We start from the raw sequence: 72089 nt of genomic DNA on the forward strand, positions 1-72089 counted from the left end.
ATTGACACCAAAGGCAAGGAAAGTAACGGCAAAAATAAATGAATGGGACTATATCAAACTAAAAAGCTCTGCACTTCGAAAGAAGCTGAGAACAAAACAAAACCACAACTGACCAAATGAGAGATAATATTTTTAAACAACATCTCTGATAAAGGGTTAATATCCAAAATATATAAAGAACCTGTATAACTCAACACCAAACAAGCAAACAATCCAATTAAGAAATGGACAGAGGACCTGGACAGACACCTCCCCCAAGATGTATAAATGGCCAACTTATATATGTAAAAAAATGTTCAACTTCAAGCTATTAGGGCAATGCAAATCAAAACTACAACGATATACCACCTCACACCTGTTAGAATGCTATTATCAACAAGACAGGTAATAGGTGTTGGAAGTTATAGAGAAAAAGGAACTCTGCTGATGGGAATGTAAGCTGATGCAGCCACTATGGAAAGCAGTCTGGCGGTTCTTCAAAATATTAAGAATAGAGTTACCATGTGACTCGCCCTCTTCTGTGTACCTACTAGAAAAGCTCTAAAACACTTATTTGCAAAGACACATGCCCCCCTATGTTCATCCAGCATTATTCACGATGGCCAAAACATGGAGACAACCAAAGTGTCCTGCGACAGAGGACTGGATAAAGAAGCTGTGGCACATGTACACAATGGAACACTACTCAGCCATAAGGAAAAATGAATATTGCCATATGCAATAACATGGATGAACCTTGAGGATATTATGTTAAGCTAAATCAGTCAGGAAAAGCTAAGAACCATTTGATTCACTCATATGTGTGATATAAAACTGAAACTCAGTATGGAGGTTAGCAGAGGGAAGGGGATGGGGCAGTGGTAAATGGTAAAGGGGGCCAAATATATTGTGATGGAAGATGGTCTGACTTCCGGTGGTATGCACACAATGCAATTGACAGGTCATTTATCACAGAAATGTACACTTGAAACCTGTATGATCTTATTAACCAATGTCTCCCCAATAAGTTTAAATTTATTTATGTAAGTTAAGATTTCTTTTCTTATTTCTTCAATTCTAGTCTAGAAATATAGAATTTTGGAAGAGCTAAAGAATTCCTGAGGTGTGAATTTTTTATTTGAAACAAAGCCTGAATCTAGAAGCAGATTTTAGGTGTGTTTTTTTTTTTGGGGGGGGGGACTATAAACAATCACTTTTTTCCACAAATCTCTTAGGATATTCTCTTTTACACTTCTTTGACTTTCAGTGATATAACATCTGAATAAACATCCACATAAGCTTTACAATAAGCATGCTTAGTCCATTAGCATACCTTTAAAAGTACTAACTGCTGGTGCTTATTATTGATTGCTCTAGGTTCCCTAGTAAACAAGGAAATGGATGACTTGTTCATAGAAAGCAAGTTCCAATTCTCTCTCAGTAGTCAGAGCATAGTTTGGAGCAAAATATTCTGAGAAAAATAATATGGCAGAAATAAGCAGGCCAAGAGCTAGACACCTTGTTTCTCTGAGCACTCATTATAACATATCAGGAATATCCCCAATATACCTTCCCTCTGATTATACCCTCATTATTTAAAAAGTCCTATTGGTGACTAAGAACCAATTATTAAGCTTGCTCATCAAGTTCTAGGTCTTTCTCAGTCACCAGGTATAACACTTGGAGTTGAAATGTTTTCCGTACTTTCCCAGAACTATTAATATATTTGCTTATGTAATTTTAGAATATTTCCCTAATTCTCCTTGCCCCTCGCACCTGTCTAGACTTGAGACCACCGAAATGTTCTTTTATTCTAGAATATTAGAGTTTTAATATTGTAATGTTGTTTCAGAGCCTCTGTTTGTTTATTTTTCCAATATTATATTGCCAATTTTGTTTTTTTTTGTTGATTTCATTACAATTGGCCAATATTTTTAAATGCCCATCATTAATATTCTACCATTTTTCATCTTCCCTTGGGTCATATGAAGTATAACCAGTTATAGCAGGGGTGTCTGGGTAAAAGGTATTTTCCAAAAATGCACTCTTGCTCCATTTTTAACATATTACTGTTATTTTTAAGAGTCAGGATTAACTTAAGTGACAAAATGTAGAGTGTTACCCCTTCACATGCTAAGTTGTATGCTGTTAGCTTAACTTAGCCACAGATCTTGTAGCATTTTTCTCAACCTATAGCCTCCTTGAGATGCCTTCCATGGACTTGTAGGTGGTTGTATCTGTTCATTTTTATGTTATTCTTCAGAACATACTGCCACAAAATACCAGTGGGAAATGATGATTTATTTCTCACTCCCCCCATGTAAGGGTTGCCTGTAGTGACTTTGTTCCATGTGTTTTGTTCTGGGACCAAGAATGAAAGGCAGGGGCTGCTTAAGGCGTGGTCTACTCGGACAATGGCAAACACCTAGGGCAGGAAGGACAATAACACAGGAACATTTAAAGCTCTGTGTGGATTGCATCCACCGACCCAAGCTTAAGGCAAGTATACTCTTCCCATGATGGGGTGTGAGCTGGGGGCTACATAAGTGAGATTTGCTGAAAAAATAATCTGTCACACCAGTAGTGTTTGCAAACCCTTTTCAAAATTCTAAAGGAGTAAAATAGTAACTAGCATAACACTAGTGCTTCAGTGAGAAAGACATATTGATTTATTTTCCCATAAAATATGTACTTACATATGGAGATTAGAATCAATTTTTAAATTACATTTTGGGTTAAGTGGATTTGAAGACTGGCCTGAAACCAAACCACCATGAATAGCATTATTTGTGTTCCAAGACATAAAAGTTCAACCTATCAACACTTTTTTGAGGGAAAATGGTAATTTGGGAATGAACTACATATGCTGCTATACATTCCATATTTCCCACAGAAGACCTAGATTTTTATTTTTGATTGAAACGATGGGAGCTTAGAATAAAATGTGAGTTTATTCAAATGTACATTTCCAGATCTGCATAAAAACATAGACCAAAGCACACCATATTCTGATATGTTAATAAAAAGTTGTCTTAGAATATTCTGTGCACTCTCTTCTGTTAGGCTTGCATATTTAACATTACCTATATTGTTATCTTTTAAAACTACCATTTGTCTATCTTTGTTGTATGATAGAATTTAACAAAATAAACCGTGATTAAATATGACTTTAAAAAACAAACAAAAGCTCAAATAGGAAATGTAACTGTATACTTCTACAATAGCCACAAGATTTATGCTCATCTCACCGTTCTCCCTTTGAGGCATCCAGGTGACCTAAAAGCATACTCTTCAAAGAACAAGTAGGTGGTGCTATGAGAGAAACACACAGGCACTGCACAGACACAGACACACACACACACACACACACAGAATTAGCTCATATGTGTGTGAGCTTCCAAAAATATCTTGATATTTAATCAGTCTCTAGTCTGTACATGACTCATTTATTGTTTAGAAATTCCATTTATCTATGCTTCCTAAAAATCAATATAGTTTTATTATGCTAAGCCAAATAAGCCAGGCAGAGAAAGATAAATATCACATGATCTCACTTATATGTGGAATCTAAAGAATACAATAAACTGATGAACAAAATAGATTCTGTGACATGGAAGCATGGAACAGACTGATGAATCTCAGAGGAAAGGTGAGGGTGGGTGGGGGAGGAGAGATTAACCAAAGAATTTATATGCATAAATGTGTAACCCAGAGACACAGACAATAGTGTGGGTGTGGTGAGGGCCTGGGGCAGGAGGGTGGGTCTGGGGTAGAAGGAGTCAATGGGGAAAAAAAGGGGACATCTGTAATATTTTCAACAATAAAGATAAATTTTTTTAAAAATCTTAGAAAATCTAATTAAAATCACTACTTTTCCTATTTTGAGGTATAAATAACATACCACATTATATTTGTTTGAGTGTAAAACATAATGATTCTATGTTTGAAATATTGTGAAATGACCTCCACAATAACTTTAGTTAACATACATAAAATATCTATTTCAATATATAACTTGTCCTTTCAGATTCTCTGATGGAAGTAGGGAGTTTATTCCCACTACAATAAATGCTAACATGATGCTTATTATTTATTACTTATCTTTCTTCAAGTTGATTGAGCTCACTTTAATACTGATATCCCTGACCCAGAAAAATGTTTAAAATTCTGTGCCATCTTTCATTGTCAGATTTTATTCTAAGTTACTAGTCAATAATGAAATAATTATAAAGTAACATTTTATAAACAGTCCATGACATACATAGAGGCTGAAGTCCATGGAATTTGTTTCTGTATTTGATTCAGGATAAATAGATTTAAAGTACTTTGGCACAAACTAAGTGTTGTTGAAACATTCTGCATTATTTGGTCCATAACATATTTTTAATATTTCATCACATTAACACATATGGGATACAATAATTGTACATAAAAATATATCAATAATGTTTTGATATTTGATTGTGGGCACCTATGAACCATACCAGTGGATACCACATTTTTACCACCACCCAAAGTTTCCTAGTGTCAGCATTTGGGGATCTCTGAAGCCCAAACAGCTGTTTTTTATGTAACTGGCAATCATAATAGCAATTTGCAGACTAAAAATTATTACTTTTTAAATGGAAACAAAAATTGATTGCCAGTTCAAGTTTTATAAATCCTGTACTGTTTCATCTAGGCTAGTTTCCACTTCATGTCAAATGTGATATTTTCTTGAATATCAGCAGTTGTGTAACTATAACATAGGAGGCTTGTCCTAAATACAAGGCAAAATTGAAATCTTCATCTTTTTCCCGTGTGCCAACTGTCAGCTTCTGGTATGTGAGATTCCTAGCATGTCAAATATAGTGGACTTTAAATTAATCCCAGTAACAGAAGGTCTGACCTTTGATCTGCACCAAGGATCTGTCTTTATCTCCGTCAATATTTGATATTCTGCAAAATCTGACTTTTCCTGATCATTGCTGATTTCTCTTTTAGTTCAGGAGATTTCACCGCTCTCTCTCTGTATATATAGTGGTACTAACTAGGGGCATGGGAGGAAGATGAGTTTAGGGGCTAATCCTAGGTTTTCATTGCCTTACGGTACCTTTGTGTAAATATCTGTGTATATAACTGCCCAGAGCAGAAGCATACTTCCTGGCATGTTTCCCATCCCTCCTCATCTCAAAATACAGTTACTTTATAGTCATATGATAAAAATAGTTTATTGTCAAATACCACCTCACCTCAGCAAAAGAATGCGCATGTCAGACAAAAAACATGTATGTTCATTGTGAGACTACCACTTGGGACTCTTCTAACCAACATGATTGTACTTCTGATCAACATGTATTGAGTAGGAATGGAAACAAAATATTCATCTATTAATAGAAAGGTAGACATGTTAATGTTTAAAAGGTGTTATATTACAGAAATTGAACATGACATAATATTTTAACATCTTTGAAGTTATCTTTCATGTGTCTATTACTTATATCTAGGTAGCATCGATCCATGCACACTTATTAAGATACAGAGAAGGTGTGTTTGTTAGAATTAGATTCAATACAATCATCTGAAAGTCTTAGAAAAATAAATGTTAAAAATGTCTAAACTAGACAGAAAGTTTCTCTGAAACAGAAATGAAGTATAGAGGCCACTGGTCCTGGGTTACTAATCTCAACTGCTTAAGAAAGGATTTCTTAGGCTGCTACATATTCACTTACCCCTTATTGTTGAAAATTTAGTCACATATCACTTATAATTGCAAGGGAACCCTGGAAATGTCATATTTATTCTGGGCAGCAAAACAAAGACTTCTGAAACAAGTACTTAAGATAATTTAAATAACAACAAAAAAAAGATAAAATCAACTCTGGAGTTAGGCTTTGAGAGAAGAACAACAGAGAAACTAAAGCAGAAAATAAATAAACTAAGAAATAAAAATACTTCATTGATTAAATAAGTATATTTGAGGGCCTATTAGGCACCAGCATATTCTAGGCACTGGGATTTATAAGTGAAAACACACTCGCACACACAATCTCTGCCATCAAGAGGCTTACATTTCAGTGGAGGAAGACAGTTTTTTGTTTCTTTTGTTTCGTTTTATATACTGCCGTAGGTAGACTGATTTTGCTAAAATTGAGAAATCATCCTGACTTTCTCCTGAGAAGCCTCTCTGTACTTAAGATTCCAGGTCGTTCTGTAGTGAGAAAGGGGCATGGGATTGCGATCTCAGATCCCGGGCAAGTTTCCATGCTGCTAATATCATGCTCTTTCTCTTTCTCACTTATGCACCTATGTTTTTAATTTGTAGAGAAACAAGATACCCATTATTTTCTCCACAAGTTGATCTATACACTCCTTCATATTAAAACAAACCAACAAAAACAGCAATTCAAAAAACCAAAAAACCTCCAAGAGACCCAGGATTTTAATTTCCTAATTCTCCTTCTTTATTCTAGAAACATGGAATATTTGCAACGTATTTCCTCTCCCACAGTCTAGTCCTACATTAGATCCTGGGTTTCACTGAGATGAATTTCTCTGTTTAACTTCAGCGTCTGACAATATTTTCTCTTTTATGTGTTTATTCAATTTCCAGAATATTTATTAAGCACCAAAATCACATATTTTTCCACCCATTTGGAATCTTTTGGAAGCAAATTGTTACTTTGCACTTTAACTACACTTAAAAAATAGATCTAACTTAGGAAAGCAGCTTTATGGAATCGTAAAGACTGAACACGAGGGAGCTTCGCTCAGGAGCCAAACAGCCTCCTGCATAATGGAGGCCGAGTGTTTAGGAAGACACTATGCCTCTTCATTCTTATCACTTGTTTAAAGCATGTGAAGTAAAACAGGCTCTCTTGGATATTCTTTGATAGGAAATTCTCATGTCAAAGTAATTAGTGAGAATGCCTTTAGCAGGGAAAGAAAAAGGGTGTGTTGTCTAGAAAGTAATAAGGCTTTGGAAGAGCTAGGAGGACAGTTATATATGTGTGTGTCTGTGTGAGTGTATACGCATACATATCTGTGTGAATGCATACATATATATGCACTGTTTTTACATAAATTTGTGCATGTAAGTGGAAGAAAGAATAAAGTTATACTTGTATCAATTAACTTATAAGCATATCCATTATATATTAAGTTGTTGTTGATGCATTGTTAAGTTGTAGATTTGTCTATAAAGTATTATTAAATTTATATAAAACAAAAAATCAAAATCCATATGTATGTGTGTGCATATACATGTATATAAGTGTAAACAAGAGGAATTTGGTAAAAGTGTGAAATAATGGACACCAAGTTTCCTAACATTCATTAACAATTAAGAAATTAAGAAAATTTTTAGTCTGGCCAGCATGGCTCAGCAGTTGAGCCTCGACCTAGGATCCAGGCGATCGGGGTTCGATTCCCAGTCAGGGCACAGGCCCGGGTTGTGGGCTCCATCACCAGTAGGGGGCGTTCAGGAGGCAGCAGATCAATGACTCTCTCATCACTGATGTTTCTCTCTCTCTCCCCCTCCCTTTGTCTCTCTGAAATCAATAAAGATATATTTTTTAAAAAAGAAAATTTTTAAAGTGGTGTTACTTATGAATTGCATTCTTTATTCTTTGATACCTTGTGAGAGAAACAAATAAAATGTAATATTTTCAGTTAGTATTTGACTACTTTTTATTTTTAGAAAAAGATAGAAAATCATTCAGAGGCATAACTGCTTGGGCTCTGGTATATATTGGGAATAAATATGTTTAAAACTTCGTTTTTTAGATTTTTAATGTTACAAAATATTTTGTACATTGGGTATTTCCTTATCTTTTTCAATTTTAGTTTTCTGAACTTGGCAATATTTTTTGAGGAATACTAATTTGTATAAAATTTATGTTTTACAAAATAAGTCACCCATTAACCATAAATAATATTATGCCATGCATTTTAAATTCAATTTCAGAATTTCAGTTGGCTGTGACTGCCAAGAACATACTACAACCAGGCTTGTTTCTGAGTTAGTGATGTGGCTTATTAGTTACAACACACAACATGAAGACACTGAATCCCCAAATACTTAGAGACATATTGGTCTTCAGCAAGTTTTAAATTGCTACTTTAATTAGAGCAGAAAAAGCTTACTCTCTGCCAGCTATGTTAATATGTGTCTATGAGAAAATATATCAACTGGCTCCATATTTTAAATATATTCCAATGATGGCTTATCATGCTTGTAGACTGGTGCCAGGCATCTGCCCCGCTGGCCCACTCCTTAATGAAAGACTGCCCTTAACAGCAGCTGGCAGTGAGTAGACAGGGCTGCGTGTACACACACACACACACACACAATCAAACAAACAAACAAAACCTCCTCCAAGATGCTTCCTCTATGAAATTCAGCATCTGTGGGACATCTCAGTATCTAGTTTTGCTTTTGATTCCCCCATCTCATACTTGAGCCTATGTGCATAAATAATCTCACTTCCACCAAAATCTGCATTAAGATCTGTATATCTTTCAAACAAGATATGTATGAAAATGTCCTTAAGGTATTTCAATTTACTTCTCATCATTCCATTAATAGCCATATTAACCCACAATCTACCCTCATTACAACAAGCATCCCCCAGCATTATTAAGATACCATTGACATAAAACATTGTGATTTAAAGTGTACAACTTGATGATTCGATATATGTATATATGACTAATTTAACCATTTTGTGTGTATGTAGTGAGGACTTTTACGATTTACTCTTTCAGCAAGTTTCAAGTATACAGTACAGTGTTGTTAACTATAGTCGCCATGCTGAACATCAGATCCCCAGAACTTATAACTGGAAGTTTGTACCCTTTGACTATCTTCACCCATCCCCCCACCTTCTCTGTTTCTATGAGCCCAGCTTCTTTTAGATTCCAGTATACGTCTTTTCTGTCTGACCTATTTCAAGTTTTTAATGTGGGTTAGCATTTTATTTAGAAATCGTCATGGTATTTTGTCTCAGCCTATTGATAGTGACGCAATCAGCTAGAAATACCTGGGGGTGACCTCCTGGGCATGAGGGAGCACAGAGATCTCCCCTTTCAGAGCCATTATTGTGGCTGCACTGGCCCTCCTGGTTCTTATTACTATTGCAAGGCACACCTCAACAATGGTCATCAAAGATTTTTGAAGAAAAAAAGGTTTATTACTCACATGTCCTGGAGGATTCATAGCAGCTGAAGGTCACACAGCAAGGTTGACGAGGCTGCAGGTAGAGAGCCCATGAGCAGGCCTGGAGTTCTGCTTTTACTGAGCTGGAGGATGGGGGCCTAGGGCCTTGCAGGCTCACTCCTTATGGGTGAATTTAAAACATAAGAGCGGGAAGCACAGGAATTAAAGCAGAAACTGAAAAGCAAGCGATCAGGAGGTGGTCAGTATTCTAGGTCAACCAGAGATCTCCAAAACAAAGGAAGCTTCGGGGTGGAGCAGCCTTTCTCTTCATGCAGGCCTGGAGCTGGCAATGTGTTGATTCCAGACAGTTGTCTTACAGAACAGAAAGCTCTGGTCCACCCTGCGCAGCAGAGCCAAACACTGAACACCCAGAATTGCGGTGGAGAAGTACCGGCTGTGGTATGGTGAGTAGCGTCGCCCAGGAGCACAGGAAGCTGATGCTCAAAAGCCCGAACTTCCTGGTGGAGTGCAGGTGGCAGATTACATAGGGTGACATCACAAGGCACCATGGGTCACGGGTTCAGGGTTCTGCTGGATTCTGATTGGTCGGAGGTGAGGTAAGGGAGATGAACCTTTTCTTCAGGTCTTGAGGACAGCTCTGAGGTCTTTCCCAGCTTCCCTCTGTCTGGCCTCATGGGAAAGCAGCCAAGGGGTAGGTTCTCCTTAGGGCTCAGGAACTGAAACATAACTTAGGGCAAGATGTTGTCTTTAGCCTGCCAGAGGCCTGGACCCTGATAATTATTTGGGTTCTACTACAGTCTTCTGCTGCCTCTGTGGTGGCTGATTATCCATGGGAAATGCTAGGTCTCTGAGGGGTTAGAGGAGATATGATTTCTAGATGGAGGATTTAAAACTAGATTTAATCAACATCATAAGGACCCTCGGTTCAGTTGTTGTTGAAAGGCCTAATGTCAGGTACTTGCATTACACTAAAAGCAGTTAAGTGTCAGGTTTTTACACTACAGGTACATTCACAGGAAGTTACAGGGAGTCTTCACTTAAATTCCTGGATAGGCTCTATGACTTTAAGCTAAATGATCTATAACAAAACCAATTTTACCTTAAGCTCATTGATACAAATGAGTTAAGCTCCTATGGAATTTCATCAATGTTATAACCTATAACCAAATGAAGTTGAACGAAACATTATGCAAGTCCCTTCTGTAAAAAGGTAATACAGAGAGAACCAATTACTCTTCACCCAGTGTGCCCTGATGGTTACCTCTTACATAATCATAGGACTAAATCAAAACCAGGAATTTGGCATTGGTACAGAGTGTGTGCACTGTTTTATACCATGCTGATACACGTGTAAATTTGTCAATTACCAATTCAATCATGAAACAGAATTATTTCATCACCACAAAGCTCTCCCTCATCCTACCCCTATAGGTACACCCATCACCCTCCTGCATCTCTAATCCATGGCAATCACTAAATTGTTTTCCATGTCTATAATTTTGTCATTTCAAAATGTTACGTAAATTGAATCAGGCAGTATGAAACATTTTAGATTTTTTTTTTTTCTCAGCATAATGTCCTGGAGATACATCCAAGTTGTATTTATGAATAGTTCAGTCTTTTTTATTACTGAGTAATATTTCGTGGCACAGAGATACTATAGTTTGTTTAACCACTCACCGATGAAGGGGTATTTTAGTTATTTCCAGGTTTTGGTTATTTGCTACGATGACTATTCACATACAGATTTTTGTGTGGCTATGTTTTCATTTCTTTGAGCTAATGCCCATAAGTACAATTTCTGGGTCATATAGTAAATATATGTTTAGTCTTTGTTTTGTTTTTTTAAGATATGACCACAATATTTTCCAGAGTGCAGGTAACATTTTACATTCATACCAGCAGTGTATGAGTGATCCAGCTTCTCTGTATCTTCACCAGCAATTGGTACTGTCATGTTTTTTAAAAATATTAGCTGATCTAATAGGTATATAATGATATCACAGACATAATTTTCATTTCCTTAGACTAGTTATGTTCAATATCTTTTTATGAGTTTATTGCTATCTTTTTGTCCTCTACAGTGTAATGTCTCCTCATATCTTTTATCTACTTTCTAGTTGAATTGTTTATTTTTAACTGGTGAGTTTTGAGAGTTCTTTATATATTCTAGATGTGATTCCTTTATTAGTTTGCAAACATTCCCCCCCAGTATGTAGCCCATCTTTTTATCTTCTTAATAGGGTATTTTTAATTGTGATGTTCAAGTTATATACGTTTTTTTCTTTTATGAATCATACTGTTTGTGTCAAGTCTAAGAACTCTTTGTCTAATGCTTGGTCCTGAAGAACTTCTCCTGCTTTCTTCTATAAGTTTTAAAGTTTTACATTTATTGTATGATCCATTTCCAACTGATTTTTGTAAAGGGGGTAAGGTTTAGGGGGAGATTTAATTTTGTTTTGCTTAAAGATTTCCAATTTTTCCAATACAATTTATTTAAAAGGCTATCCTGCCTGGCCAGCATGGCTCAGCAGTTGAGCGTCGACCTATGATCCAGGAGATTGATGTTGGATTGCAGGTGAGGGCACATGCCCAGGTTTGGGGCTCGATCCTTAGTGAGGGGTGCACAGGAGGCAGCCAGTCAATGACTCTCTCATCATTGATGTTTCTGTTTCTCTCCCTCTCCCTTCCTCTCTCTGAAATCAATAGACATACTGAAAAAAAACACACAAAAAATTAAATAAAAGGCTACCCTTCCTCCACCAAATTACAATTGCATCTTCGTAAAAAAACACTTGGCTAAGCTTCTGTGGTGTGGGGCTATTTCTGCTTCTCTATTCTCTTCCGTCGATCTCTATATACATAGTCTTGATTACTGTGGCTATAATATATGTCCTGAAAGCACAAACATACCATATTATTTTTATTTTAAAAAGTGTTTTAAATTTTATTTTATTTTATTTTTGCTTTTACATAGAAATTATAGCAAAATCTTATCTCTAACTACAAAAAATCTGACTGAGATTTTGGTAGGACTTGGGAGTGAAAGTCTAGATCCCTCATGGTCTCTACTCAGACTACAGAAGGGCGGGGGCACCTTACTTACAGTGGGAAAGTCCCTGCTCCCCAGTAGTCCTTCTTGGGCAGCACTGTGTGGTGATTGGATCACCTCATTACAACCTGACAAAGGTGGATAACTGTAGGCTCTCTATTATGTCTTTACTGGGAAATTTGAGGGTGAGGACATAGTTTTTCTGTGGTGTTTGGCTGCAATAGAGCAGGATGTCTAAAAGTATTCTGTCTTGCTAAGCTCCTTCCTTATTTCTTTAGTTAGAACAGGTTTACAAAATTTTGTCACGGTGTGGTTTTTTTGTGTGTTTTTTTTTGTCTGAGCTCATTGTTGTTTTGGGGTTGCCAACTCATTGAGCCCCATGTCTGAGATGTAAGAGGCAAAAAGATATCCCAGGGCTGTCACTCCTGTGTTGTTCCTTGGTTCCCCATTGTTCTTCTTCCTTCCACCTTACAGAGTCTTCTTATAGTTGTTTTATACATGATGTTGCAAGGTGGTAGTTATACATAGTATGATTAGGGAAAGTACAACTATTCCAGCTTCCTGGAAGCCACTGTCACAAGTTTATATCTCTTACATGCCTTATACTGTGCTATGCAAGAAAAATTTAGACATCAAGGAAAGCATTTTCTACTAGAGAAGGGACAAAGCTAGGCAGATTATTTCTAAATGATATAAGTGGAAAAACTAGATATGCACACTTGTGCAGGAGAATTCAAAGGAAGGCTGCTCAGCTAAAACTAGAAGTTCAGGGGCTAATTATTATGGCCATGATGGCTTTTAAGTCTTGAAATGTAAGCAAAATTCACCAGATGGGGAAAAAAATCCAACCAAAAAGATGCTTACATGAAAAACCATAATTTGACATAATCTATATTTTCCAAAAAAAAGCTATTTTAGGATAGGATATGAGGATGCAGAAATAGGTAGAGACTAGGCTTAAAAGTCCTAGAATTCTGTCATAAAGATCATATATTTGTTTTTCTGAAAACAAAGTTGAATCATTAAAATGTTTTATAAATATTTAAGATAGGCCAAATCATTTTAGGTAGAATTATGTAGAAATTAGGTAAATAATAAATTGAAAAGAAACCATATTAAAGGCAAGGTGAACAAGTATAAAATCATTACAATATCTTAAGATACAGATAGTAATGGCCTTAAATATAGAAGTAGAAGTAGGGATTAATTAGTAAAGGACAGTAAAAATGTTCCATAGATAAAATCATCAGTATTATTGATTATTCCCCACTCACTGCTATTAAGAAAGTGTGATATAAAATGTGGAGACCAGAGGAGAGGTCAACATTTTGAAGGCCACGATAATTTCAAAATATAATTATAGTGAAACACATATTTTTAAGGGAAACAAAAACCAGGACTCTTACAGTGAAAGAGAGAGTAAGCTAAGACAGAGAACTAAGAAAGAAAATCATTTTTGTATTTGTGGATAAGAAATATTCCACAAGACATTCAGTATCTGTTATAGTGAAGAAAGTAGAAGTCGAGTAGGAAACCTTAAAAAAAATACACTTGCTTATTTTGGCATCAGGTCGTTATTGGTGTTCCTCATAAGAGCAATTTCTCTGGGGGGCATGTGTGTGTGTGTGTGTGTGTGTGTGTGTGTGTGTGTGTGTGTGTGTGTTGTAGTGGAATTTTATTTTACTTTGAGGCATTAAGTAATTAGGGATTAAGTAGACAATGATTTTGAATTTATAAAAATTGACTGATAAAAGATAAAAAGAGTCTAATAGTTTATGGATAACATGATTAAAATTTACTCTATTTTCAATCACAGGCAAGCACTTTTTAACTCCTTATTCACTAATGGGAAGGAGTTTGATCCTATGAAACTATAGAATATATATTATTTAAATCAAATTAAGGTTGCCCTTATCTAGTAGCCTCAATTTATAGGATTTCAGTTGAAATCTTAGTCATCTCTTAAAAGTAAGAGGCTTGGTCTTGGGTGGTAGTCTTAAAGAAAGGGACTACATTTTATAAAAACTGAAAAAATGATTAAGAACCAGGAAAAAAAAAAAAAAACTAAACTAAGAAATGCAGTGGTGTACAGCGAGTTACAGAATCAGTTGAAACTGAGTATCCATTTGTAAATAAAGCATTCCACAATATAGATTTGTTTTTCATTTATTCTTAAATTTTAACTAACCAAGATAATTTTTTAAAATAAATTATAACTCTGAAGACTCTGTTTTTTAAGTCAGAAATCCTAATTATTCTTTTTTTGTAAATTCCAAATATTCTCCTCCATAAAAAATCATTTTATTACAAATTTACTAGCATCTATCAACTCTCAAAGTATATTAATTATAGCTACTCAATATTTGTTGAACAAATGAATCATTGAATGAATGGGCTTTTGACATTGTGAAATGGACAGAAATATCTGTCTGTTACCAAAATGCAGGCTTTATATCATGTTAATAGTTTCAAGTACAGTGTAAGCTTCTCTTTCATCTATGTCATCTCTTCCTATGATTAATCATTTCCAATGTTCAATTATTTTCTTCAGGATGGCAACTTGCTACTGTAATATTAAATTTATCAGTAGAGGCAAACGTAAGAAGCCATTTCATCCATCAACCTGTCTTCTGATTAGATTGCATCTAAAATAATTCTATTTATAAACACCTGCAAAAAAGAGAAGATTCCACAACTTCTTTTGATAACAATTTAAATATTTAATTTTTGCTATTAGACATGGTTTCCTTAGATTTTCTTCAAATGCTCCAAGTTCAAAAGGAATTCACCTTTCTTTATTTTCTGTTGAGTTTAAAATATCAGGCCACAATTGTTATATAAAAATCTTGAGTTTATTCTTAGATAGTTTGGATAACTAAAACATGAACGATCAAGCAAGGTTCACCCTGACTAATACATAACCAAATGAACACATTTCAAAGACATATTTTTATTAACTTTGAATTTTTATGAACAGAGTTTATATTTTAAAATAGTTTTCTATTTACAGAAAAATTGAGCAGATACTACAGAGAATTTCCCACATATCTCCTGCACCCGGATTCCTGTATTATTAATCTCTTACATTAGTATGATACATTTGTCACATTAATGAAACAATTTTGATCATTATTATTAAACTAAAGTTCTTACTTTATTCAAATTCCCTTAGCTTTTACTAAATGACCTTTTTCTTTCTAGGGTCCCAACCAAAATACCACATTATATTTTATATTCATGTATTCTGAGGCATCTCTTAACTATGACAGGGTCTCAACTTTTCCTTATTTTTGATGATCTTGATAATTTTGGGAAGGACTGGTCATATATATCCTAGAGGCCCTCTATTTAAATTTGTCTGATGTTTATCCCATTATTATATTGAGAGAATGTGTTTGGGGAAAGACAATCACATAGTTACAGTGACATTTCCATTACATTATATCAGGGGTACATACCATCAGATTTATGACTGCTGATGTTGATGTAGTACAGAGACAAACTATAAGAGAATGACCCTCTTTAGACCTGCTAATTGCCTTTGTTCTGAAGTTGGCTTTATTTAAAATTAATGTAACTACTATCTCTTTTTTGTGATTGTTGTTAGCATAGTATCTGTTTCTCCTCTTTACTTGTAATCTATCTGTGTTTTATATCTAAATTTGGTTTCTGGTAAACAACATATGTTTAAGTATTGTTATTTTAGTCACTCAGCTAGTCTCTGTCTTTCAAGCAGTGTTTTTATACCATTCACACTTAAAGCGATTATCCACACAATCACTGGCTTCTGAGACTACTCAGTTTTACCTTACCCCAGTAATACAATACCAGAGTAGATTCAGAGGTTCACTGCAGCTCTTTGCAACCCTAGGGATCACCTGCATGCATCCAGGTATTTTGCTCTATAACTTCTCAAACCCAAGGAAAGGACACAAAAGTTAAAACCATTATCTTTCTGCAGAAAAAGCTTTATACTTCTGAGAGTAAAGATCACCTACTCCTTGAAAATTCAAAAGCCTATTTATTCTTCTGTACATTGTGTTTGAATGACACTTGGAGAAACCAAGGACATGAACAACTTTATTCCAAGTCAGGCAAGATGCTTTTTAGAGCCTTTTAAATAGAAAGGCTCTTTTGAGAAAGAAAACTTCAAATTATCTTTCCACTGTTTAGAGTTTCTGCCATCATAGCATTACATGTGATTAAACAGCCAACTATTCTGGGGCCTACTTTAGTGATGCAGCTCTCCACTTCACATTATCATATACTTGTTTCTTAAGCTACTTTGCAAAAATATGAAATTTAGAATCTCCTTGACATGGACACAAACACAGAAATTCCCTGCAACTGTTCATGACCTAACCTCCATTTCTTAAGAAATTTATTTAATTTGTTGCTTTCTATTACTGAGTTGAACCTAACTACCATACTTCAGCTTTTCAGTCAATCTCACCACAGAGCAGATAAAAAATGTAATTTGTCAATAAATGTAAATTTTTACTTAATTTATATGTAGTTCATATATTGTCTAACAAGCTCAGCAAAGTATTTATACAGCTATATTAGGATAACTTTTCTATGACCTTTATGAAACAAAGCATGTGCCTAGCTCATAGGAAAAGAAAAAGTATGCTATCATTGACCATGCAGTGTTTTGCTATAAAATGAGAAGGAAAAAACATCAAAAAACAAACAAACAAAAAAACAGTATATTTTTAAAAGCAAAAGATACTTACTTCTAGGATACTCAAGTATGTAACTATTGAAGAATGCTCTTGGATTTGTCAACAAGGAAGCCTAGAAACGGTAGATTCAATATAGAAGTAGAAAGAGGGCAGATTATAGTAGATAGAGGAATGAATATTCAGTGAAGCAATGAAGACATTGAATTTAGGATTACATTCCCCCTAGAAGTTTGAGCTTATAAAGATCTTTTAAATAAGGTGCAAATATTTAGGAATAGCTTCTCTCTCTTTCTTCATGTTTTCATTTACCGTAGTTCTCCTAATCTGCAGTTTTGCTTTCCAAGGTTTCAGTTACCCATGGTTAACCATGGTCTGAAAATATTAAATGGGAAATTGCAGAAATAAACATTCTCTTTTTTTTTTTGCATGCCACTCTGAGTAGCACTATGAAACTTCATGCCATCCTGCTTCATTCCACTCAGGATGTGAGTCATCCATTTGTTCAGGGTATCCACACTGTATATGCCACCTACCAGTTAGTCACTTAGTGGCTATCTTGGTTATCAGACTGACCATCCTTATATTGCGGTGCTTATGTTTAAGTAACCTTTATAGTAGCCTAACGCTGTGTCACAATGCCTGCATCATTCACCTCATTTCATCTCATCACATAGGCATTGATTGTATCATCTCACATCATCACAAGAAAGGCAAGTACAACATAACTTTTTGGGAGAAATCACATTTATGTAATTTTATTACAGTATATTGTTTTAATTGTTCTATTTTATTATTAGTCATTGTTAATCTCTTACTGTGCCTAATTATAAATTAAACTTTATCATAATAATATATATGTATTGGAAAACAAAACATAGTATATTTAAGATTCGGCATTTTACAAGGTTTTAGGCATCCACTGGAGATCTTGGAACATATACCCCACAGATAACAGGAGACTACTATATTAATTATTTTCCTCAAAAACTATACCATATATTTTTTAATGTGACCTACGTCAAGTTCTTTTCCACAATAAGCACAGGACAACATATGAAAAAATAAATTAGTTGAAAATTGCCCTTGAGCGTGAGTTGTAGTCACTGTAATGCTTCAATTCAAGCATTTTATTCTTAAAGTCTCTTGTCCATTCTCTTGATCTTTGAAACTCATTTCTAGATACACTAAGAGCATCAGAAATTCTTAATAACATCACCTATGGCAATTTTATAGTTATGTTTACAGAGGCTTTCTCTCAGGATGTTTAGTTATGTTTACAGAGGCTTTCTCTCAGGAAGTTTAAATGATTTCTTTCTCTCTCTATGTCTGATTGACAACATTGGAAATATGAGGCAGATCTCACATTAAGACTAGAAAACAATTGTACTTTCATCATCTGAATATAGAAGCATAAATAAGGGATTTTTATTAAAATATTTGAAACTCTATTAATTACTAAAGCACTTTTGAGGGGTGATACATTACTAAGTATTCATGATATAACCAATGTCTAAAAGTTTGACTCATTGCCAGTAGGGAATCTGGACTTATTTCCTCTAAAGAGAGTCTGTTAATATGTGTTAAATTTTATATTTTAATCATTAGTCAAATTGATTTCCTAACATTTTACTCAAATAGCAATTTATTCAAATTACTCTTCCTAGCATTAGAGAGAGAGAAAGAGAGGTTGAAAGAGTAAATTTCTAATCCCTACTAAGTTACATATTTAAATGAATTATATATATATAACAGAGTTAAATATGTCATTTATTAAACCAAAATTGCTTAGTGACAGTTACAAAATGCATTTAGCAGAAACAGAAATAAGAATAGATGAACAGAAGAACTAAATGTCATCAGAGTAAAGTTTATTAATTAAATAAATAACATATTTTTAGTTCTTCCTACAGATTAAAAAATATAGGCAATCAAACTCTGTACCATGACATTTTGCATAATTTTGAATTAAAATTCAATCCTTAGAGCAATTAGCTTCTAATTTGTTTGGAGGCTGATTCTAAAGGCTATAGAACAAAAGTTATCAAGTACAATTTTGCATTCTTAAGCGTATAGTTTTTCTGAGATACATTGTGTGGGTTTTATATATTATCAAGGATTCATTTATGATAATACTACATACATTTGCAAGAGTATTAAGGTAATTAATTTATTCAAATGCTTCAGTGAATGAAATCTTCAGTTACCTAATTATGCTTGCATTCTTTGCCCAGAGTTTTCTTTAAGCATGTATTCTTTGTAAAATGAGGTGCTTGTTTTATAAACATGGAACTAGCTGTTCTTGTTTTATTTGCTGCCTTACACTAATTCTGCAAATGGCATAGAAGAAAATGCTTTGATAACTAAAATATAGAACTGATGTCATGTACTTCAAACAGAACTTAATAGTGTGCAAATAATATATATTTATTCTGCTCTTACTCTTTACTTGGTATCTTATCGAGCAAAGTAAAGGGCATAATAATCAAAATTTGCAATTTAAGAGATTTAAGAAATACACATTGTTTTAATTTAACAACAAAAGAAACACAATAGACATCATGTTGATTAATAACAGGGGGATCACTTTGTATAGTATATGATTGTCTAACCACTATGCTGTACACCTGAAATTAATATAAAATAGTAATAAATATGAACTGTAAGTGAAAAATAAAATAAAATATGCAAATAGATAAAAATATTTTATTAGACAATCAATAAAATATTAGTATCTTATGATTATGTCATTTAGGGTTTTTTTTTTTATTTTGTGTCAGTGATCTTTAACCATGTAAGTGTGATTTTTCTACAGTGCTCAAAATTCAAGTTCACAATTATTTCAGGAGTTTCCTGGCTGTATTTTTCTTTTTTCCATTAAAAACCTGAAGTTCTCTCAGTGATTGGACCAAAAGAAATTCTGTTGTTTTTATTTTCATTTTCTAAGAGTAACTAAAGGATCTATAGTACTCACTACTTTCTAGGGATTTCATGAAGAAAATTTTAAAAAAAGTATTGGGAATCATTATTGAGAACTGAACTTAAGAAGCATGCATGCTCACATACAAAAATGTCCATATGAACACAAACATTCTCACAGTTGACTAAAGAATCCTGAGGCAAATAATAAGTAAATATTGCCATTGAGGGGGAAAAAGCAACAGCTTAAAAAAAGTCATTTTTGTGTGCTTTAGTTTTTAGTTGCACAATGCTTGTCGAAAATTCTCCCAAAGGACTGTGGTTTAACCAGGTGTTATGGTCACATTTGCCATCTTATACAGCCTGTTCCACATAGTTTTTGCCTAACAACATCCTGAGTTTGTCCAGACATCCATGTCTACTCTTGTAAGCCATGCTTGGTATTATCAGTATAATTAAAAAACAAAATGAATATATATTTTGTTTTTTAATTATATATATATGATTATATATATATATATTTATATGCTATTAAATTTCAGAAAAGAGAGATTATTTCTAATAGGAAGAATTTAAGAAAGTTTTATAAGGAACACGATAATCTGAATGCTTAAGAATTTATTAGATTTTGATGAGAGGTTAGAGAAAGACATTTCCTCTTAAAGAGGAGAATGTTGGCCAAGGAATAATGCAATAAAAATCTGGACCTTCACCAGGAAATAGTAGATAATCTAGTTTGTCTACATTCAATATGTCCAAAGAAAATACCTAGAGGTAAGACAGATATTAATTGTCCTTAAATAATTTGCAAAGAAATTTGAATTTTGCTTTGTTAGTAATTAGGAGCCTTGTTTTAAAAATATAAATATATTCTAAGGCAGTTATGTCAGACATATCAACAGTGAATTATATCCTGAGGTTGGATTCTCTTTTTTCATCACTAGGAAGGTATACATAAGAATTGTTAGTCTAAAAGTCTCTTTAACAAAATTCCATCAAATCATTCCATCACTTCTTTTCCTTACTACTAAGATGGTATATCTTTTGTTTTGTATTCTTGTAGGTATCTTTCCTTGAAATCAAATTTTAAGACTTAAAGATCGCTCTTTTGATTATATGTATTTCTCTTTTAGCTCAAGTGTCTCTAATACAAACCCACATATAAAAAATGATATTCTCAATAATTAGAAAGAATTTCTCCCGATTTATACTAATATCCAAATATGCATTTCTCTAATTAAGGGTAAAACTACTATAAAAATACTTTAAACACAGTATACAATCAATAAGTACCTGCTAACAAGATAAATAAAGGAAAGCTCAAGGGTTGTATTCTCTGTCCTTTATTTCTCCTCTAGAGAGAGTAGAATTAATTGAGAGGAAGGAGAAAGATAGACAAGTTGATTATATAAAGCAATCCAGATATTTAAATTAAGAAAAACACACATTTTGGTGGGAAATTTGAGAAACAAAAATGTTAGCTCCTTTGTTTATAACATGTGAGTTAAAAAAAAGAAAAAGGTGGTAATATACCTGTCTAGAAACCATACTCTGGCTTATGTTAGTCCACATTAAATTATATAGTCCCTCATCTATAATGAGAAAGGTTTTACAAATTAAATCAAACTTATCAATATTTTAGTTTTTAATATAGCTACATGAGTTCTCTCATTTGTGATGAAAGGATATCTTTACACACATTCAGGGTGTTTGAAATCTTCAAGCAACCAATCAGATATATATTGTGAAGAATTTAGCCTTTTAAAAATTCTATACATCGGAACTATATTAGGCACAAAGAAAAATAGCATGCCATTAAAGAAACTAAATAGGATGCTCTTCCATGGAATAATATTCCCCATTCAGCCACTGGAGGACATCAAATGATATTTAGTAAAGACCAGTTCTAGCCCTTGCCAGTTTGGCTCAGTGGTTAGAGTGTTGGCCTATGGACTGTGAAGGGTCCTAGGTTTGATCCTGGCCAAAGGCACATACCTTGGTTGCAGGCTCAATCCCTGGTCCTGGTTGGTGTGTGAGCTGGAGGCAACCAATTGATGTGTGGCTCTCACATCGATGTTTTTCTCTCACCCCACTTCCAGTCTCTCTGTAAAGCAATGGAAAAAATATCCTCAGGTGAGGATTTAAAAAAAAAGAGTGGTTCCAACCATCTCCCTTTTCACAGGTTAGCATAATATCTGCACAGTTTCATAGCGTTTTATTATGAGCATTGTGATGTGGTAATGTTTGCTAGACCACTAAAAACATTTTTAAAAAATCAACTCCTGATCATTCATTTTAGTGTTTGGAATAAGTTTATAGTCAAAGAACCATTTGTTGGCCTTATGTCAAAAATTGATGCCATAAAACAGGAGGGACTCTACTTCAAAAGAATGCTGGTGTTTTCGTTATAAATATTATATACTTGGTGACAATTATAAACAAAGGTCTTTAGGATACTCATTTAACTCCAAATATATAAACTTAGGAAATGCTTATGAGCAGTTAACCTCCAGTTCTTTCCATAGACCAGCCTAGAGCTATCAAACTAATCACATTTCTCCCAAATTAAAAAATAATAATAATAATCTCTAATAAACTCATAAGTATCAGGCTTTGCATCCATTGCTTCTGCCAAATCAAATACTTTGGCTGGATAAGTACTAAATTGTGCTAATAAGATCCTAATAAGTTACCTAGCAAAGTGATCAGTCTCACCACATTTGACAACTAAGTCACCCAACTAGATTCTCTCATTATGAAAAGAAAATGCAAGAGCAAGATTATTAAATTTCATGTTAATTTATATTTTTGTTGAAACTGAAGTGTAATTTGGTTTATTTGTCCTCTAGAAAATACTGAAATATAAAAAAATGTTTCTGTAGTGTTTGTAGATTAAATATTTCAGTAAGACAGTGATAAACTCAAGTATGTTCATTCAGGTAATAAAAAGTGTTTTTAATCTTAATATACATAATTAAATAATCATAAAATAATTACTAATCCAGTGGTACCTCGGTTTTCGAATGTCATCTGTTCTGGGAGACCCTTCTAGTTCTGAAACGTTCGAAAACTGAGGAATCAGCAGCAGACAGCTGGGCCTCAGGATCTTGCCCTCAGCAGAAGCCGTGTGGCATGTTCAATTTCTGAGGCATGTTCGAGAACCAAAGCATTTATTTCCGGGTTTATGGCTTTCATAACCCAAAATGTTCGTCAATGGAGATGTTCAAAAACCAAGGTACCACTGTATTTAAATATGTGTTGTATTTAGCATTGTGATGTATTTAGCATTGTGATGTATAAATGATGATTCCAATATGCGTATTATACCAGTAAAGTAATAATTTTATAGTAAGAAATGCTGTCACATAAAGAAAATAATGTGTTTATTATTAAAGAGTGTGAATATTTTTAGTTCTTCAAGTCAACATCACATCTTGATATAAAATAATTATTTTTTGGACTGGTTACCTATAGTCTATCCTGATTATTTATTGTTGTGATATATAGCACTGAATTCATGTTGGAAATACACAATTATAATAAACAGCACTCAATATTAATCTCTGTAGGGCTGTTGACATATATTAGGAAGTGTGTGTGTTCATGTGTGTGTGTGTGTGTGTACATGAGACAAAAGGTATGGTGGAAATAGGAAATTTACTATTTTCCATATGGAAGGGGAGATATTAAAATGTACATGTTCTAAAATGAAGCACTTTACCATCTTGAAGCTGGGTAGTTTGGTATGGAATTGGAAACTATAGTATGCCTATTACAGCATAGTAGAGCTAAATATGATATAGGATAACATGACTATAAGATAGAATAGGATAGGATAGGATAGGATAGGATAGGATAGGATAGGATAGGATAGGATAGGATAGGATAGGATAGGATAGGATAGGATAGGATAGGATAGGATGTTGCAATATAGCATAGTATAGTATATAGCAGAGCAGGATAAAGTGTAATTAGAGATATCATTACATTTTATATTAAATTTATGTACTAACACAGAATTCAGAATATCTTGATTTATTTCACTTAGCATATGTTCTCCAGGCCCATTCATGCTGTCACAAAGGGTAAACATTTCTTCATTTTTAAGGCAGGGTAGTATTCCATTGTGTAAATGTACCATTTTTTTAATCCACTCATCTACTGATGGACACTTGGGCTGTTTCCAGATCTTGGCTATTGTAAGTAACACTGCAATGAACATAGGGTGCATATATTCTTTGAAATTAGTGTTCTGGGTTTCTTCAGGTAAATTCCCAGGAGTGAAATAGCTGGGTCAAAAGGCAGCTCCATTTTTAACTTTTTGAGGAACCTCCATACTGTTTCCCACAGTGGCTGCACCCAGTCTGTGTTCCCACCAGCAGTGCACCAGGGTCCCCTTTCTCCACACCCTCAGCAACACTTGTGTGTTGACTGATTGATTATAATCATTCTCACAGTTGTGAGGTGATACCTCATTGTGGTTTGAGTTTGCATCTCTCTGATGATAAGCAACATTGAGCATCTTTTCCTTTGTGCATTGGCCATCTATCTGCATGTTCTCTGTGGAAAAGTGTCTATTCAGGTCACTTGTCCTTTTTTAATGGGATTGTTTGTTTTTTTGGTGCTGAGTTTTATAAGCTCTTTATAAATTTTGGATATCAACCCCTCATCAGATGTATCGCTGATCAACATGTTCCCCCATTCAGTGGGTTGTCTTTTTATTTTATTGGTTTCCTTTGCTGTGCAAAGCCAGTTAGAGAAAGAAAACTACCATATGATCTCACTCACATGTGGAATTTAATGAACAAACTGATCTACCAGGCAAAAGAGAGACAGACTCATAGAGAGAGAGAGAGCAGGCAGATAGATCGGGGGTCGGAAAGGGGGCACTGGTGGCGGCCATGGAGGGATTAAGCAAAAAAGAAAAAGAGAGAGAACTCATGGACATGGAAAACAATGTGGTGACTGCCAGGGAGGTCGGGGGGTGGATGTGGAAGAGGCCATAGAGGGCATAATTGGTGATGGGAAAAATATAATTAATTAATTAATTAATTAGTTTAAAAGAAAGCAGAATACCACGATTATGCAATCCAGGGCAACTCACTTAATTATACTGAGCCTCAGTTTCCTCATCTGCAGAATGATGATGCAAAGTAGTTTCTACTCATAAGTGTTTGTGAGGAATAAATGAAATATGGTATGTTACATTTTTAACATCTCACCTAGTATAATGGACATACAATTATTATTTTTCCTATTTTCTATCATTTTTCCCTTCATATAATTGGTTTGATTCAGATCATACATGAGGAAAAAAAATTGTCTGCCACATATGTTAAGATATTTTTCTAGTTTGTAGTTTTTCTTTCAAATTTTCATCAAAAATTCTGACCACCTCTTGTTCTAAATTATAGCTGGAATTTATCTAGATATCCACTGCTACTACTCTAGTACAAATTAATATCTTCTTTTAACTTGGCTAAAAAATAGATTCCTAAATAGTGTTCCCATTCCAGTCTTGTCCCCTCCCCTCATGTCTGTCTTACACAATGCCTACTGTGTGGTTTGATAGGGGTAAAAAGGTAGTTAGATCTTTTGCTTTACTTCCTTCCGTGGTACACCGTGACAAAGTGTACAAAGATTAAGAATTTTACATGACCAGTAATGCAGGCCCTAAAGTCTAACTTCAGAATTACTGTTTGAGTTTACCTGGGAATATTGCTCTCACCCACTAAACTGGCCTTTTTAATGGTTTTTCAGGCAAGCCTACAACTTTTCATGTTCAGCATGTGTTTCCTTAACTATGGGGCATTCTTTCATTAGTCTTTCTTTGAACTCTGTCCTGCTTATAGTTCCAGCTTTCTTTCAGAGGCCCTTTTCTAACTCATCCTTTCAAATCTGAATTAACATATGTCTTGCATACAAATCCTATTGGCAAATATTTTTTTAATGTCTAAGACATTTTGGTTAATTTTGAAGATGGAATTGTTCTTTCTTCTTAACTGAATATTCTTGTTTTATGAATATGTTGCTTTCCTACACCTCTCACTGGTGTCTGCTTTGGTAAGTTGTAATTCTCCCTATTAGTCTCTCACTTCTCTCATGGATCGAAAGAAGACGTGTTGATTTTTCAGTTTGTTCAGCTTTTTATTTCTTGTTAGGATGGAGTGCTGACTTCCAAGCTTGTAACTTGATGGAAACTGGCCACACTTTTATATACTGTGTTGCTACATCATTTTTTAAAAATATGTTTTTATTGATTTTATAGAGAGAGGAAAGGACAGGGAGAGAGAGAAACATCCGATGAGAGAGAATTATCAATTGGCTGCCTCCTGCACCCCTACTACTGGGATTTGAGCCCCAGACCTGGGCATGTGCCCTGACTGGGAATCGAACTGGGGACCTCTCGGTGTGTGGGGGGGATGCACAACCAGCTGAGCCATGCCAACTGGGCTGCCATGTCATTTTATATACTTGTTTCTTGTTCTGTTTTTAGTCTCTTTGGAGTCTCTTCTCCATCAATTTATAGACCTCTTTCTCCATTTTTCACACAAGTCCAGGTTTGGTTTATAGTTTGCTAATTGTGCTACAATCTAAGTATAGCCATTAAACGTATATTCAAAAAGTGAGAAATGTACTATATCTATGAGCTCATTAGAGTAAACCAATAAGCAACAGCCTCTACAGAATCAGTGCTGGGTAGGAAAACCTGAACTGTAACTGACAAGTTGGTGAATTCAACAATGACGACATATGACTACACATTTATTAGAATGCACAAAATCCAGAAATACTGAAACACCAAATGCTGGCGAGGATGCGGAGCAACAGGAACTCTCTTGTATTGCTGGTGGGAATGCAAAACAGTACAGCTACTTTTGAGAACAGTTTGACAGTGATTTGATTTTATGAAATTTTGCTCCTGATAATTTGTGTGATGTGAGATTTCAAAGTTAGAATATCAAGCTATAGGTTTATTAATCAAACAATTAGTCCTTAAGAAAAAATAGAGAAGTATATCTCATCGAAGTATTATTTTGATTAAATATGACTTTGACCTCTTCCCATTCTTTACATCCGTCCAAATGATAACATTTTGTTTTATTAATTTAAAAATCTATATCATTATTCTTTAACGACTTGGAAGAATTTTAACAAACTGGGGGAGATTTCAAAATATTAAAATGGAAAAATGGTTATAAGTATGGAAATAAGTATGTTGATTATGATCCCAGTGTGCATATTTGTGGATATAGATGCAATCTACATGGAAGAGGAAATTAGCAATGGTTATCTCTACAAAGTACAATTTTAGATAGTGATAATGCATTCTTTGTACATTTCCATATGTCCCCAATTTTCATGAATTAATGTATTTTTAATCGCTAAAAATCTAAAAGAAATGTTTTTCAATTTAAAAACTAATCTCTAAAATTTTATTTTTAAAAAATTTTCTTTCAAACATTTTTTATCCATATCATGTAATTTTGATGCAATTTATCTCTGTGACTTAGAAAAATCAGCTATAAAATGTTTCAAAATGTCAATAATCTTTTATTATATATAAGAAGGTAGTAAAATGTTAAGTGTTGATTAGTGGAAAGCTTATGAGGTGAGAAATATTACTGGGACAGTCTTGTGGTATATTCTACCTAGTCATGTATGTATATACATATGCATATATATAAATACATATACATACATGCAGACAATTAATTTATATATAATTGGTTCATACTATGTATATATATTTGATATGTACATAAATATTATATATGACAAAATCATGGTTTCTGTGGAGATATAAAAATTATAAAAGCACAGATTCTACCTACAAAAGATGTACAATTTACTTTTCTGCCTCCAGTAAGAAAAACTGTTCTACATTTCCACTTGCATGTAGGGGTGGGTCATCATGATTTCTTCATGACCCATGTATATTGGATAAGCTTCCTATTAAAAATAGTAAGTGGAAAGATATAGGGTTATAATTAGAGGCAAAATCTTTTTTTCTTTTTAAATATATCTTTATTGATTTCAGAGAGAGGAAGGGAGAGGGAGAGAGAGATAGAAACATCAATGATGAGAGAGTCATTGATCAGCTGCCTCCTGCACGCCCCAGACTGGGGATCGAGCCCGCAACCCGGGCATGTGCCCTGACCGGGAATTGAACCCCGATCTCCTGGATCCTAGGTCGATACTCAACCACTGAGCTACACCCGGCCAGGCTAGAGGCAAAATCTTTTAAATAGATGTTAGGACTGGCACAAGACCACCTCTACGTTATTAGACGATGCCTGTGAATAACAAATGAAGACACTTCCATGAGATGAGAACAGAGATTTATGCTCTGTTAATGACATAGAACACAGAGAAAAATATTTTCTAGTGCATGCTTTGTGGTGACACTCAAATGCCTCCTGAATAGGGAGAGGATGGCGTGAGTTTCCTGATTCAGGAATCTGAAAGACAGTAAGAGAGCAGTAGACTCCTAAGTGGAAAGGCTTTTATCACTCCTGTGAAAGCAGTTTCAGTGATGACACAGGACTGCCCTGGAAGATTGGCAGTGACAGGAGGAGCAATGCCTCTGTGACAATGAAAGACCTACATGCAGGCAACAGTCTCAGACATTGTTGAGGCAGAACTTGTAACAGCTGGCGAAGGCCTAGAGGCAAATTTATGTAGATGAATGCCATGGACTGCAGTTAATTTTAATTGCTGTCACGGCAAAATGTAGGGGTTTTGTTTGTTTGTTGATTTTTTACAGAGGCATAAATACAAATTAGGATTTAAAATCTTACCAATTTTAAGTCGCATGGATTCAAAATAAGATTATTAGTAGTATTAGCACCAAAATGAATATTCACTGCATCCAAAGACTTGAATCAAAGGTTGCTAGGGTGACAGGAAATGGGATGTGAAAATAGGAAAGTATCAGGGGAAATGTTCTGACATTCAGACTAAACTTGGTTATTTCATTACCTTGTGTTACAGCATTTCCCAGTGAAATTTTTAGCATGATGTAATTTTCCTCAGCAATATAAGACATGATATAAGGAACGAGAGGTCAATTTCCCTTTTTCCTTGCAAGAAGGAAAATTGAGTTTTAAATAAGAAAGAATTAGAATTCCTTTGTATCAAGTGGAAAGGTAAGAGGGTCTTGTTCTTCCAACACTATGATCAGAAAAGCAAGTAGAAACTGTCCCAAATAAACAGGACTGTCTCATACTAACCAAGGATTCTGGAGCATGAGAAATAGAGAGAAGATGTCGTACCTTAGGAAGAAGAAAAGAACAGGGTTTTTCTTCTGTGGTATCGATAAGGACACAGCAAATTCTAAACTATTTCTGGGGGCTGGTACTGAAAGCATCACAACTTAATGTCATTAAGGGCAAGGACCAATAAGGATTTTGTAGTTCCTGAAGTTTATGCAAATTACAAGGGAAACCCCCCCCAAAAACCAGAAAATTATGAGCAAAGTACAACTTATCTTAAATAAGAAAAACAAACCCACAAATTATAAATTTTTAAATAGCTGATAAATGCCATGATAAATATTTAAAATAATAAAATAGCATTTTATTGCCTATCCTTCCATGTCTTTGTAATATATTTTTATTCTTTATTTTTGGTTTTATATTTTATAGGTACATATTCTCCTTCTATTAAACAATTTTTTTAATATAGAGGGGAAAAAAGAAAAAGTCTTTCTCTAGAATTATTAATCAAAATTTATATTTTGTCATTTGTAGGTTAGAAAACTTATTCCAAACTTGTTGGTAATATCATGTATATTTTTAGGATTATTGTGAAATTTGGGAAACCTCTATCTAGAGGTAATATAGTCATATATTTTCAGTTCATTTTGACAGTGCCCAGTTCTAAGCAGTCTTTAATTTGGTGATATTTACTAAACTGTTTGTCACAGATTTCTGTCTCAGCAGAATTTTGTAAATTTTAATAATCTGTATGTCAATATTTCATGTCAAATAAGTAAGAATTTACATTTTTAATGTGTTTATGTGACTCACTCTTTAGTATTAATTGTATTATCAAACCACCTATGACTTCATATCTTGCTTCAATTTGAAGTAAGTTTCTCTTGATTAATTGTTATTTACCATGTAATCTATATATTTTTATTAAAAATCACTTCTTGGTATCTGTGTTAATTTCCTAGGACTATCATAACAAATTGCCACAAAGTTGGTGACTTAAAACAATACAAATTTATTCTCTCACAGCTCTAGACGAAAGAAGTCCAAAATCATTTTCTTCAGGGCACTTCCTGAAGAGAGACTTTAGGGGAGAATCTATTCCAAGCCTCTTTGGCTTCTGGTGGTTGCCAGCTTTTTTAGCTTGCAGTCACATCACTTCAATCTACCTCTGTCCTCACATCACCTTCTTCTCTGTCTTCTGATTTGCATCCCTTATAAGAAAACTTGCCATTGGATTTAGGGCTCAGACAGACCAAACAAGATGATCTCATCTCAAAATCCTTAATTTAATTATAGCTGCAAAGACCCTTTTTCCAGATAAGTTAACATTCACAAGTTTCAGAGATTACAATGTGGATATATCTTTTGGGGCATCAGTGTGCAGCCCAATGTAGTATCTGGATAATTTCTCTTAATATTATTGCTCATGTTATTATATTTCTTATATTTCACTAATTCTTATCTGTATCTTCTTTTAGTTCTTTCATTAATAAAAATAAAAACAAAGAATGCATCCTCTATGTCAGACATTTGTTGTCATAATAACATGCATAATAAAAACACCACAAAACTTAGATTGGCTTATAAAAAACATAATTTACTTTCTTAAGAGTTTCTGTTTTATCTGGTTGTATGTGCTGATCTGGGATGAGTTTTGCTGATCACTGCTGGGCTCACTCGGGTTTGCATTCAGCGAGCTGGTCAGCTGGGTGCTGGTTGGTCTGTAGTGTCCTCTAAAGGGAATGATGCATATCTACTCCATGTGGTTTCTTATTCTTCATCGAGTGACAGAGGTATGTTTTCATGACAATGACAAAGGTCAAAGAGATTCCTTAAGCACACAAAGCCTCTTGAGGCCTAGAGTCAGAATTGGCACACTGACACACTTGCCTATTCTATTGATCAAAGCAATTCACAAGTCTAGTCCAGTTTCAAGGGGTTAATTTGGCAGACACTGCAAGTCACATTGTAAGGGGCACAGAACAGTGGGAAATATTGGAGCCTTCATGCTGTCCATCTACTACAACTTACTGCATTCAAACCAGGTATCTGCAACTTTTTTAAAAAAAAATATATTATTATTGATTTCAGAGAGAGGAAGGGAGAGGAGGAGAGAGAGATAGAAACATCAATAATGAGAAATTGTCATTGATCAGCTGCCTCCTGCACTCCCCCTGATTGGGAATCGAGCCCTGACTGGGAATTGAACCTTGATCTCCTGGATCCTAGGTCGATGCTCACTGCTGAACCATGCCCAGACAAGCGCTATCTGCAACTTTTAACATGGTTTCTTGAAATTGTCCCAGATGTCATTCTAACTACAGTTAAAAGGATATTCAAGTTTTATCAACTTTTAAATAATTATTTTGCATCTCATTTATGAATGGGTTCTTTGTCTGATTTGCAAAAATATATTTTAGAGTTTTCGCAAGGTTATACCTACTTTGCGTGTCTTGAACAGCTTTATCATGAGCATGTTGTTACTTTTAAATGATTAAAAAAAAAAACTCAAGTTGCTCTGTGTTCAAATTATTTTGCATAAGATCCAAATTCCAAAAGAAAATATAAAATAATGCAAAATACTGAAAGAGTCAACACCATAATGTACTGTGGTTGAAGCTTTTCCTCTAATGATGAAAAAGATATGAGCTGTGCTGACTTAAATTCTGTAACAGTTTGATGTCACCATGATGCAGAATGAGTCAGCACAATGCATAATAGTAGAATTCCTACAGCAGTTCCTAATAACTTAATACAGATGTGACTACAAACCACAAAAATAAATGCTGTCAACCAAATTTAATCATACCCTTAAGTCAGTTTTTTTACTCTAACATCATCTAACACAAGAAAACATGTGATGTAGGGAAAGTCAAAACAATAGATACAAGAGTCTATAAATTGCATTTGAAAAATTAAAAACAAAGAAACACACACCTATGATCAGGTGGACAATTTGCTAGAGTCCATCCCAAGGCCTTTAAGAGGTGTATGCAAGTGTGAGACCCTGAAGCTTGACCTTCATTAGCTTCATGAAAAATGCTCATGATCATGGTTTATATGGGTTTATCTAGGGTCAGAGGGGCTAGTCACTAAACATTTCCTCATTTGCTCGAAGCAGAAGAGCATCTCTGTACCTCACTGTCATATAGCTGCAGGTGGTACAAGAATCAATAATAAAGATAATGAACCCTATGGGTAAATGCTACCTCCCCCAGTCTTTTTTATAACTCAAGGTCCTTACAATATCCTTTGAGGATCAAGACTAATAACTGAGGTTGAATTTTTCATTGAAATGGTACAAATGTTCCTCAGTCTCATTTGGACAAGCAACTCCTATACAGGTCCTAAATTTTCCTCATTCTCATTTGGATATGCAGCTCCTATCCAGGTCCCAATTCCGGATAAACATTGATCTCAATAAATTTGCTTTTTTTCTGGACATTTCATGTAAATTGAACAATACTATAGATGGCCTTCTGTGTCTGACTTATTTCTCTTAGCATGATTTTTAAAAAATATGTCCATGTTGCCCAGCCAGGTGTGGCTCAGCGGTTGAGCATCGACCTAGGATCCAGGCGATAGGGGTTCAATTCCCAGTCAGGGCACATGCCCGGGTTGTGGGCTGCAGCCGATCAATGACTCTCTCATCATTGATGTTTCTGTCTCTGTCTCTCCCTCTCCTTTCCTCTCTCTGAAATCAATAAAGATATATTTTTTTAAAAAATATGTCCATGTTATAACATATGTTTGTATTTCATTCATTTTTTTTGGTGAATAATACTCCATTAAATGGATATATCACCTTTGTTTACCTATTCATTGGTTGAGGGATATTTTACTTTTCCAAGTTTTAGCTATTATTAGTGATATTACTATATGAACATCCTTAAACAAGTCTTAATATGAACATATATTTTCAATTACCTAGGGTAGATTCTTAAAACTGGAATTGTTAGTAAGTCACGTGAGACCATTCCAGCAATATCAGGGAGGCTTCTGGTTTTCACAGCCTGCGCTCCTAGTTTGAAAGGGCATACCGAGAGAGCTGGGGAAACAGAAGCTTCTTCAGGCACAAATGCCATACACTTCAAACTATTCTTATCCAAAGGTCAGTAGTTTACATGAATAGACACTCCTCAACTTGCTAAAGTCATTGGTCAGTTTCCAGAGCATTAAAATGGTTAATTTAACTGTTTTGTCCAACTTTTCAGTGGCTTTTGGGGGAGAGCAATTACTAACCTCTTCATTCCATCATTCCAAAAGCAAATCCCCAAAATTAATTTTTCAATTTTCTGTTTACTTCATATTGTTTCTAAAATCGGTTCGGATGACAGAGTTATTTCATTCAGTTTTTCAAGAACATATTTGTAGTAGCCCCCAAATAAGGGCCAATTACATTTTTGTTTTGGTCAAATAGATAATTTAAGATTAAAATATATGCAAATAATGCATTATATTTTATAAAATGTTTCTTGATCATTTTAAAATCAATTGGTCTCACTATGTAAGACTTTATAAACCCCCAAACCCATTATTTTTTTTTATTTAATGTTAAACATTTTAATGATGAATATTTTCTAAAAGACATATAACAAAATGGTATGGACAGCATGATTTTAATTTAGGGATATATATATACAGAAGAAGTTCTTCTAGGCGAGAAACAGAAATCCATAGACATGCCAATTAATTAATTAATTAATTAATTTGCTCTAATTTATTTTTTCCATCACCGTTTATCCCCTCTATGCCCTCTTCTACCTCCACCCACCCCGCTCCCTGGGCAATCACTGTGGAATTTAATGAGCAAACTGAACTACCAAGCAAGATAGAGATAGACTCAGAGAGAGCAGGTAGAGCTTCAGGGGGGTGAGGGGTGTTGGTGGAGGGACTGAGCAAAATAAGCCCATTAATTTTAATCAGCATTTAATTAGGTAAGGGTGGAAAACATTCCAGGTAGAGATTATAGCAGGTGCAAGGGCCCTGACATAGGCATTAAATTGGCCTATTTGAGCATCAGGAAGAAGATAGATACCACTGGAACATAATATGGGGAAAAGTAATAGACAACGAGTTCAGAGGGACAGGCAAGTACCACATTTTGTAAAATGTACTCAGAATAAAATTTCATAATTGTTTGTTGACACTGTAGTTCCCCGTCTCTGAGCCCTTCTATAACTTTGCAGTTCCGTTAGGGATTTTACTTGTTTCTACACCATGTCACTCATGCAAAATTATGAGTTAGCAGATAATTTCTTTGAGTCTGAAGACCATATCACTTATTTTTCTATCCTTGAAACACCTAATTTGGCGTCTTTATCTGGTATTAGTAATTATTTTTGACATTAAGTATCTGGGGGTGTATATAATACTACACATAAAATTAATCTGAAGAGAACTTTTGTTGGATTAATTGATATACTTTGTTATTTTTTAGCATGTAGATATTCAGCAAAGAATTTCCTTGATGTTATTTGTGATGCATTGTTTACTTTAAAATATAATAGAGGGCCTTATAAATGACACTGATAAAACACTAAGGACACATTAGATTTACAGAAGTATGGGATTTTATCTCATCAAACTTCATTAGCATACTGACTTTAGACATTAAAGCAATTCTAACAAAATTAGCAAGTCCAAATGGAAACTTTCTGCATGTTACAACTTCTGTAAAGTTAATTAAAGGAAACTCAGGATAGTCAATACCACAGACGCAATATATCAGACCTGATGAAGTACAAGGAGACTGGATTATTGAATTCCAAGGACTTGCTTGCATTTCAGGGATGAGGTAAATCAATGATGTGGGAAATAAAATTTACAGTTCTTATTACCTCTACTGTTCAGTTTCCTTGTCCCAACCCTAGGATATGCTAATACAAGAATAATACTGTATCTTTGAAAGAACATTAAATTAGGATTTGAAAGTTTCTTCTGCAAGATAAGTCAAACTAATAGAGTTATATATGAGCTATAAAGTTAAATAACATCTAAAAAACATTTAATAAAGGACAAAAAATTTAAGAGGAAAGTAAAGGTATTTTTTTTTCTGTCTTGTAAACAAGATTACGTATACAATAGCGTGGAATTCAACTACCTGTGCTTCATTGTGTAGTGTTTTATTTCCTGAATGTTCATAAAACTCTGCTCTGTGAGTCAATGTAAATAATGTGAAATGAATCACATTTAATAAAATAAGTCCTTTAAGTGACCCTTTTCCTTCCTTTTGTTAAACAAAAAGTGGTTTCCACATCATAGTTTCTCAAAAGAACACAAAAGAAAATGAGAAAGATCTATCTTTAGTTTTGATGGTGTCTTCTCTTTGTCAAAGAAAACCTTAACTAGACCACCATCAGTTACCAATGAAAATTAACAATTTTTTGTAAGGATTTGAAAAATATAGTAAAGGAATTGCTCATGACAAGTATACACTTCTATATGTTTCTTTTGCAGTGAAGGAAGTAAATAACATTCCTCTCCAAATTATAAAAATCTGCCACAATGTAAAGTGCTCTTGGGAAACATGTCTATATTTCTAAATATTTACTTTTTGAAAAGTCCCGTACAGTCAAGCTGTTTCTTCCTATTTACCAGTTTACTTATTTTTTGTCGACCTGAATATATAAGCATTCTTATACAATTATAAGATTGGAAAGATTTTTGTGGTCACTGAGTGTCTTTTGTCTTTCTGTGAGGTTTTATTACCCTTTTGAGAATGTGATGAAAGCTGTGTACTGTACCTTCTCCTCAGAATAATACACTAAGGCTCCCATCTACAAACTTCTGTAAACAGTTTCAAAGAGTTTAGGATCTTTGATTTTGTTTATTTCCCTGACATACAAAGAAAAATAGTTTTCTATTATGTTCCTAAAGCTCTTAAGAAAAGATATTTCATAACATTACTTAGTAATTAATTCCAAACCTTTCTTAAATCTGTACCATATCTCAGAAGAGATCAGACCGCATAAAACAAAGGAGAGAAAAAAATTCCATTTTACTGCTCCTGGGATAAATTGAACAGGTACAATAATGGAAAAGTAACTAAAAGTAAAAATCCCAAATATAGAATTTTTGTGCCATTTTCAGTTGAATAAAACTTTCCATCTGAACTATTGACGCTCTGCTGAACGTGGAAAATACATTGTGAGCTCTTTTATAAAACAAATATCTGTATTCAAAATTTCTTTTAGTACATTCAGGGAAATCTGGAGGCATCTCCTGAGACTCCAGACCAGAAAGAATTGAAGGCTGAAAGACTGACACTCTCAACAGATTTGAACATCTGCTCACTGCCAATATTCTCATCTCTCCTCCTCTGCATTCCTGTTTTCCTTAGTTTTAGCTGCTCTGTGAATGGAGAGCAGCCTTGGCTCATCATGCATTCTACATTTTGTCTTTACACTTAGAAGCATTTTCAGCAGCAGCAATTAAACAAATAATAATTGTGTTTATGTATAAGCTTGTTAGATTCTTAACTCCGTGAATTATAATTTTTTTCTTTCCCCCCCCCAGTCTCTTAATCTTTTAATTGCTGATTTCAAAAGCCACAGATTATTCTGTAGATTTTCACCATTGTCCTAGAGAAGATAATAAGAAAAGATTAAAATCCCATTACTATAATAGGCAGGTATACAAGTGAGGGTAAAAATTATAGTGTAGAAACGTGAAATGCGTGCATTACCGTATGCTACTGAAATAGCATGTACTGTCACCACTTTTACTCAAGACAAATGAAGTATTCTAGGATGTTTATTTTACTTGTTTCTACAATTTCAGCCACATTCTGTGTGATTTTATTATATCATATTTTATTTATTTATTTACTTATTTATTTATTTATTTATTTACTTACTTACTTATTTATTTATTATTTAAAATCCTCACCTGAGGATATTTTTTCCATTGCTCTTCAGAGAGAGTGGAAGGGAGAGAGAGAGAAAGAGAAACGCTGATGTGAGGGAGGCACATCGATTGGTTGCCTGTCCCCGGAGCCCCTGCAGGGTGGGAGGGGGGCTCGAGCCTGCAGCCCAGGAACATACCCTTGGCAGGAATCAAACCCGGGACCCTTCCATCTATGGCCGACCCTCTAACCACTGAGCCAAACTGGCCAGGGCCTATTAAATCATAATTTAAGCACAGAGTCAAAATACTTGTGGAATTATAATAAAGTTAACTCTTATCCTGAGCGTCTGCCTGGCAGTGGAGTGGACTGATGACGCACAGGCAGTGTGGCTGACAGACACAGCACTGCACTTAGACCCAACGCCACGTGGAGAAACTCACCTCCCAAACCCAGGCAGTGATGCGCAAAGGAGTAAAAGGGCGTTTCAGTCTACCAGGAAAAGGTTAGGGCGCAAACTACAGGCCTTGGGAAGAACAGACCTTTCTTTTTTTCATTTTTCGAAGACTGAAAACAAAAAGATTTCTAGTTTCTGGAACATCAAAATCTACCAATGGATTATGTAAAGTGCTTAAAAGTTAAACAACTATAGAACTTTGCTGAAAGAATATACAGGGAATCCTCTGGAGCTCACAGGGACCTGAAAAGTAAAACAGGAGCACAAGGTCAAAAACTGACGAAGCTGGTTAGGGATGTCAGAGGAGAACTAGACATTTGGAAAACTTGTTTCTACCACCATTAGCTTGACATCTTCTCAGTACTTGAAGATACCTCTGATGATACTAATAGTGATATTTTTATGATTTTTTAAAACTTCATAATGAAATGTGGAAATATTTAGAAGATGTATATAGTTCAGTAAATCAACATATTCTAAAATCATACATGGATAAAGAATGCATTCCAAGAGTAACACAGACCAATGAATTTTAATATAACACACTAAGAAATGTTCCTTGATATGGTTTCCACATTGCAACTTACCATTCAGAAATTATAAAGACTGAGTTAAGGTTTAGTATCAAAGAGGAATATCCAAAATGATCTGATAATTATAAATTTGTCTGAATCTGGATTTATTTCATATACTTCAAGCAAAAGAACACTTTTTTAAAATGTTTTTTATTGATTTTTTAGAGAGAGAGGAAGGGAGAGGGAGAGAAACATTTATAAAAGAGAGACATGTATCGGCTGCCTCCTGCATACCCTCTAAGGGGGATTGAGCCCACAACCCAGGCATGTGCCCTGATGGAGAATAGAACTGGTGACCTCTCAGTGCATGGGACAAACACTCAACCAACTGAGCAACACTGGCCAGGGAACAATACTCTTAACATAATAAAGCTGAAAGCAGATATGAAAATATATTAAACAAACATTAAATTAATTTGGTAAAAATAAAATACAATATTACTTTTCTCATTAAATATTTGTGGTTTGGAAAAGATAATTATAGTTCATAAAAAGTACTTATATTAAAAGGTAATAGGTTTAACCAAAGAACTTATATGCACATAGGCATAACCCATGGACACAGACAATACTATGGTATTAGTTTTGAGGGGATGGTTGGATGGTGCCAGTGATGAGGGGGATTGGGACATCTGTAATACTTTCAACAATAAAGATACACTTTTTAAAAAGGTAATAGGTTTATTATTGTTATTTAAAATGAATTAATATATAAATATGTTAAACATCAGTCTTAATTTTAATATGAGAGGCCTAGCCTGTGCGGCCCAGTGTTTTAGCGTCTTCCCCTGCACCAAAAGATTGCTGGTTCGATTCCCGGTCAGGACACATTTCTGCTGTGGGCTTGATCCCTGGGGAGTGCAGGATGCAGCCAATCAATATTCTGCTCTCACATTGATGTTTCACTTTTTCTCTCCCTCTCACTTCCTCTCTCTCTAAAAATCAATAAATATATATATATATATATATATATTAATTTTAATATGAGAACTATCAGCATATGTACTCCACTTGAACAAAAACTCTCCAGGGCTCTCAATAAATTTAACAGTATAAAGTAGTCTTGAGACCAAAATTTGAGAACTCTTGAATTAGAACAGCTAAGCAACTTATTCACTGACATAGAGAAACTAAAATTAGTTTGCCATTTCAAAACATATTTTTCTTTCTCTATGAAGCTATTCTCCCTTAACTCTTATTACCATCCTGGTATTTTTGGATTCAGACATCCATCAAACAGAATAATATAGAGTATGTATTAATGTGGGTAATGATATTCTTTTCAAGTATCTCCGTGTGCATGTTGTGCGTGTGTATGTAGTTTGGGTATGGGAGAACTCATAGATGTATGTTGACAAAGGCTAATAGCTATTCATATAACAGCAACTTGTTCTGAAAAACCAAAAAATATATGTATTTCTTTGAAATGTCAATAATAAGTATAGAAAGTGAGATGTTTGAAGATACATCTTAAAAGTTATATAATATTTTTTATTATGCAGTCTATTAGAATATAAGTTCCCTATAGCAATGTTTATCAAAAAATTAAGAAAATTGTAGATTATGAACCCCCAGGATCATAACTGAATTATAAAATGGCTGTATATTATATATTCATAAGTAAAATATCTATAATACTAGAATAAATATAAAAATAGAATCATAAAATACTTCATGCTGTGTAGTGTGTAATACTATATTCAAACCAGTATACAAATATCAGTATATAAATAATTAGTGGGAAGCAGGAGAAAGAAGTATTTAAATACAAGCTCAGTGATCAGATTGCCTGAATCTGAATACAAACTGTGATAGTATTTTCTGACTTTTTCAGCTTTTGTGTGTGTGGAGATCCAGCCCACAACCCGGGCATGTGCCCTGACAGGGAATCAAACCGAGACGTCCCGGAGCACAGATTGATTTCAATCCCTGAGCCATGCCAGCCAGGCATGCAGGTTTTGTTTTTTGTTTTTCATAATTCTCTAAGCCTCAGTTTTCTCATTTGTAAATTGGGAATAATAGCAGTGCCTCCTTCTGCTTGTGGAGAGGACTAAAGGTTAAAACTCATGGACTTAGAACATGACTAACTCTTGGTAACTGTCAGATATAGTTTTAATTATTGGAATAGAGAAGAGCTAAATAAATTTCTATCTTCAGATAGTTGGTTTTTATTTTTAGGCATCTGGACACTGTAGTCAGTCTCTATTAGTTTAATTTCTGCACCCTGGCTAGCTGCTTAGTCTCTGTGTGTAAATAACAATAGCACTCTCTCAACAGATTTGCTGTGGAAATTGAGCAAGATAAAACCTAGAATAGTACTTGTGCATATTTAGACCTGAAACTTTTTGGTTAATGTGCATATGTATAATATTAATTTTTATTATTGTAAAAATGCTCAGTTTATTCAGGACTTTGAATTTTTTTTTAATTTGAGATATAGAATGTTCTTAAAACACAAATTCAACATAGAAAAACATCCAGTGAAAACAAGTTTGGCATGGGTTATCTTGACCTGCAAAGATAGACCATTTTCACCCCAATTTCATTAATCAACCCCCCCAAAATAGTATTTGTCATTGTATTGTATAATGATATGATAGTTAAGCTTATTTTCTGTATGCATTAAAATACATGTGAATATCTGCTCTTCAACTTGAGAGATCACAGACCATTTATTTTCATATTCTTGACATTTTGTGATTTATATTTTGACTTCAATATTTATGAGCTCTATGGTAGAAAGTAAACACACACAATCTTAAAAACGAGAATACTCAAGAAAAACACAATATAGGAGTTATATAATCTTAAGGTCAAGCAATAGAAACTCCTCATCACTCCCACAGTTAAATAAAAAAATAAATAAAATGAAATGAGAGAAATGTCAAGAGTAACTTCAGGTTTATTCACAACTACATATAATCAACTAGATTCTTCAGAAACTGGGGAGTAAAGAGGAATACAATGTAAAATACAAATATGTCTGTGAATGCACAAAATATCTCTATAAAATTGTGTTGTTACTATTGTTTGTTTTTAAACAAATATAAGGCACCCTACTGATGTATCTCACATGCTTATGCTTCCCTTTACATTAATGTGAATTCAATCATTTCCTGAATTATGCAGAGAAATGTTATTATGTCAGAGGACAAGTTCCCATGTATGCCTTAAAAATTTTAGGTCAAAATCAGGTATCCTCATTGGTATTCTATTACAACTACTAAAATATTACAGTAGTTATTGTGACAAAATTATATATTCTATAATAGAATCTACTTTTTACTTTGATAAGCAAGAAGCCAAGCAATAAGCACTGCACAGTGCTTAAGAGTATGGCCCCTAAAGTCTCAGCAGTGTCTTCAGATTTAAGTCCACCACTTTTTAGTTGTGTGATCTTAGACAAATACTCTAATCTCTAGAAAACTTGGTTTTCTCATTTGTAAAAATTAGAATAATTATAATGAGCCCTGGCTGGTGTGGCTTGGTCAGTTGGAGCATCATCCCATACACTGAAAGGCTGCAGGTTCAGTTCCCAGGCAGGGCTCATACAGGAGGCAACCAGTTGATCTCTCTCTCTCTCTCTCTCTCTCTCCCTCTCTCTCTCTCTCTCTTTCTCTCCTCTCCTCTCCTACCTTCCTTTCTCTAAAATCAATAAACATACCCTTGGGTAAGGATTAATGACCTATAATAGTAATCCAATTCTTAGAACTGTTATGAGTATTAAATGAATTAATGCCCACGTAACACTTAGAATAGTGGCTAACAAACGGTAAGCACACAATAAGCATTATCTACTATTAATACATACAAGTGTATGTGTTTACAGGCCTTAAAGCCTGTACATTTTTACAAGTAATTTTTTCAATGATGAAGCAATAATCCTGTCTTAAAATTTTCCCATCACTTTTTAAAAATCCTTACCTGAGGATACGTTGATTTTTTTTTTTAATTATATTTTAATTTATCTCTATTTTTGAAAATATTACAGATGTCCCTTTTTTTCCCCCATTAATCCCCTCCACCTTGCACTCCCTGCTCCAGGCTTTCCCATTACATTTTAAATTAGGAAATTTCTAGACTGCCACAGTTAATTCATATTTGGCAGAGGTGTCTCTGGCAGATTGTGCAAAAGTATTGAAACAGGTCAATAAGTTAATATTTCCCTTCAATTGATTATATCAGTAAATCTTAATAATATATTTGATGGATAAAAGATTACATCATTTGATGTTTTTAAGCAATGTAATAGGAAATGTGACAGCAGAAATATTTTACATGATCAATAGAATATAGCAAAATGTTATGTTTTTGTTACCATTTTAAAACAGCTTTTTCCCTGGGAGAAGTTTATTCCATCTCCACTGATGATTAGTTGTGTTATCTTGTACTAGTTTGTTTGTTTTTTTCATCTATATCTCAATTTCGCATCTAAAAAAAAAGTTGATGACATAGACTGTTTCTCATAGTGTTGTGAAAATATGTAATTACACATGTAAACACTTCCAGGAAGATAGTGACAATTATTGAAATTTTTAGACCCACATTCAAAATGCCATCATTTACTCTCCCCTTTTTCCCAGGACTGATCTTTTTTAATCTACCTTCAAAATTTGTCTTAAACTCCACATTTCCCCCCACTATTTCTATTTCAACACCTTAGTTCAAGCTTCCAACACCTTTCAGTTGAACTGCCTGCAAAGTTGTCTTTGCAGGTCCTCTGGTTTCACTCCTGCACCCAACCACCCCCTTTTCAGACACTTCTCCACACACTAGAGACTGCTTTGAACATGTGAGTTAAATCACGTTACTCCACCTCTGTTCCAACCACTTCACTGTATTTAAAACAACATGAAAAGCCTTTAACAAGATCTGACTCCACTTTCACTTTTTCATGGTAACTCATTTACCTTTACCTTCATTTTACCAAACAAATTTCCACCTCCTGGCTTCTGCACTTGCCACTTTTGGTTTGGCCAGCTATTGCCTGAACATAATACAGGATGCTGTATTTCAGTTCATTTAGGCCTTTGCTGAAAAATCATTCAATCTCCATTCCCGTATATTCTCTGTCATTCTATTTCTGTCATTATTTGACATCTAGTTGTGGGTTTAATGGGCGCTAAGCACTCTGTTTTACTTCAGTGTGTATCCCACTGTATAGAACAGTGCCCTTGTGCAGTAAGTAGAAATATTAATTACTTTAATTGCTGTTATAATTATTACCTAAGTAATTTCCAAAATATATACATTTATTATTCTGACTATTGCATATAACTGCTTATAAATTTATAGATTTCAGAAAATAAGATATTTGGCAAAAATCATATTATTAAGAATCACCAGCCCCCACCTTTATTTCAAGAGAAAACCTCACTTATACTTTTTGACGTATGTATTCCCTTTAAGAATCCTTTCAGTGCATTTCCACTTTAAAGCATCGAGGCAAAGAACAAGACAAGGCTGTGTTAGTAAAACAGAAACCTTTACAGAAACAGGTTTAACAGAGGTAATCAGATGCTTACAAAATCACTGAGTAATGAATATACAAAGGCTCCCAGTTTGCCGCTCCCTCCCCTGGTGTCAGGTAGTTGCAGGAATCACAGGAAACTTCGGAGCATGATCGCAGCCCTTTACAGCCCTGAGGTAGCTGAGTCACAGGACGACACTCAGAAGCCCTGCGAAAACCTCTCACCTGCCAGAGTCCGTGTTTGTCCAGCGAGGCTGGAGGAAAGACTATGCCCAAAGTGTTCTTCCCTCATTCTTCTCCAGCTCCATAAGTGCCACCTGTTTTTTCCAGTTGTTTACACCAACAATCTAGATGGTATTATTAACTTTAAATTTCTCTTCTCTCCAAATTTCAGTCCCTCCAGAAATACTATTTATTCTAATTCCAAAATTATCTTCAATGTCCCCCTTCTTTCCATCTTTACTTTTAGCAGCTTCCCTCATTCCCCCATTGCTGCATTCTACATTCTTGCTCGCTTCCAGTCTGTTCTCTACATGGGAGTAAAAATTTTGTGTTATCTTAAGTGAGAAGCATTTCCCTTACACTTAGGGGGATATTAAAATTCTATCTGTGAGATGCAAGCTATAGCAATTTACTATATACATAAAGTGAGTCAAAGTTTTAAAGAAAGGTAACTGTGGTTTTATGCATTTTAGAAGTAGGTTGGATAGAGATGGGAAGCAAGCAGGCATTGAAAATAATAATTTTAAAAATGGGAACACAGAATTACTTATTTCAAGAAGTCTGACCTAATGATGACAACCTTTCCAATACACTAAGTTCTTAAATAAAGTGTAATGAAGAGAAAATAAGATCCAATGATGAATCCATAAGATGGAGAACAGAAGATAGTCTAAAGGTAAGAAAAAAGAGCAACAGCAGAAAGCTGTAAAAAGGAAAAAAATAAGATCCAGATGTTAAGTCTCTTTTTCACATTGATTTAGGTACTAGAGAAAAATCTAAACTTTTATGCAGTGATTCTAGACCTGAGTGCTTCTCCATGCAAATAAATCCTCGCCAGCCTTCTTAGCCTTTCCCGGTGGATGCTGGTATCTGCTGTCACAATACAGTTACACACCACACACGCACACACACACACTCATACACACTGTTATCCACCAAATTTTAAAATCCTAAGACAAATTTCATTTAAAGAAAAATGATCAGGAGCTACTTATTATAGTCCTATTCATACTGTATACATATTTCTGTATTCTTCCTTAGATATTTGATCAGGAGTTTTAGAACTTCGACTAGATAACATGTAGTTTTTAAGAACACATCCATATAATAACACATAAAAAGCCAAGGTGACATGAAATATATATTTTTTTCTAAAAACATACTGACTTAAAGTAATTGTATTACAAAATTTTTCTTCTGTCAAACTAGTGTTTTTGCATTTTTAAAATTCTCCTTTACAGAAGCAGTCCTTTAAATCCATCTGCTAATACCCCTAAGGTCAAAATCCATTTCCCCCCCTCAAACTTTTGGTTTTAATATGTTATTTAAAGAAACCGGACATTAGCTATTTTATTTAGGAACATTTGTCCACAGATAATAGAAAACTGACAAATGTTAACTGACAAGAACCTGGTACATATTAAACAGGATCTCTAATTAGTCGTAGATCATATACCATTTTTCAGCAATAAAACCCAATGTGAAGAAACTCACAAAAGCACTTTTCGAATATGTAAAAAAATATTTATTTTAATGAAAATATAATTAAGTAAATCAATGATTTTTTTCTAAAAAATTATAATTTAATGATGCTCATGATTTTCTCTCCTTACCCTAGGAAAAATGTCTTAATTTCACCAGGAACATTGCTGTCTTTACTTCAACAGCTAGGATGGCAATCTCTTCAGCAATCCATTGCAACCAACCACTATCCACCCAACCCAATCTAGTAACAAGTCAATTACATGCTGATATAGAAATCACCAATATTGAACCCTTCATCTTCCTTTCCTCTAATAAGAAACAACTAAACTGAGACAAACCCTGATTTTTTAAAGTCAATTTACCCAGTCAGAGACTTACCCTTTCAGTAAGTTCCAAGCAATTAAGTGGTAGCTTGTTCTAATAGTTAGATTGAGGAGTAATAGTACTAGAAAAAGAAAGGAGCTGAGAGCAAAAGTAGGACATTAATTTGTCAATGGCATCTAATTTGCACACTTATAGAACATCTGCTCTCTGGGAGTTCTGCTTTTCCAAGTGAACCCACAACTTCAGCTAAAATGTTTTAGATTGATTTTTGTGATCAATGGTACAAGAGGAGTGCAGTCAGAGGATTTTTAAATTTATGCATCAATCTGAATTGAAATAGATTTGAGCAAATTTTTTCCAAATGTGGGGGAGGGGGATAAAGGAAGGAGAATAGATTTTCTCTGACCTAAATACATGCAAAAGCATTCCTATATATGGTACTTTTAAGATATTTTTATTGAATTTGTTGGGGTGGCATTGGTTAATAAAACTATATAAGTTTTAGGTATATAATTCTACAATACATCCTCTGTATATTGTACTATGTGTTCACCACCCCAAGTCATCTCCTTCCACATCATTTATCTCCCCTTTACCTTCTTCTACCTCCCCCAACCCTCCAGGTCTGAATAGACACTTCTCCAAAGAGGACATACAGATGGCCAATAGACATATGAAAGAATGCTCAATCATCAGAGAGAGAGAAATTAAAACCACAATGAGGTATCACCTCACACCTGTCAGAATGGCCACAATCAACAAGTCAACAAACAAGTGTGGGTGAGGGTGTGGAGAAAGGGGAGCCCTTGCTCACTGCTGGTGGGAATGCAGACTGGTACAGCCATTATGGAAAACAGTATGGAGGCTCCTCAAAAAATTAAAAATGAACTGTGTCATTTACATATCCAAAGAAACCCGAAACACTAATTCAAAAGAATAAATGTTCATTGCAGTGTTATTTACAATAGTCAAGATTTGAAAGCAGCCCAAGTGCCCATCAGTAGATGAGTGCATAAAAAAGCCGGTGTACATTTACACAGTGGAATATTACTCAGCCGTAAAAAAGGGGGAAACTTTTAAGATATTTTTATTTATTGATGTCTATATGATGACATTTTATTCAGTTACATATCTTCTTAACAAATTGGCCAGCTAACAGTTAATATTTCTTCATAGTTACTGGTCAGTTCTAAGACCTGCATATATAAAGATGACCAGTCAAATCATCATAATTAGCATTCTTTGAAAATAATCCATTCTCTCTCAATATTATTCAATATCAATGAACAACATGCATCCCATCTCCATGCCCTAACCTCAATTAAATATTGCTTTGAGAGGGTAATCCTTAACATATTATCTTCTGAAAAACCCAAGTAATTTACTGCATTAGTCAGCACAGTCTGCCATGACAAAATACCACAGAGTGGGTGGCTTAAGCAACAGAAATTTATTTTCTTACAATTCTGAAAACTGGAATTCAGAGATCACAGTGCCAGTACAGTTGGTTACTTGATGAGGCCTCTTTTGATTTGCAGGTGGTTGCCATCTCCCTGTGTGCTCACAGGAACTCTTCCTGCTTAGGAAGTCAGTAAGATCTCTGGTTTCTCCTCCTATAAGGACATTGATCCTATCAGGTCAGAGCCTCTCCCCTATAGCCTCATTTAACCCTAATTACTTCCTTAGAGGTACCATCTCCAAATATGCTACTCTGAAGATTAGGATTTCAACCTATGAATTTAGGGGCACACAAACTTTTGGTTCATAACAAGTATATTGCAAGATACGAAAGAAATAATGAGAGAAAAGAAAATTCAGAAGTTCTGTTTTAAAAATGGTTTCAAGTAGTGCATACTTTCAAATGTAAATATAATACAATCAATTATCAACACAAGAAGTAGAAAATAACGTGTAAACTTTAAATATGGAAACATTTTTACTTTAATAGAACTTGTCTTCCAAATGTTATTTATAACATATGTACTAGAATGAATTTCAGCACAAAAAGACACTTTTCAGTTTAAACATAGGGATGCAGCATTTGGAATTTGGAATTCTGTACTAGTTGTTTAAGTAACACAAGTCACCAAAATAAAATCACAACAGAACAAAAGAATGGGTTTTTAATTTATTTATACAGCAAAATCAGCAGCAGTCCTCAGTTCATGCCAAGGACAGATACAGGTTATTATGAATCATGCTGGTGCAGTTTTATGAGTAAAATGACCTTTGACCGTCACATTTCCAGATGTTGCTATTTTCTGCTTAATAGTCAAAACAGAGCTCTAAACCACACTAAGAACTGGCAGGAATTCATAGTATAGTAGATCGAGCAATTTATTTTACATATTAACAGAGTTTGGATGTGTACCCAGTCAGTATATTCTCATAAATTACTATTATACACGTTTTCTAAGGATTCTTTGAATTAATGGCTGTGTGTTGTTCCATTTTTTCTCTCCTCCCATCTCACTGTGAGTAAATTGTTTCAACTGCTTTAGCAGAAAATACAATTCCATTCAGTTTATTTCATAAAGACTGAGAAAAACAGTTAACATTAATACCTCTGCCTTTCTGTGTATTCGAAGAAAAGTTTTGGGCACTCCTCATATGCGGATGTAAATGAATTTAGAAATAGTGCTAAGTAAATAGAACATAATGCATATCATTTTATTTAAGAAAATGGATTTGAGATAAAATTATTATCATTTGTCTTTTTAACGCGAGAAACACATGCCTAAGAAATAGCGTCGAGGTTATCATTAACAATTTTTAAATTGGTTATAAAGACAGTCATAAAGGAAGTGAAGTTTAATACTTTTGATCTATCTGTAATTGGATTTTCTTGTTTGCTTGTTTTTACTTTTTAACAGCTAGCAGAATCTTTCACTTTTAATAACCTGAGATTGAAATGTCAAAATCCAGAAAAGTCAAGAATGAAATCACTATTACATATTAACATGTCACATATAAAACATAAGCCAAAGAAAATATTCTCATAATTGTTCCTATACTTGCAATTTATAGCACATTTTAATCTCAGTGTATAAGGACATATTTACTAGTATCAGTTTAGTTTTAAATAACATATGCAATGTATTTGTTAACTAAATTTACTTTTATAGAAAAAGCTTTCAGAATTTTATTAATATTATCATTTAATTTTAGAGTGAAGAGCTGAATAAGAAATATGGAAGTGTTACTTAGTATTTTTTAGTTATAATATTGCATTCCACCCTGCAATTACATGTGGCACGTTGAATGTTTTCCTCCTAATGCTCTCCTTCAGTTTCTCGTTTCCTTTCATTTTCTTTTTTCTTTTGTTTTCTTCCCTCTACTCTTCGTCCTCTTGCTAAGGATGAGCTTGTGCTCTGTGACATGATATCAAGCATTTTGTGGGGATCTCCTATTATCCCTCACCACGCGTACAAACACTAACAATTCAGATAGGTTATCTTTCTGTGCTCACTGAGAAGGATACCAAAATTTAGGGAGATTAAGAAACTTGCGGCCATTCTAATAGATACCAATTGTAAATAAACTCAACTTTTGCACAATATCGGCTCATGGATGTTAACAGCATTCCGTATAAGATGTTCAGATTATAGATTCTGTGGGTAGATTATTCTAGTAATAGGCGTAAAAAAGAATGGATTATCGTGGTCAATAATATGTTTTCTTGCTGCATTGATTTTATAAACTCCATTCTTCTTTCAATATGTTGTTTTTTTCTGCCTGAAATTTCCTTTAATGAAGACCTATTGATGGTAAATATTCTCAGTTTGTAAAAATATAATAATAATAAATAAAATAATCGCTCTCATTTTGAGTAAGTTAGCCATTTTGATACATAATGTTTCTCAATATTCTGAATAATATTTTCCCACACTTTATGGATATTGCTGTTATAATTGAAAATATGCTATTAAAATAATTTCTAAGTAATATGTCTTCTTAGATTGTTTTTAAGATCATCTTTTAACTCCTGTGATCTTCAGTTTCACAGGTATCTAAGTATAGATTTCTTAATACTGTTGGGATATATTGTGCTTCCTTAATATGGCTCTCTCATCAGATCTGAAACACGTTCTCATTCATTATGTCAGGAAATTGTACCTTTCCTCCTCTCCCTCTCTCATCTTTTGTAAGAACTCCTATAAGTATTTTGGCATTTCTCCATGTCTCTTAATCTATTTTTTCCCAACACTTTATCTCTTTGTGCTGCATTTTGCATAATTTGTATTCAGGATAATTCTTCCACTTTACTCTTCCCTTCAATTCCAATTAATCTGAACTTAAAACTATTAAATTCTGTATTTAATTTTAATGCCTAAACATTTAATTTATAGGTATTCACTTTGGGTTTTTTCCCCAATCTGTCTGCTTCTTACTGAAAGAACTTTTTTAATTTCTTATTTTCAATTTCTTTTTTTTATTTAGTCACTTATGCACATTTTTGTAGTTTATTAATTTGTTTACTGCTAGCTGTTGCTGCAAACACACAATCAATCTCTGTGCCACATATTCCTTGCAACTGTAAATAAATCACATCAACCAGGTGTTTGGGGCTGAGTGGTCTTCTATCTGCCTGTTTGAGTACACAATCTCTTTCCACATCTTGGGTCCCCTTCCTCCAAACCCATTCTGTCCTCTCTATTCTAAAAAGATGTGGAAAAGAAAGAAAGAAAGGGAAGGAAGGAAGGAAGGAAGGAAGGAAGGAAGGAAGGAAGGAAGGAAGGAAGGAAGGAAGGAAGAGAAAGAGAGAGAGAGAGAGAGAGAGAGAGAGAGAGAGAGAGAGAAAGAAAGAGAGAGAGAGAGAGAGAGAGAGAGAGAGAGAGAGAGAGAGAGAGAAAGAAAGAAAGAAAGAAAGAAAGAAAGAAAGAAAGAAAGAAAGAAAGAAAGAAAGAAAGAAAGAAAGAAAGAAAGAAAAGAAAAGAAAGAAAGGATCACATGTTGGAAGTCTATATCAAATAGGCCTAGAAATGATATACATCATTTTTAAATACATTCCATAGGCCAGAACTTGGTCATATGGTCGTAGCCAACCACAAGGGAAACTTGGAAATGTAATCACCCACCTCTGAATCCAAGACGAACTAAGTTGAGAGAGCAGCTTGCCAGTCTATACCACATAGTCCCCATCCAATAGTTCTATTCTGCAATTCTTGACAGATTAATTATGCTATTTGTTTCTCTCTGCTGGTGACATCATGGTAGCTTACTTCTTGTATTTTGTTATTTTAGATTAAAAGTTCATATTTGGTGGGACTTTATCTCAGAAATCCTGTGTTGTTTGAATTCCTAGACCTCACATGTAAAGTAGTATAAATATTAATACAAAACCTATGTGAATGGAAACATGTGGTCACAAAATGTCAGGGGAAATATTTTTTCCTACCCTATCCACAGCCAAAACTGAAACAGACAATATTTCCTTTTATTTCCTATTGAAGGTGGTTATTTCCTTTTTTGGTCCACATTTATACAAAAGACAGAGACCTTTTGAAAGTCCAGGCTTAATGCCAGAGTTCATTTCTCAAATTCCAACATCCTACCTTGACCCTGTACCTCCACGACCATTAGCACTCAAGATCTTTGATTAGCACTATCAACAAATGTCACCAAGCACAACTGAAGCATCAGTGAACACTTTCTGCCCAAGTTTTCAGCTTACACTTTGCCTTTTGGACCATTATCAGCCAAACCTTTGGTTAACACTATAAAGGCATGCCTCCTAGCACAGCTGCTACATCTGTTCACACTTTCTACTCTAGTGTTTGATTTACTGCTTCTTGAACCAGGGTGTTGCACTTACAATCCTGAGAATTGAGTTTACATTTGCAGTGAGGTTTGCTATATTCTATCCAATATTCTATGTGTTTTGTCATGAGAGGATTTTTAAATTTTTACCTTTGTATTTCTGATACAGGGGTTGGTCCCTGTTATCCTGTTTCTCTTACTTTCATTATACTTTAGCGATTTTAATAACCAAATTTGTTTAACAGAGTTTAAAGTTAGTTGCTATGATTATCTTCTCCAAAGATATACAGTATGCAACATGCTTATTGGCTACTACCTCCAATTACTCCACTGCTTCCTGTTTTGCACTATTTTCTTTTACATTTTTATATCTCCAAAATTTAATAAATATTAACTGAGTTTATCCATATGTTTAACAGATTCTTTGATCATGATTGCACCCACTATTTTACTCATTTCAAGTATGTGACGATTTCTTTCTCATAAATTATATTCTTAGTAAGATTTTTTTAAGAATGTCTGTGAGTGGCAGATTCTCCCTCATCGTTTCTCTAGAAAATGTCTATCTCATGCCCACTCCTAATGGTAGTGTAGCAGAGTTCTAATTCTATACTAGTAATTATTTTCTCTAAGAACTATGAATATATGATACTATGTTTTGATGTTTTGCTGATGTCAAATTTAATGTCAAGCTTACAGTTTTTTTGTAGTTATTCTTTTTCTCCAGGCACTTATAAGATATCTCAGACTCTGAAGTATCCTTTAGAATATTTCTAGGTATAGATTTATTGTTATTTATCCTCATTTGAGGCTGATTATATTTTTAGAACCTGAAGATTTAAGATAAATCCAGAATATTTTCAATCATTTTCACATTATGTATTGCCCTTTCTTTTTCTCAAGGGGATTCCATTAGAATACATAACATCATATAATTTCACCCTACATCTCTTAAACCTCACATGTTTTATTTTTTTCACACTAACCTGCCTTCTCTTTAGTCATTTCTTCTAGTTAACTGTCTTCAATTTTATCTTAGACTATTTTACCCATGCAATGTATTTAAGTTTTAATAATGTTTTTATTCCTAAAATTCTTTCATTTAAACCTATATCCACTGCTTCATGGTATCTTGTTTTTTAAAGATTTTAAGTTATATTGTGTCTTAATCTTTTAAAATATTAATTAATTTTACTATCTATCCCAACACATAAATTCTTGGCATTCTAAGCCTACTTTTAGTTGAGATTCATTATATTCAGTTATTTTAGATGGTTTCCTAATGGGCTTTGTAATTTTATATTTTGAGCTCATAATTTGTAACCTTTTGAGTGGGTGTGTCAACAGCAGTTATCCAATACCTCTCTCACAGTAGATGTTGCATATGTTTGTGAAAGGGGCTTGAGTAGAGGGGGCAGAAAACTGGCTTATTTGCTTCACTGGTCTTTATATCAAGAGTAACTGCATCTGAAGTTCATCTGACCTAGGTATGATTTAGATTATGAGCTCCTGGGCCTTGATCCTGAGCCTAATGCTGTAATGAAATAAAATTTTTGAGGGATCTTGTTAGAAGATATGCTTTGCAAGTGTGAGGAATATAAATAATTTGTAGCCAAAATGCAGACTATGGTAGTTTTAAAACATGCCCACAAATCTTTTAACACTCTTTTCATTGAGGTGGTTTCTTTGTCCCCTTATTTTGATTTTTGGCTTATATAAATAACTCACAATTAACAAAATAGAATATAGTGGACTTAATGGTGCAGGGCTTCTGAAACTATGTCATAAAAGTCAATGTTGATACTGACTTGTTTGCTGGGACACTTTACTTTGGAAACTTGAGGCCTGCCCTCAGTGGAGAAGCCCAAATCACATGGAAAGGCCACATGTTAGTGCTCCTTTCTGAGATCCTACACAACCACCAAAGTCAACTCACAGGCATGTGATGACTCCTCTGGTTGATTTCAGCCACCAGTCCTGGAGTCATCCCTATCTGTCAGTTCTTCACAAGCATATGCCCAAGACATCATGCAACAAATAAAACACTCACACTATTTTCCTTCTGAATTTTAAACCCATAAAACTGAAGAATATAAGGTTGTGTAAAGCTGGTAGTTTGGTGAGAATTTGTTATACAGCAATAGTAACCCTAATATGCTTTGTAAATTTATGCGCTAAATATTTGAAATGCTTTATCCTGAAACTCTTATGTATCCTGGGTTTAAAGTTTTTCTTGCCATACAAGTAATTAGTTTAGGATGTAATTTTATATTTGTCAGCTAAAACCAAATTCTCTGTTATTATAAAACTCCCCATCCATCTTCACATACTCATGAACCTAGGGAAGCAACAATACCAACCTCACACTTAGAGGTTTGCCAATCTTGTTTTGAACTCTTTCTTAAGTATAGAAAATGAGAAATTGTGCTTTTCTTTATATGATATCAATTATGCATGTACAAGAATATTTGGTAAAATTTGCCTGACATATCCAAATGTTTATAGTAGAAAGCTTTTCAGATTATTTATATATATTGCTTTCCCATATTTTATTCTTCTGTTATGAACAAAAATAGTACCATTTAGAAAATATAACTAAGCATATGAAAAAAGACAAAAAATTTAAAAGAATCAGACATCCATACATTACATTTTAATTTGATCTATAGCATTTCAACTTTTTTATTATATATATATGTTTAAATAATTATAAATATTTTTATTTTACCAAAATGAAGTCATACCAGACATAATGTCTTGTGACTTATTTTACTTAAAATATTTCATGGAGAGCACAGGCCACCAGTGGTGATCAAATCCATCCAGGCCAGACGAGAAAGGCAGAAACTCTCCAGACATTTTCTGGTAGTGAGCAAGTTTTTATCCCAATACCACAAAGAAACACCAGTGGCCTCCCTGGGACAACCTCCAACAACATGAAGACATTTACTGAAAGAGTTGTGTTAAGTTTTTCTAACAACCGCTATGGAGTAAAAATAAGAGTGGCTTTCTACTTAGTCGAAAAACAGTTGAGAAAGAAATATTAATGAATATTAATGAGATTGTAAGACCTGGTCTCAGTGCCATTCTGGGACACACAGGTGGAGGCAAATTTTCCTTGTGAGATATCTTAGCTACAAGGAAAAATCCATGGGGATTATCTGGAGATGTTTTGATAAATGATCAACCTGACCTGCCAATTTCAAATGTAACTCGGGTTATGTGGTACAAGATGATGTTGTGATGGGAACTCTGACAGTGAGAGAAAATTTACAGCTTTCAGCAGCTCTTTGGCTTCCAACAACTATGATGAATCATGAAAAAAAAAAAAAAAAAAAGAACAAATAAACATGGTTATTTAAGAATTGCATCTGGCTAACGTGACAGATTCCAAGGTTGGAACTCACTTTATCCATGGTGAGTCTGGAGGAGAAAGAAAAAGGGCTAGCTTTGGATGGAACATGTTATGTACTATCCACCTGTTTCCTGAATGAACCCACAACTGGCTTAGACTAAAGCTCATCAAATGTTTTCCTTTTGCTCCTGAAGAGATTATCTAAGCAAGGAAAAACCGTCCTCTTTTCCATTCATCAGCCTCTTATCGTATCTCCAAGTTGTTTGGTAACCTGACGTTATTGGCCTCAAAAAGTCTAATGTTTCATGGGCCTGCTCAGGAGGCCTTGGAGTATTTTGCATCAGCTGGTTACCACCATGAGCCCTATAGAAACCCTGCAGACTTCTTCCTGGATGTCATTAATGTAGACTCCTCTGCTGTGGTATTAAACAGAGAAGATGAAGATTGTTAAGCCAAGGAGACCGAAGAGCCTTCCAAGAGAGATGAGCCACTGATAAAAAAATTTGCTCGATTTTATGTCAACTCTGCCTTCTTCAGAGAAGGAAAAGTTGAGTTAAATAAACTTCCAAGAGTGCAGAAAAAGAAGAGTGAAACCTTCAAGGAGATCACCTATGCCACTTCTTTCTGTCATCAAGTCAAATGGATTTCGACATGTCCCTTCAAAAACTTATTGGGCAGTCCCCAGGCATCTATAGCTGAGATAATTATAACAATCATCCTGGGACTGGTTATGGATGCCATTTTCTATTATCTAAAAAGTGACCTTACAGAAATCCAGAATAGAGCTGGGGTGCTCCTCTTTCTGATGAACAACCAATGTTCTAGTAACATAACATACTTGGAACTATTTGTAACAGAGAAGGAGCTCTTTATACCTGAATATATCAGTGGATACTACAGAGTGTCATCTTATTTCTTTGGAAAACTGTTATCTGATTTACTACTCATGAGAATGTTAGCAAGTATTATATTTACTTACATGATATATTTCTTGTTAGATTTGAAACGACTGGTGGAGGCTTTCTTCATCATAATGTTTACTCTTACGAAAATGGCTTGTCTGCCAGTTCTATGGCACTGGCCAGAGGAGCAGATCAGAGTGTAGTATCCATAGCAACACTTCTCATGAATATCTCCTTTGTGTTTACAGTGATTTTTTTCAGGTCTGCTGGTCAATCTCAGAACTATTGTGCCTTGGCTCTCATGGCTTCAGTACTTCAGCATTACTCAATATGGCTTTGAAGCTTTGCAACACAATAAATGTTGAGGACAAAACTTTTCCCTGGGGTTCAATATAACAGCAAACAATACCTGTAGCTTTGCAATATGTACTGGCAAAGAATTCTTGAAATATCAGGGCATTGCTCTTTCACCTTGGGGCCTATGGAAAAATTACACAGCCTTGGCATTCATGACTATTATGTTCCTTACAATTGCTTATCTAAAATTGTTATTTCTTAAAATTTTTCTTATATTCCTTTCTAATTTACATGATTTTTATTTGCACTTTAAAAAGGGAACATCTTGATACAAATATTCAAAAAATATTTCTATATTATGTTATTAAATACAGTATATAATACATACCTATTTTTATTGTTTCCTTAAAGTTCTACTGCTGGATTGTATCAAAAGTTTTCTGTTAGTCCTCTAATGTTTGATGGTTATATTTCAAATATTTCTAAATTAAAAACAGATTTGTGATAATTATCTAAATATTTTCTTACATGTGGTCTATATTTTGGTTTAACATGAATGCTTGATTTATCTCCAGGTACAGTTGGTAATGTATTTTATTTAGGCATGCATCTTTGTTATGCACCTCAAATTATATAAAACTATTTTAATCCAGCACCTAGATTGATAGTGAAGAAAGAAGTGCTGCTTTAGTCAACCTGAAACAAAATAGCAACCTCCCAGATCCTCTGAAGCTGGGTTGTCCAATACAGAAGCTTCTAGCCACAGTTGTTATTGAGCACTTGAAATAAGCTAGTCTGAATTGAGATATGCTCTAAAAAATGGATTTTGAAAACAGTCCAAAAAAAAGATAAAATATTTTATTAATAGGTATGCACTATTAATATGTGCATACAAAAATGACAATACTTTGGAATATTGGGATAAATAAAATAGATCATTAAATTAATTTCACCTCTTTATTTTTAATTTTCTTTTTAATGCTTATTACTCAGATTATATAATAACCTTTAATGCAAGAATGTACTCATTCTTGGCAGAATTACGAGACCACTGAAGGGCCAAATGAGGAATGGAAGGTTACTTTTGATAGTTAAAGTGAATAACTTTTTTCAAGGGGATTACAAGCTACACAGGTTAAGTTTGGTCATGTATGTCTCTCCATCTGATATTGGGAATGGTTCAGCAGAATAGATATGATAGCTTGGCTCAAGTATTTTAAACAATTATGAGCTCCTTTTAAAAATAAATGCGCATCTAGCCAAGAAAATAGTTCATTTTTATTTGTATCTCATGGATATGCCTGGGGGTGGATAAAATTAATAATAAAATGATACATTCATTATACATTGTTGTAGACATTCGAATTACATACATTTAAAAACTTACTAAAACACATTTAGAACACTGCTTTTAAGTTGCTTTTTTTCAAATTCAGAAAAGGAAATACATCTGCTTTAAATATTTTTATATTGCTATTGATGGGATCAAAGCTGAAAATTATATATCTTAAACATAATAAACATTTGCCCTAAATTTACCAAATTAAGTTTCACTTTTATGATATGAAAATATTAATATAATTTCTTTAAATCGTTCAGGATCATATAACTAATTTTACAATTAAATTATCCCCTCTAATTTTCTCTTTTCCACTCCTTAATATTTTTTTTTCACAGAACAAAATGTAGAATTGTCAGCTACCTTAAGTCTATTCTATTGCCTTAGTAAGGCAAACAAATTTAATAGCAGTAGCAATGATCAACAAGAAAAGTTATAAAAGTGATAATGTTTGGTAGCACATCGTAAAGCCCTCTGTCATATGCCTTACGGGTGTATTAGATTTTTAGATTTACAAATTTTCGATAAATATTTACTTCTAATGTCTAGTTTAGCACTACTCAAGCTGCAATACCTGTTTTCATAATTTTTTCCAGAATGCCCAGGTGCAGCCCGGCCGGGCGTGGCTCAGTCAGCAGTTAAGCATCGGCCTAGGATCCAGGAGATCATGGTTCGATTCCCAGTCAGGGCACATGCCCAGGTTGCAGGTTGAGTTTCCCTGATAATGAACACTATAATAAATAATATGACCAAGATAATAAAATATTTGAAAGACAGGCTGCAGAAATCACTCAAATGCAGTGACTGCACCAATCCATTATTATACTGTATTGCCTCCTTTTCTCAATCCTGTGGTCTCAATTTCCTTCAAAGGACAATACAAAGCAAATAAGAGTAAGACATCTACGGTCATCAGTGTTCTTACTTAAAACATTGAGCAATGTATGTATGTTTCAACCCCTTATAAAAATATATATATGGCAGAGAGCGAAATCTATTCTGATGCCTAGAGAAAACACTTTAATATAATTTGAGCATAGACTCCCATCTACTTAACACAGATTCTTCAGATGGTGCAATTTTTATTTTTAGGAATGATGAGAGAAATTTAATTCAATGATTTAATGTTTTTATCCCTTACTTTTTGTCTCTACCAAAAAATAAATACAGCCCAGCTGGGTGTGGCTCAGCGTTTGAGGATTGACCTAGGATCCAGGAGATCGAGGTTTGATTCCCTGTCGGGGCACATGCCTGGGTTACGGCTCGATCCCCAGTGGGGGCCGTGCAGGAGGCAGCTGATCAATGACTCTCTCATCACTGATGTTTCTCTCTCTCTTCCTCTCCCTTCCTCTCTCTGAAATCAATAAAGACATATTAAAAAAATTTAAGTAAATACAGTAAGATAGGACATATGAGTAGTGCTCTAGAAACTATTATTGTTCAAAATTTCAGTAATAATTACACTTTAATTTCTGTCAATGTCTTTCTCATTTGTTTCTCTCTAAGGTATGAGAGCTGAGGTATTGTTCGAGATATATCTTCAAATATTTTAAATATAACATATGGACACTGACTTTTTTTTTTTTTTTTAAATGCAGCTGCCAGATGAGGGTTTTCCCAAAAAAAGGATTTCCCAGACCTTCTGTCTGCCTATATATTGTAAAGGGGTTTCCTCCAGGCATTTTAGCAGATTCAGGAAACAATTTTGCCACCATTAGCTTCACCAGGTTGGGTCAGAGGCGCTTCATAAACCTTTGCATGGTCATTTTAACTTTATGGTTTTTATTGAGAAAAAGTCATAAAGTACTCTAAACCATAAAAAGAATGAAAGACTAACATACCTGTGCTTTACAAAGGCATACTTTCCATTATTTGAATATGTCAAGGTCTGAACAAATTTATTGAATGTGTCATAACCCCTTTTAAATTTTGGAATCATTAAGACAAGGAAAGAACAATGAAAAATGCCCAGTAAAACCACATAGGAAATTGCCTGAGCAAATGAAGTGGAGAAATATTACTTTTAATATTAAATACTGAAATATTGTTATTTTAATTTATATTAAAATAGTAGTTGTGGAATATTTTTATATGAAATATCCTAATAAAAATTTGATTTATTTTTCAGCCAGAAAGAAGTTTATGTTTTATTTAATTAAATCTTCTCTTTCGTAGTAAAGAGGAGCTGTATGATAGAATAATCATAGATAAATATTCAAGATACAAGTTGTTTTCTGCAGTGTAAATAACCATAACTATATTAACAATGACATTTTCTTATACTTCCAAGATGTATCTCTAATTAGAAAATTATTCTATAACTATTATGTATTATGAATTGACAGTAAAATGTATCCAAATAGACAGATTCACTTAGTGAATCTACTATTATCCTCTAAGAAAACTATCTCTTAAAAATTTCATTATGAACTATTTCATATATAAAACAGGATAAGTATAATATATAATATAAAAACACTATGAATACTTATGAATTCATCAAACAGCAAAATAATAATAAAACTTACATAACATTAAATAGCCTTCATCGTTTTCCTTTTCACTGTCTAAGATGTATTGTTTATCATTTTCTTACCTTAGTAATTTTAAGTGAAGAATACATTATGAATTTTGCCTGTTGTTAATTTTAATCTATTTAAATCAAATGATTTACATACTTTTGTAGTGCTTGTTTGTTTTTCATATTGTGTTCCCTGCTTTGTCTGTAGTTATCTCCTCTTTTCATTCTAAATCATTTCTGCATTCTTTTTCTGGGTTTTATTTTTTTTCTGACAACTCTTATGAGCGTTTGCTAAATTTTTTCCAACTTTGCAAACAAGAAACTTTCAGCATGTTGATTTGCCTTCCTTACTTGTTTTTTATAGTTCATTATTTCCTGTTCTCTTTATCATTTTATTTTTTGCATATTTATTTCATTGTTCTTGTAATATCTAAATCAGAATCCAATGTTATTACTTTAGTGTTTTTTCTTTTAAATATATGCATTAAGTCCTATAAGAGTTCCTATAAAGACTTTTAAATTTGATATTATATGTTTGATATCACATATAGTGTCACTGTGTATATATTATAGGTGTGCGTTTTTTATTTAGCGCTTGAAAGATACTAGTTTTCTTTCCTCTGCTATCTAAGTTGTTGCTGAGAAGTCAACTATGAGTCTAGCTTATGGTCTTAGGTAAGCAATACTGATTTTTTTCTTGCATGTGATGAAGATTTATTCCTTTTTTTATGCAATAAAATTTCTATACAATTGGTTTTGCTTAGCAATATTGAACTTTATGAATCTGACGAACCATGGGAATACCAAGATGTTTTGTTTGAGATCAGACTCACAGAATATTGAGCTGCCAGGTAGCTCAATAGCTGGACTTACCTGAAAGTTCACTCATTCGCATGATCATATCTGCATGAGAAGACTTGAGTAGCTTGGGACTGAAATAGGTGGGGCTCCTCAGTTAGCTCTCTCTATGGGTATGTGTTTTCTCCAGGCTAAAAGTCAACGTATTCATATTTCTTATATTGCAGCATAAATCTCCAAAGGCACTTGTCTTAAGTGAGAGAGAGGTAGGTATTACCTTTCATCACTTCCCCTCAAAAGTCACATAGTGTCATTTCTGTCATGTCTATGAGACAAAGTTTAAGAGATAGACCCAGATTTAAGAGGAAGGGGCTTTGTTAGAAGAAGATGTGAGACAAGATATACAGTTTATTCTTGTATTATTATTAATTATTGTATTATTTTCCATATGAAGAACTGTAAACCTACTTTTGCCCAACCCTGTGTATTGGTGAAGCCATATTTGGAAATTACAATTCTGCTCTATGATACAAACCACCTGATAACTCTTCAGAAAACGTTCGTGTAAGTCCAAGTACCATAGATATGTGCTCTGAACTCTCATGAGGGATACTTAACGATTTCAAATTTTCAGTGAAGCCAATTTAAGACCAAGACACATAAGTTTCCTAGGTGGATTGGGCTTGTTTGTCGTGATGGTGGCGATTATCACTTCACTGAGCAGCAACCCTTTAGGTAAGGTCACCTGTTTCAACTCCTTATCCTGCACTAGGCAAATTGTAAACCCAAGGCCTTTTTTTTTTTAATCTTTCCATGCCTTTTAAAACCTAAACCTGGTGGATTTTACCCTTTGAGAGGAGTGGAGTAGGAATATGGAGGGAACAATAAGGGAGCTTCTGTGGTTTTATAAATGTTCTATTTCATGCTTTGGGTACTGATTAAACAGCTGAGTTTACTTTGTGGGGATTGATGAGTATGTTTTTAGTTTGTACACTTATATCTTATGCTACACTTCAATAGAATGTAAAACAAACAATAAGAATTAGCAAAAATCTATGGATAACAGAAAACTTACAAATGATCTCTTAAATGCTATCCCCTGTTCTAGCATTTTAATCCTTTGTGGTTTTAATATTTTCATTTTATAATCTACTCTATGCTAACAATACAAAAATGGAAGTATAGAATTTCTTATACTAAATTCTTTTAAACATACCATTGTTTTTAATTTAACCAAATTTACTACCATTTAAATTAGTGCATCATGTCTGTAAGAAGGAATATAAAATTCATAGAAAATTTGCAGGTTGTCAAAGATTAAGCCTAACAATATTTGGTTTAAACTATAAAAAATGTTGTATCAATGATAGAAGCAAGGTTGTCATCATATTATAATCAAGGAGTGGATCTCTTATCTAAAAAAAGAAAAGGAGAAATTTGGCTTCCTAAAAATATGATATAAAAAAATGTAGCCCGGCCCGGCGTGGCTCAGCGGTTGAGCATTGACCAATGATTCAGGAGATCAAGGTTTCATTCCCGGTCAGGGCACATGCCTGGGTTGCAGGCTTGATCTCCAGTGGGGGGCTTGCAGGAGACAGCCGATCAATGACTCTCTCATCATTGATGTTTCTATCTCTCTCTCTCCCTCTTCCTTCCTATCTCTGAGATGAATAAAGACATTTTTTTAAAAAAAGTACAGCATTCTTATTAATAAAATTTACAAAATTCAAATTAATTATTTGATTTTAAACTTTCATACAAAAATGTGTAATTTATATCTCTTTTAAATTTTTACTTCACACATTTTTCTGACTTTAAATATTTTTTTTTTATTTTTTAATTACAGTTGACATACAATATTATATTAGTTTCAGGTGCACGACCCAGTGATTAGATATTATATAACTTACTAAGTGATAACCCCAATAAATCTAATACCCATCTGACACCATATTTAGTTTTTAAAATATTATTGACTATATTCCCTATGCTGTACTTTATATCTTGTGACTATGCTGTAAGTACTAAATTGTACTTCTTAAGCCTTCACCTTTCTTTTACCCATCCCCCCTCCCATCTGGCAACTGTCAAAATGTTCTCTGTATCTATGAGTCTGTTTTTGTTCTGCTTATTCATTCATTTTTTAGATTTCCCGTATAAGTGCAATCACATGGCATTTGTTTTCCTCAGTCTGACTTATTTCATTCAACACAATGCCCTATGTTGTTGCAGATGGCAAGATTTCATTCTTTGTTATGGCTGAGTCATATTCCATTGGATAAAGATAGTAGATAGATAGATGATAGATAGATGATAGATATTCACTACTTCTTTATCCATTCATCTATCATGAACACTTAGGTTGCTTCCATATCTAGGCTATTTTAAATAATGTTACAATGAACATATGGATGCATATGTCTCTTCAATTTTAGTGTTTTGAGTTTCTTCAGATAAATGTCCAGAAATAGAATTGCTGAGTCCTTCTTTGTCTGTTGTTACATAGCCTTTGTTTTAAAGTCTATTTTGTCTGGTATAAGTATTGCTACCTCAGCTTTTTGTTTGTTTGTTTGCTACCATTTTCATGAAATATCTCTTTGTCATCATTTTACTCTTAGTCTAGTGCATCTTTGGATCTGAACTGAATCCCTTGTAGAGAGCATATGTAAGGGTCTTATTTTGTTATTTATTCAGTCTCCATATGTCTTCTGTTTTTTAAAAAATTATCTTTATTGCTAAAAGGATTACAGATGTCCTCCTTTCTCCCCATTGGCCCCTTCTACCCTGCACCTGCCCACTGTCCCAGGCCTTCACCACACTATTGTCTTTGTCCATGGGTTAGGCACATATGCATATAAATTCCTTTGTTAATCTCTTCCCACCCACCCACCTAACCCTGCTTTCCCTCTGAGATTCATCAGTCCATATATCTTTTGATTGGAGCATTTAACCATTTGCATGTTAAGCACTTATTTACAGATACGCATTTATTGCCATTTTATTATTATTTTTTTCATCTTTTTTTCTTCCTCTTCTTAAAGATCCTTTAACATTACTAGTAATACTGGTTTTGTGGTGATGAACTCCTTTAGGTCTTTCTTGTCTGGGAATATCTTTATATGTCTTGCAGTTCTTAATGATAGCTTTTCTGAGTAGAGTATTCTTGGTCATAGGTCCTTGCTTCTCATCAACTTTGAATATTTTTTGCCAATTTTTTCTTGCCTGCAGAGTTTCTGTTGAGAAGTCAGCTTACCATCTTAGGGGAGTTCCCATGTAGATAATGAACTGCTTTTTCTCTTGCTGCATTTAAGATTCACTCTTTGTCTTTAAGCTTTTGCATTTTGATTATGATGTGTCTTGGTGTGGGCCTCTTTGGGTTCTTCGTGTTTGGAATTCTCTGTGCTTCCTGGACTTGTATGCCTATTTCCTTCACTTTGTATGTCTATTTCATCATTTTTTTTCAAAGAGGTTTTCAATTTCTTGTCCTCTCTCTCTCCTCTGGCACCCCCATGACACAAATGTTGGTAGGTTTAAAGTTGCCCCAGAGGCTCCTCATGTTTTTGGATTCTTTTTTTTTCTTTTTGCTGTTCTAATTAGTTTTTTTCTGCTTCCTTATAGTCCAAATATCTGATTTGACCTTCTGCCTCATCTACTCCATTCACTTTAATGTATTCTTTTTTTCAATTAATGTATTTTTCATTTCTAACTTGTGCTTTTCATGTTTTCTTGTTCTGTTTTTGTTTCCTTTCTCTTTGCTGAAGTTCTCACAAAATCCATCTATTATTTCCCTAAGTTCATGGAGAATCTTTATCTCCAGTGTTTTGAACTCTGCATCTGGTAGATTGCTTGTCTCTGCTGGGGTCCAGCCCCAGCGGTCCAGGGGTCCCCACAGGTGTGGATGGCATCGGCGATGGACGAAGGAAGGACACGGAGAAAGCGTTCAGAGCATCAGGAGAATCAGCTTCTTCTTTATTGCCTTGTTACAACTGTATTTATACTATTTGATTTTGTTGCTGGTTAAACAACATGACATCATGCTATGTTCCGGTTTCTGTTTTGGCCTTTCACAGTTAATGAATATACCTTCTTATATGACCTTTGCTAAAGAATTTACATCTGTTTAGGTATGCTAATTTTTGTCTTACCTACTGTTTATATTTCTATATGCTATTCTACATGTTAATCTCTAGTTTGTTATTTATATTCTGAAGTTACTATTTTATTGCTCTACCACATAGCTGAAAGGAGAATAACTCAGCCAGCTTTTCTATGTGAAGGTTATGCAAGTCCTAAGTAAGGGCTCTGTAGCTTGCCTGTAATTGTTTTTAGCTGTGGTGACCGCCTGTCTGGCACCAGCCTCAGTCTCTGTGCTACATTCCCTGCAGCAGTCCGTCCTCAATGTAATATTCTGTGTATGATTATTCTGTGTATGATTATTCTGTGTATGATTACTCTGTGTATGATTATTCTGTGTATGATAAGGGTTCAGGTGTAGATTGAAATAATCTCTTTCCTAGACTGCTCTTTCCTTGTGGGGATTCCCAGAGTTTTCCATTAGTATAAACATCCCCCAGCAATACATTCCTCACTGGGAACTCCCTGGTGGGCTCCCTGTGGATGGCCCTGTGCCCCGAGTCAGCAGGGCCCGGACCCAGGCCTTTCCCTGGTGGGGAGCTTCCTGCGGTAATGGGCCTAACATGTCCTAAGCTTTCTGCTGACAGGTTGAGTTCCTCATAAAGCGGCACATGATTTTCTCCTACTCCTTGGGGCTTTTACTGAATCATTGTCTTTTCCAGTCCCATCCAACTCCCCTGCTGGGGAAAAGTTTCCAGCTAGGGCGATGCCCTTTTCTGGTACAGTGACTCGGGTAAGGACACAGAGCGTCAGGAAGGGCAACAAGCATGGGAAAAGGGGTATGCCGTATGCCAGGTCCCATGGAGCATTGGCCGTGCAGATGTCTCCTCCTTGAAGGACCGTGTCAAGTAGCAAGGATGGTACGGCTTCTGGCATGTCTTCATTTTGTTTAGTTCTTTATCTGGAGTTTTATTCTGTTCTTTTATTTGGGAAATGTTTCTTTGTCTTCTCATTTTGGATGCCTCCTGGTGTGTGCATGTATTTGGTAGAGCTTCCCTGTCTCCCTAGCTTGGTAGATTGGCCTTATATAGTAGGTGCCTGTAGGGTCCAGTAGCAACAGCCTCCCTGATCACCTGAGCTAGACTCTACTGGTTTCCCCTTTGTGTGGGCTGTATACACTCTCCTGTTGTAACTGACTTTTGATTGCTGTCAGCATCTCAATGTGAGGAATTTACCCCCAGGTTTATCAACTGTAAAGACTGGTTGCAACCACCATGGAGGATAAGCCATGCAGGGGCTCACATCATGAAACAGGACTTACGTCAGTGCAGCTATGGTGCCTGCTGAGTCTACCCTTGAATGTGTGGTTTGTGGAGGTAATTGGGTGGTGCTTAGACATGGTCTAAAGCTGTCCACTTAGCAAGAGATATGGAGCTCTCAGAGGCAAGATGCTATTTGTTTGAGAGATTTTAGGAAAATCCAAAGCATGAGCCAAGAGGAGCCATTTGTATGGGAAATCGACTGGAAATGGTTTGGGTTGGCCTGCAGGTTGGATGGGGCAGGGTCACAGGGAATCACCAGGGCTGAATGAACAGTGTTAGCCAGGTAGATGGAGACTCACATATGGCACCCACCTGCCAGCTTTGTTGGAGGAGGGCTCAGAAAAGGAACAGTGCTGGTACTTTGTCTGGAAGAAAGCTGCACCTCCAGTCCTCACCCTGATGCCAGAAAATTCAGTTCTTCCCTGTATGTCCCTGTTGCCTTTGGAGCTGCTGCCCCAGTGCTCAAGCTCAGAGGAGGTGAGTCCAAGTAAGTCTGTGCATGGAAATGACTGGAACTCCAGAAGCTCTCCATCTCATTCAGCCACAACCTCCACTGGTTTTTCACAGCCAGACATTTTGGATATGTTTTTTCCTGGCCCTGGAACTGTTGGCTGGGGTCCTGCTGTGAGTCTGGGACACTTGCTCCTCAGGGGAGACTTCCAGAGCCAAGATATCCTCCCAATTATTATCCGCCACATGTGGGTGTGGGACCAGCCAGCTCTGTATCTCTGCCCCTTCCACCTAGAGTTGATGGGGCTTCTTTTTTATATCCTTAGTTGTAGGACTTCTGTTAAGCTAGATTTCAGGCAGTTATGAATGATGGTTGTTCTGTAGTTTAGTTGTAATTTTGATATGGTTGTGGGAGGATTTGACTACCACATTTATCTATGCCACCATCTTGACTGGAACTCCTTGTGATATAAATCTTATTACCACAGCTACTCTATTGGTGATATGGTTTCTACTAGGTCTACGTAAATATCCTACATTGTCTTCAGGCTTGTCCCAGGAGCTTATTATTGCTATTGTTAATTTCACACCAAACACAGGAATATGACTTAAATGTGAATCTCTGAACCCATCATCAGTGCACCAGCAAAGCTGCAATCACTGTATTTTGCTACATTGCACTAATGGAGAAAGTCATGATCCATTTTGCTTTTCCCAGGATGAGGCCGTGGGCCCTGCCCTGAACTGACCCTAAACTCACCACAGTTCAAATATTAGTACCTATTGGTCTTCCCAAAGATATAGGGAAAGATGCTTAGGTTCTAGAGTTTTTAATACTCCTTTGGAAATTTAGAGTGTAGGTAGATGCTAGCTGGGAAAAAAACAAAACAAAATTTGAGTTTGCTCAACTAGTCAAAAACTTTCTGAATTCCTCTCATGTGTCAAGTTCTACTCTAGGCTACAAATGTATAAAGATTGCTAAGACATAACCCATTGTCTTCAAAGAATTAACGGGACTGTGTGTGTGTGTGTGTGTGTGTGTGTGTGTGTGTGTGTGTGTGTTTAAATATATCTTTATTGATTTCAGAGAGAGGAAAGGAGAGGAAGAGAGGTAGAAACATCAATGATGAGAAAGTCATTGATCGGCTGCCTCCTGCACGCCCCCCACTGGGGACCAAGCTCGCAACCCGGGCAGGTGCCCTGACCGGGAATCGTACGCCTATCACCTGGATCCTAAATTGACACTCAACTGCTGAGCCATGCCTGGCCAGGCAGGACTGTGTTTTTGTTTTTTTTAATGCAGTAACATTCAGAAAAGATATATTAAAAAAGTATTTAGTCAAAAATATATCCCCCATGATACTCCTTTAGTCTTTTTCATTTATCAAAAAGAGTTTTTATAGTGTGTATTTAGTATTGCATGCTTTAATCTTTCAAGAATTTCAAAGCACTACTCTTCCCACTACACAGTGTAGCATCCTATTTCTAGGCTTCTCTCAGTGAAGGCCTATGCTTCAAGACGAGTGAAGATGTGGAAAGTCCAATCTGTATTCAGATCAGCCTATTATTCTAACTAAAAACAAAACACAGTAGACATTCATATCCCTAAAGAGAACTTGGCATATACCCCGTGTAAGGACCAACATCAACTGTAACCAGTTTCTTACCCATACCACAAAGCACTGGCTCCTCTGTTTTTGTACATGAGACAAGCCACACATACCTCATTGGAAACTGTTTTCTTTGGAAATGCTTCTAGCAGAGAGATTCACTGTCAGACAAATTGATTGTAGTGGATAGTAAGTAATTAATTGTAAGTGGGAAAATTTTATACAATTTCAAATATATTTTGTAAATTCTACCAAATGTGTTTATGCAACTGACAATATACCTCAGGTGTATTGCTGATAAAATTCCTGAAGACAAATATCTGAAATTTAAGGGGAAAAGAAACAATTTATCTAGGTGTTCACCTCACTAGTCGTATAATTTGGAAATGCATTTATAATAGATGCAGACTGCTGTTTGGATTCTCTACACTAGAACTAGACTGTACAATATATTTGCAAAGTATATGTATAAGAAGTACATTTATTTTAAAAAGGAGACATAATATTTTCAGCAAAAAGATAAATTTAAAAATAATAATAATAAACTCAATGCCAAAAAAAATTAAAAAAAATAAGAAGTACATTTTTGTAGTCACTTTTTTTCTGGAAGGCAGAGTTTATGACGCTATTTAGAATTTGTCAAAACAAGTTGCACCCTACGCTCCAGACACACCAAATTACATATGTTTCCTGAATGTTGCTCCAGCTCATGCTGGGCCTTTTGCCTAGAATCATATTCCCTCTACTTCCCCACATCACAAATATGTAGCATGATTTTTCTGCCTTATAAACATTGATTCCTCTTTCATCATTTAAGCTTCTCATAATATGCTGCTTTGTTAATATTTGAACTCCTTGCTCAGCAAAGAACCTGCTAAATAGTAGATACTCAATGAATGAATAGTAATAAAGGAGGAAAGTGAGTAAAAATATGTCCTATTATCACCAACTCCTGAGGAATTGGAATATTGAAAATAATTCTATGTTAGAAATAAAAGTAGTGTGTAAAATCATATTAAAGCAAAAATTGAATCTGATATTGTCTGCTGGGGAAACCTATAGATTGTGTGTGTGTGTGTGTGTGTTATGTACGAAAAGAAGAAATAAGTGAATCCAAGGAAATTAAGGCATGTAAAGTTCCACAAAGAAAGAGTTTATAGCAATGATGAGATATGTAAAAATTTCTTGGCATGATGAAAGGACACTTACAATTTTAGAAGTCACAGCAGGAAAAACTATTAGCAGTTTAAATGAAAAAAAAGTCAAATTGAGCATTTCAAGACACATGCACATGGCAGCTTTTTTAAAAAATAAAATGAAATGAATTATAATTTAAAGAAAACTTGCCTTTTAATCTTACAGCCAAAGAGTAAATACGAAAGACCATTGAGTTTAAGGGTTCTTTTTCTTTCATACCTAAACTTACTAATTGTGAAAAAATACATATTTCTTTTTGTGATTAAAATTACATTATTTTGGAAAAGTCATAGTGCTTTTGTGACATGTGAATTATTTATATGTTTTTTATATACATACATTTTTACTACTGTTTAAAAAACATAATTTTGCTTCACTTGCTTGTAATTTATTCATTGTCAGATAAGAAAATCTCATGACGTTTGCGAATGAATTTTGAAGAGTATTACATGCTTTATGGTACCACAGTTGTTTTTTTCTTTACTTTACTTTCTGAATCAGTTGGTGTTTTTAAGATATTCACATCTAATAAGACCTCATTACTCTCTGATTTCCCTTAATGTTCCCATATGCAGAGGTCTCCTGGGCCATGTAAATTATTTCAAAAACACATATAGAAAAGTTTCTATTGTTAATGGGTGCCTGGTGCTTCCAGATTCTATCTAAATCTATGTAATTTATATCTATTATTGCTTGTGTAATAAAATCAGGTTTTTCTCCTCCTAAAAGAAAATTACAATTGGCCTTAAGTGTGACCTAAGTTGAATGGCTCTAGAGATTCAAGTGTCCAATGAATAAAACCTAGGAAAATATAAGCTTACTATTCCCCACAGGATATCACAGGTGCAACATTTTAAGATCAAATGCTTCCTGGAGTAAAACATTTGGGAAAGACTCTGAAATATTTTAGTGATAAAAAACATTCAAATTAATTATGTAATTGGTGGTTTGTTTCTATGCAGCTTCCTATTATATATGTCCCTATTTTTTAAAAAGTAATACAATTTACTAGGATTTTAAGAAAAGTAAAATATTTTTATTTGAATCACATATTTTATTTTGTACTTAAAAAAGCAAAAACATTATGAAAATAAATAAATGAAAGTAAAAATAGAACACTGGCATATGCTGAAAGCCGGAAACTAGCATATAAGTCCATGTTACATTATGACACATCCTACTTGAGAAACTATTTGGTAATGAAGAAAGTGGGGTAGCAGAGGGGTTTAGAGATGAAAGTTCCAGTGTCAAACTGCTGTGTTGAAAACATAATCCCAGAGTTCATGGATATGATGTCTCTAAATACTGGCTTGGACTCCTTTATATCCAAAATGCCACAATCATGCAACAGATAAAGTAAGAATTAGCTATTTATCTTACCAAAACATCAATTTATATAATTGATGCCCGTAGTTTGTCTACAATGAAATTTAACTTATATAAAAACCTTTACTTAGGCAATGTGCCTGCTATAGAAAGTAGCTTCTTTGAAAGGCAAGTTCATCTTTGCATCACCCAGCCGACTCTTCACTTTTTCTTGATAGTTTGGCAGGTACTTGAAAACATTTTTTAATACAATAGATAAGTTCCTCTGCAAATATTCATATTGCAAAAGCAGTTAATGCCTCCATTTTTCAAATTTATTGTTTAGCAAATCTTTTCTTGACTATTAGTCATTTGTTAGTGGAAATTTTTTGTCTTTTTTACTTTATTTTATTTTCTCTTTCTAGAGAGTTAAAAAGGAAAAATTAAACAAAAGAGAAAAATACCACACACTGCAATAACCACACACTGAATATGTGATTAATACTTTCACATATTTTATCAGGTATTTCCCTTGGTACAAATATTACATTATAGGATTAAAATAATAGGAAAAAATAAAACCTTTGCGTTCTGATTTTGGTGGTGGAGGAGTGGTGGGGAAATACCTTGGCAGGGCATGTGAGGCTCTCGGTCTCCACAGCCTGGGGTTGAGACGTGGCTGCATTACAGGAGCTGTGAAGCCTTATTATGCAACTTATTTAACCTTGCCCAATCTCTATCTTCTTGCTTGTAAAATTCTGAAGATAAAATGTGTTATAGATGCTCCTTGACTTATGATGGAGTTATGTCTCCATAAACCCATTTTAATTTAAAAATATTGAAAGTTGAAAATGCATTTAATGTACCTAACCTACCTAACATCACAGCTTAGCCTAGCCTACCTTAAACATGCTCAAAACACTTCTATTAGCCTACATTTGGGGAAATCACCTCACTGCTCTGCTCAGCATTAGAAGAAAATACCTTATTGCATATCTCTAGCCCAGGAAAACCTCAAAATTCAAAATTCAAAACATGATTTCTACTGAATGTGTATCACTTCACACCACTGTAAAGTCAAAAAAGTAAGCCGAACCATGATGTCAGACACTGTCTGACTACATAAGCCTATGAGACTGACTATACACACACATATATGTAAATATATGTAAACCTGTTAGCACAATAAATACTCTAAATATAAAACATGATAGCTTTTACTATTGTTTTCCTCCAATATTACATTTTAATATTTTAATGTCATTAAATACACTTTGAAAACATACATAAAACTTGCAGATTAATTTATTAAGTGGTTGAAGAGACTTATTAAACTCTGATATGCTCTTTTGTAGATTTTGCATTACATTTATTTTATCATTATTTTAAATAATTTTAATATTAATAGACCTGCATTCATCTTTAATTATCACATCAGGAAAAATTGTTGATTTGTATCTGTTCAATTATTACCTATTCTGTTCCCCTTTTTTATTGTTCGGTTTTAGTTTCAGAGCTACATCCTTTTAATTATTATAGCTTTTTAAATGTTTCAGAAACATATATTCATTAGATCAGCTTTCCACCTTTACTCTTATTTTCCAAATGTTTCTTGGCAATCTCCCTGTGAGATTTTCCTAATATGTTCTTATAATTATTTTATGTCCTCTGTATATAGTCATCTGGATTTCTAATTGTATTTATATTTTCTCACTTCATTATTTTTTATTATTTTAAGATTCAACTTTTTGAAAACATATTAACTGCTTATTA

The 72089-nt window shown here is 34.4% G+C and overlaps 1 pseudogene across 1 annotated transcript; it reads left to right on the forward strand.

The window, feature by feature from the left end:
• Positions 1-43504: 43504 nt before the first annotated feature.
• LOC308552514 (broad substrate specificity ATP-binding cassette transporter ABCG2 pseudogene) lies at positions 43505-55799 on the forward strand (annotated as a pseudogene). Its single transcript has 2 exons — positions 43505-43709; positions 53940-55799. The product of its transcript is annotated as a broad substrate specificity ATP-binding cassette transporter ABCG2 pseudogene (transcript).
• Positions 55800-72089: the final 16290 nt, after the last annotated feature.

Source organism: Miniopterus schreibersii (assembly GCF_964146895.1).
Source record: "Miniopterus schreibersii genome assembly, chromosome: 2".
NCBI classification, from domain to species: domain Eukaryota; kingdom Metazoa; phylum Chordata; class Mammalia; order Chiroptera; family Miniopteridae; genus Miniopterus; species Miniopterus schreibersii.